This window comes from Dicentrarchus labrax, unplaced genomic scaffold (genome assembly GCF_905237075.1).
Source record: "Dicentrarchus labrax unplaced genomic scaffold, dlabrax2021, whole genome shotgun sequence".
Classification (NCBI taxonomy): domain Eukaryota; kingdom Metazoa; phylum Chordata; class Actinopteri; family Moronidae; genus Dicentrarchus; species Dicentrarchus labrax.
Window position 1 is genome coordinate 344228 of NW_026136707.1, and position 60948 is coordinate 405175.

A 60948-nucleotide genomic window follows, 5' to 3' on the forward strand; every position below is an offset into this window, starting at 1 on the left:
TGTTTGGATCCGTCCAGCTGCAGGATCGTCAGACTGTCCTCGTGTGGACAGACGGTGATTTCAGACCTGAGGAACCCGGGAGGAGCCGTGAGTCGGGCTCAGCTTGACGTCCAAACACGCCGCTGCAACGCGGACGATGTCAGAGTGTCGTGGGCTCCGGCGCTGGACGACTGTATCGCAGTGTCGGGTTAGTTCAGAGCACCGAGTGATCCGGCAGAGTCGGAGGAGAAGATTGATACCACTCCATATACATCCAGTTAGCTTAGCATAAAGACTGGAGAGAGAAAGAAACAGCTAGTCTGACTGTGTAAAGGTAACAAAGCCACCTGGCTGCACCTCTAAAGATAACTCAATGACGTATTCTGTGGCTCAACAAACGTCACGGCTTGCTGTTTGCAGATCTGCTCATTGATCAGTAACGAGATGTTATTTAATGTATGTCTATGTGATGTTTAGTGTTGATGCAGCAGTTGGAAGAACCAACTTCCAAGATAAAGATAAAGAAGTCATTGTTTTCTGGCAGGTTTCAGTGGCGCGGTTCAGATCTACAGCAGCTCAGTGTGGACGACGGAGCTGCAGGAGGCTCAGCCGCTGTTCGAGCACCGCGGTCACGCAGTTTCATCGCAGTCTGACGACGGCGTTCCCGTCTTCGTCACCTCCCACGTCTGGCATCCTGAGCGGCCGCGGACGCTACTGTCCGCAGCCTCGGACGGCTCGGTCCACGTGTGGGACTGGGTGGACCAATCAGCTGCCGGCTGCTGACGGACTGTCGAATAGGAGGATGAGAGGAGCCGATGTTAACCTCTGAGTCCAGAACATCCACTGAAAACATAAAAACAAAGAAGAACTCATCGGTTTCTGATTTAGTCTGGTCTGACGTTCCTCTGCACCGCCTCCCTTTCTCATAAAGGGATGAAGAGATAAAAGGGGGATAGAATTTACTTACAAACTTGTTTCTGTCTCCAAAAATTGTACAACAAAATTTGATTCCACAGGATCAGGTCAGAGAACATTTTGTCTTCAGTGCTAGGAAACAAACAGAGCTTCATAAGCTTGCTGTTGGATTATAGTCGCAGCTGTTCCTGCTAACTGTTCTCATTTAAAGCAGGTGGCTACTGTTTTAATTACAGCACATATTTGTATTGAACATGTTCATCACTAATGAAGTGTTTTCACTCTAGAGGACCGAGGGAAACCGTAACAGGAAAGTTTTAAAGACTCAGTTCACCCGAAATCACAAAAAATACCTGTACTTGTATCAATGCTGACAGCTGTGGTCCGTCACCCTCTACCTTTCATCAGGAGTCAGTAATAACAAGCACATCATGTTTAACTAGGAAAGTAGTCACAACCTCATCCTACACTCTAAAAACAAACAGTTTGCATCAATCTGTTTGAGTTAAGCCAACTTCTAATGAAAATTATGTTCAACAAATGGACCACACTGAGCTTTCCCTCTGCAATAAAAGTGTTTTTAATTACCCCCGTTGTAGCTGTGCTTTGTGTGTGTGTGTGTGTGTGTGTGTGTGTGTGTGTGTGTGTGTTTTTGGCTGTTACCAGAGTAACCACACGGTCGGCTGCTTCCTCTGGCAGACTGCGTTCATTAGCCGTGGTGCGTGGCACGGTGCCCCCGACACAACCAGATAGAGAGAGAAGGTTCTGTTTTTGGAAACCTGGTACTCCTTTTTAAAATCCAAAATCCAGGAAACATCTGTCGCAGCGGGACACATCTGTGATGCAGTGATGCGTTTTGAAATAAATGAACTTCTGCATCGGAGAACAAAGTGAAGAGTGACTCCAGTTCATCGAACATGAGGACTCTGTTCAGACTTTTACTAGTTTGTGTCGCAGTCAGACTGCAGTCCAGGTTCAGGTCTGTACAGAAGACCTAAAGACATTGTCCGTATATTTTGTATCTTATTTTAGTTTTATAAGCACACAGTATCGTTTCAGTTAGTTTTTGTTTTCATTAGTTTATAATCAGCTGAAAACCCCGGTCCAACATGTTTGTTTGTCTCCCGGAATGACTGAATTAATGCTTAAGTTAAATCCGATACATTTTCATTCAAGCTGTTTTTATGACCTAATATACATCTAACTTATGGTTTGTTTTGCCCAAGAGTCATCGAATGTGTGTGTGTGTGTGTGTGTGTGCGCGTGTGTGTGTGTGTGTGTGTGTGTCGAGGGGACGGATGAAACTAAACTGATAATGAAGCAATTAAGTAATTTTAGGGGCACATATGACTAATTTGAGGGAACAATTTAGAAAGATGGAAGGTGCAATTACTACACAGAGAGGAGATGAGCATGTGGAGTGTTGCAAATGAAATATATTCTCTTTATAAACAATGTAGTCCTCAAAAACATCCACAATGTTTTTATTGTTTTAAACTCCAGTTGCTAAAACTTCCTTGTTAGTCAAACGTAAAGTCAGTCCTCGTTCTTTTTTATCAAGCTTTGTTTAACATAATTAAAAACGATTCCGATCATCTCCGTGACATAACGATCGATTGATCACATGGCGCATTGGACACCCTTCGGACCAGCTGTTTAACTAGACCAGACTAAAACGTTTTAAAGGACCAGTGTGCAGGATTTAGTGGGATCTAGTGTTGTAGTTGCAGGTTGCAACTCCCTCGCTTCACCCTCCACTTCCAAGGAGAAGCTACGGTGTCCGCGGAACGCGTGAACAACACAAACGGCCCAAACTACAGCCAGCGTTTGGTTTAATCTTACTGGGCTACTGTAGAAACATGGCGGTTCTAATGGCGGCCTCCATCGAAGGCGACCCGCAGCGTCTTTAGATAAAAAAAACGTCTCATAACAACAACAGTTCTTATTCTCAGGTGATTATACACTAATGAAAACATATCTGTTATACATGTTATGGATTAAACAATGAACCAAGAAGATAGTGACAGTAACCTGTAACCACAGCGCTGCTGCAGTATAAGCAAACTGCACAGAGACTGAACACAATAAAATGACAGACAAAGTTTTCTGGGGGCGAATCTCTGCTCAGCTGCTCATTCATCTACAGTTTTCTATTCTATTCTACCTCCAGACCTTCGTTCCCTTTCAGCCTCCAGAGGAGCACAAATATTAATCATCACAGCTCAATAAACAGGTTCACAAACATCACTCACTGCAGCGCTTCCTGGAGCTTTCACTGGGAAAAAATAATTACTTTCTTTCTCCTTGACATTTTACCTATCCACTTTCCTGCCCATGTTGAGAATATGTCATGTTCTCTAACAGCCTTGTGACACTGACCTCTGACCTTCGTGTTGTTGAAGATGACATTTTTCTTGCATTCAGCTGCGTCACGTGTCAGTTGCAGCAACGTGAAGCGTAAACACTCTCCTCGAGTGTTTCCTGTCCAAGCTGAAGAAGTGTGAACCTGCAGGTCGGAGGAAACTCAACAACACAAAACTGGCCTCTTCAAATCTGGAAGTTACCAATAAATTGATATTTAGAAAGCATGACCTACTGAATTAACTGTCAAAGATCTGATATCTCAGACAACAGAGTAAGTGATTTAAAGGCAAAACACACAATTAAATAGCATCATTCTGTTATCATCTTGTTAGACTTGAACGGATGTAGGAATTACATAATAGATGCACAGCCTTGAGAAGTAGTAGATGTAATGGACTCAATGGAAACTAAGATGGAGAAAATGAATGGAGACTCTTTGTCAAATCAAATCTTGCAGAAAGCATTGACGTCAACTTTGTGTCATAGGCAGAGCACACGATCACATTGAGCCAGATAGCAGCCTGCTACACAAAAGCCACAGACTAATATTTCCCCAAAGACTCTTCACCATTGTGCAACACTGAGATCATATCCTCACTATTTTTTGTTGGAAAATCACAAAAGAAACGTTTTCTTCTCGTTTCAAGGTGCTCTGTCCAAATGAGCCCAGTAAATTCTGTCAATCCTGAATGTTGTTGAAGCAATTATTTAATTATCTTTGTTTTATACCTGCTATGCGTCTGTCATATAATTCATTAAATGCACTCAAAAAAAAAGAAACTATGGAAATTGCAAACCGCAGCCAGACTGCTGTTAACATTCAATTAATGTCCATGCATGTAATTACGATACAGACACTTCTCCTGGTGATACAAAGACACACAAGCAAAGAAAAATCCTTCATGCAACCACTGTTTTTGAGTTTCCTTTAAAAGACAGAAGGCTGGGAAGAAGAAGTTGTTTCTGTTTTGTAATTTAACCATCCTATATTTAATGGACAGAGCTTCTAGGTCTGTGAACTTAAGTTGACATGAAAGTTGCTTAAACCTGCATTCTATGTAAAGACCAGCAGGAGGCAGCACCATTGGCTGCAATAACACACTAATACCATTCAGTCTTATGGAGAAATGATCTGACTTCTCACTTGATTTATGAGCTCAGTAAACAGTTTCCTGATGAGTTTCTGTACGAGTTGAAACTGAGAGCAGCTCAACTCGCAGTACGTCACCTCCGCTTGCTCCGACAAACCGTTGAATTTAAAATGCAAAAATCAGTCTGTGCAACTACAGGATGTCCAGGAGGAATAATTAATGATTTATGCACTCCAGGCAAAGTGTAGAGAGCTGACGTGGGATGTTGGCAATACAAAATCTCTAATTCTGAACTTGTTCTTTTAGATTATTTGGACAGGACGTTTTTATGTCGTTCATTGACCCACTATCTGCTGGGTTGCCATAAAGTTTTGTTGAGACATGGTTCCTAGATCCTACGATCAGGTTGATATTTGTAGTTTTGAGTGAAATGTCTCAGCAATTATTCAGGCCCTCCAGGATGTTGAGATGTTGCAATCGCAAAAATTAACGCAAATTCGACCAATCCCTGAAAATTCAGTTAAATCGTAGTTTCCTGCGAGGTTTTACCAATCGTATCAGTCCCCTGCGCAAAAATGTTGAGCCATATGTCAGTTAACTACTAACAGTTTTATGACAATTACTTTTGCAATTTTCACTTTCTGCCTAAAAACATTAAAACATGCATTTCATTTTTTATAAAAAAGCTGCTGTGAAAAGGCGCATTTCGAAACTATTCCCAAAAAGCCAGAGAAATCCTGGAGGGACTTATTATTGGATAGATTCTCATGAAATTTGATTCGGACATTCATGTTTCCTTTGAGATGAATTGTAATAACTTTAACAATCCTCTGAATTTTCATCTAGCGCCATCATCAGGTCAGAATTTTAATTTGTCCAATAAGACCTGCAAAACTAAATAACTTCCTATCAAAGTCGGTTGTACTTTGTGTTTAGTGCTGATTAGTACTTTAGTCACACACACTGCTGCAACCAGAATGCCCTCAACTTCACTCTTCAGTGTTAAACATCTTCCGTCTCTGATTACTTTTCTTGGACCTGAAGCCTTTTGCACAAACTTCCAGACTCGATCGAGTTGTTCTCTTTTGCTGCTGCCATCTCTTCCAAACAGGAAACACTCCCTAGAGACACAAGAGTAGGTAAACCAGAGACCAGCTAGATGAATATTTTTTCCTACTGAGCACTTCCTGCCGTAAGGGAACACCTGTTCCGGATGTTTCATTTCACAAGTTTGGATTTTCTACCTGTGAGGAAACTGTAGTTTCTCTGTGTCTGCCAGCCAGTGTTGTTTTTTTACCACCTCTCACTGCTCCTAGACGCCCAAATTCCCTTTAATACCTTTCCCAGCAGCTCCTGTTCTCATCACAGTTTCATAAGCCACTGGAACAAATGCACGCTGGGAGTTACTGTTCCTGTCTGATAATGATATCTATACCTGTCTCAGCCTCTCGTGTGTGAACTGTGAAGAATGGCAATTAACACTGGAGCTGTGGGGTGTCAGAAGGCAACAGGCTGGAGACACAGAGACACATCACCAATGGATGATATTTAATTTGATGGTTTAATGTTTATTTTCCTTTCATAGCTTTTAGTGAAGAGTCGACACTCTTGATAATTAATAAATTGTCATTTCTAGAGCAAAAACACTACATTTTCTGGTTTGATATCATTGTAAATAGAACATCTTTATCAGGTTTTATTTGATAGATTTTACAAACCAAACAAGTTTAAAATTAGTTATGAAATAAAGGAACAGATGAATTGGCAATTAAAATAATTAGTTGCAGCTACTGTTGTCCCGATCAGGTTGTTTTGGCCCCGATCGGGTATCTGCTGATACCAATCCCACACTTACATTTACTTAAAAGTTGATTAAATATGTATCTGACACATTGAAATAACTTCAGTAGCTACTAAATCTGATACGCCTCATTTTCCTCTAGCAACTTGATCCAGATGTTGAAGGTATTGATTCAAACTGCTGTCGTCCCAAGAGGAGAGGAAGAGAGCCGGATAGGAGCCATGCTGGCCCATTATAGACACCGGCTACCACAAACAAGACAGGTTTTTGGCCAGTTATCAAGTTACTCACTGAATTAACATTAATTGGTGATGACCTTCTTACTATAAATGCTCCTCCTAACATAATTATAGAGTGACTGTACGCACCAGACATTGTGAACCTGAACCAGTTTCCAGCTCTTTCTGTAAATAGTATTCCTCAAGTCTTTCAGACACATCCGAATTAGCTGACATATAAAAGCAGGTGTCCCCAGTTGGGTTGTTACATAACTCTTTAGGTTTACTTGAGAACAAAAAGCTGCTGAATTATTCCAGTAAAGGTAGAGTAGCCGCGAGCTGAGTGCCACAGGCTGAAAGAACAGAGCAACAAATAGGTACGTGAGTGTAGAACAGATCAGCTGTGGGACAACAACCTTTTAATTAAACCTGAATGGTTTTGGTGTGTGTGGCAACTTCTCTTCATTACGTTATCAGACTCTTACACACTTATTCAAAAGACCTGAAGAATATATTTTCAGACTGAGGCTTGTGTAAAAAAACTAATTTCACAAGCCCAAAATGTATCAAAAACACATAAAAAAACCACTTAAAAAACCCATCACATCAAAAATAAGATGTTTTCTGTTTGTTTCTCAGAGGAAGAAACTTCTCTGGAAAAGTGATGGTTTTTGGAAAGAGAAAAGATTTTCTTAAAACTCAACTCAGCTGACAAACCCACAAAGCTGTTTTGCCCGACTCAGTAGTTCTCAGTTTCAGTGTCTTTCAGCTCTTTGTTTTGACCACTGAGTGTTTTTTACTGGTGTGTTCTGCTGCTGGATTTTATTAGTTTAATTAGTTTCACTGAAATTCAAATTCTCACCTCAGAATAATTTACGGAAAAACAGCGTCAAACCGAGACTGGGTGGATGTTTAACGGTTGACTGGCACCTGAACGTCGCTGCCTTCATTTTGTCCATACAGCAATCATCCCCCGGTGGTTTGAAGGACCAGTGTCTGGGATGAAGTGGCCTCTTGTGGTGAAGTTGCAGATATTTATTTTATGATATTATGTTACGTCCCCAGTTGTTGGGTCCAGGGGAAAAGAGAAGTAACAATTAATAATATACCTGCAGGAAACAGAAATATTTGTACTTTTAAACTATTTATTCCAACGTAAAAGAGACGTAAACACAAAAGAACTTCCTAAAAAGGAAGGAAGTGGAAACACATTTAACTAAGCAAATCACAGGTACAATAAATAAATGACGCTATCCCTCCACTGAGGGAATAACGGAAACACACGAGCACCACACAGCTCTGCTTCACACCCGACAGCGATACGACTCTATCTGGTGGTTTTTTGCCCACTGGCCCCGTCTGCTTCTGTCGCTGCAGCTTTATAGAAATCCTCCTGATTGCTGAGGGGCTGCAGGTGTGCCTGACCAGTCGGAGGGGAGGGTGCTACCTGGAACAGGACACAAGACAGCAGAGGCACATACACGCGTAACATATTATTTATTATTATTATTATTATTATTATTATTATATTTGGGAGAAAAAATCCAATAACGATGTGTTGGACGATATATTTTTTAAATGAATAACTAATTTACTTGAATTAAAGGATGAAAACCAAACAAAATAATGTAAGATGAAAACTTTTTACATTCTGTGCAGTGTGTGTGTGTTTTTTGCGAGGTTACGAGAGCTAAACTGCAAAGGGATAAAGTAAGAAGGCTTTTGAAAGGACACAAGAGACAGTCATTATATTGACTGACAGAACAGCGAGCCGTGAGCCTGAACCCTCTCTTGGCCTTATGATGCGGAGCCATTATACCCGATCTTCACTGAGCGATCCGAGTGAGTCAGAACTGCTAAAAACAGCCTCTGAAACGCCACAGCTTCTGTTTGAGTACGAGTTGAAATAGAAATCTAACGCCTACGTTCAAGAGGCGACTCGTGGCTCCCTGAGGAGGCAGACAATGATTGACAACTAACAATTACCGCTGTTTCTTGTGCAATAGAACATTTGAGAAATATCTCTTACTATATTGAAGTTTGTAATGATTTATATTCTGCAACCGTTTGATCATATTTTATTATTTTGTGGGGACAAGACATTTTTTTTTATATTCTATGTAGTCCTGACAGAGGAATCGGCCACTATAAACCTATATAAAAGGCCCAGTCAAGCAAAAAAACTAAAAACAAACAAATTAATAATATATACTAATAATATACTGTGAAAACTACCAGTCTTAAAAAGATTACTTTGAAGCAAAAAATACTTTGACTGAAGTTTTTCATGAAACTTAACGACACAGTAGCTCATTCGTTTAATTCTCGAACTTTGTATAAAACTACTTGATCAGAGAAAAAGTTTATGAATCTGACCAGTCAGTGTCAGCTTTGGATATTTCTACAGTCAGTCCCAGAAACGTACTGATGTCTGATACCAAGCCCCAACAATAAACACAATTGTCAGTCAGTTATCATTTTTTAAATCATTTAAATCCTCCCACAGTTTCTCCCTCTGCATCGCTGCAGCTTCCACACAAATCAGATGTCCAGCACATTACAAAAACGTCCAGCTGAAAAATATCGCCCCTCCCACTCAGCAGCTGAACCCTTCATCCACTTCTTCATCACCTCACGACTGGACTACGGCAACCCGTACACACACATCCACCAAAATCCTCAAGAACCTGCAGTACTTCCAAAACTCGGCCGCCCGTTTGCTCACCAACTCCTGCACCAGAGATCCCATCAGTGACACCTCCACTGGCTCCTCATCCCACAAAGAGTCCAGTTCCAAATTCTCCTCATCGATTACGAAGCCCTTTTTGTTTTGTTTTATTTCTGTTGTTCATCTTTTGGTTAAAGTTGTTATCAGGTTCGCCATGTAAAGTGTCTCTGAGTACATTAAAGCACTATATAAAATAGATGTGGTGTTGTTGTAGCAGAGCTCCTTTAGCACTAATTCAGTATAAAGCACTTTTCTATACTGGTTTTTATTCTATTTATATATTTTATGTTTTATTTACTTTTTATTCTCATAGCTTCTATTCTGCTCTTATTATCGTATTTTGGTCTTCATTGTTTTCATATTTGACTACATTTTGTGTTTCACAGCTATCACTTTGAAAGCTCTTGCGTTTAAAAGCTGCTATATAAGTAAAGTTATTATTAGTTGTTTGGTCCATAAAATGTGAGAAAATGGTGAAACAAGCTTAAGGTTGACGCCCTCAAACGTCCACAAACCAAAGATACTCAGTCTACTGTCAAAGAGGACTAAAGAAAGCAGGAAATATTCACATCTGAAAAGAACAATTTGGACTTTTTTTCTTAAAAATCACAACGCTTGGTGATAAAAATGAATCTATTAATCGACTAATCCCTGCAGCTCTAGATCCAAACAAACAAACATATTTAAGAACAGAATATCTGGAGTTCCTGAGTCAGAAAGTTAAAAAGTGCAGACAACAACTGGTGCACAGGCTGTTAATTTAAATTGATTTGGGGTCAATCTGAGGAAAAGTGGACTTGTGAAAATGGAGTACTGTCAGCATTTTAAATAAAGTGTCCCGACCACTCGGCCTGCCGTGGAAAATAACACAACAAAAGAAGAGCTTTTGTGTCAGTGTGTGTGTGTGTGTGTGTGTGTGTGTGTCCGGCCCGTCTCTGAATGAGCTCCTGATTAGATTCCACTCTGTGTGAAGAGGAGAGCGGAGCTATGTGAGTAATAACCGGTTATCACACAGCTTTTATACAAAGAGTAATTTCACCCTCTTTAATATGAAAATGTTGGCTCCAGTGCTGCTCCCAGAGTTCACCGTTCGCTCCCACCACAGTAACGACTCATTGTTCCGCCGTCAGCCTCGCCGTCCCTCCACCAGGATAATCACAATTCACAGAGTTACATTTAAAATAGCATCCATGAGGGTTTAAACATTTTTTTTTTTTTTTACTTTAGTGTGTGCAGTTATTGGCAGGAGTGGGTGTCAGCGTTCTTCCTCAGAGTGAATAAAATGTGTCTTATTCTTTCTCCTTTGTGCATGTGAGTCAGTTTAATGTTTTTTGCTTTATGAATGTTCAATGGGAAATAAAAGGATGCAGTTTTAAAGCTCAGTCTTTTAGTTGTGTACAGAGTCTACTGGTTACTACATCCTGTACACAGTCTGTGGACAATCTGACTGCTTGTTAAATACCAAACTGAAATGTGATGACTTCTGTTTTTTGCATTTTTCTGAGATATTAATTTGGACAAACTGAAAAACATCCACTGTGAGCAAAGCAGAGAGCAGTAATGTAGAAATGTAACTGTAACTTTAGCAAACACTGCATTAGCTTTCTTAAAAAATATACGTTTTTCCATGCCGCTGTCGCCAAGGTCTTGCTCATGGTGGGAACTGTTGGGTCTCTGTAAATAATGTTATAAGGAGTACCGTCTAGACTCTGTTTGAAAAGTGTCCTCAGATAACTTTTTTATGACTTGGTGCTATACAAATTAAATTGAATTAAAACATAACTGACTCACATTTAGTGTAACAGTAGCATAAGAAGGCTCATATAGTCACTAACTGTTCAACATGGTGGCCTCTGTGGAGGCAAAACTATCTGTAGATAAAAACCTTTCAGATAATTATTCACTAATGAAAACATAACTATGAATATTATATTCCATTTCTGCCAATAGAGCCTCCTGAATGTTACACACTGGACCTTGAACTCTAAGTTTAGAAATGTGCTCTGACTGAAATCTTACAGATTGCTGTGTAGAGTGTAAAAATAAAACCTAAACAATGTTTTGGTCTCTCACCTTATATTTAATCTCCTACAGCTTCTTTATTAAACTGTGTGTATGTGTGACGTGACACTTTGATGGGAAATAAAAAGTTTTTGTGCACGTGTATCGTTTATAAATCCATCTTTTGGAGTTTATATAAAACCATCACAATATTAGTGAAAAGATTTGGTCAGAATTCTTTCAGACTTAATCAGAAAAAAAGAAAATGTGAAAAATACCTTTTTTTTTGCAGAAGCTGACTTCAGCAGCTGTCGTACACGTGTCCCGATGTCACGCTGATATTTGGGCAGATAGTTTTATCTGTCAGGTTTGTGAATTAACATTCAGCAGCTGCGGCTTCGTGAAGCGGAGCTGTGAGTCAGAACGTGGAGATACAATCCGAATAAATAAATAACTCTGCTGTAAGTAAGGTAATCTGGTCCAGCCAGAAATCCCTCACAGAATGAAACAGGAGATATGTGACGATGTGTGCGTGTCTGATAAAGCTGACAGACAGACAGACGCTCCAGTCTGGGTAAACTGTCCCAGAAGAGAGGTGGTTGTAGCACGCTGGTGCCCGTGGTTCTGGAATAATATGTGATATATGATTAATCAATAATCGATAAGTGGATCGACAGAAAATTCAGCAAATATTTTGCATTGAATTGTTCCCATTGTTCTGATATTTTAGAAAGAAGTTGATAACCTGTAGTTTTTACACACCTGAGGGTCAGGCAGCTTGAGATTAGTGAGGCCAGAGCTCCAACTGACCTCACTATTGTAACAAAACAACAACAACAACAACAACAACAACAACAAACGAACAACATTTCTGACTCTTCCAGTGTTCATAAAGTTCATTAAAAACCTTCACCAGCAAACATGGGCTGTCAGATGATCCGAGTCATTATTAGTTAGCAATATTAGTAATTATTGCTGTTTACACTGATAAAAACTGTATTTGGACTGTTTACCAATGCTTATACACTGATAAACAACACTTTTATTCAACTTATTTGTTTTAAAAAATTATACAAGATATCTGTAAATTAACAAACAAATCTATTTAATAAATAGTAAATATCTGTGAAACAATTATAGATTGTTGTTGTTGATGTATTTTCTTTACGAGGAAAAAGGACATTTTCTTTAAATGTCCTAACCAAGCTCCTCTCCTGTGGAACCAGCTTCCAGTTGTGGTTCTGGAGGCAGACACCCTCTCCACATTCAAGAGTAGGCTTAAGACATTCCTCTTTGATAAAGCTTATAGTTAGGGCTGGATCAGGTGAGTCCTGAACCATCCCTTAGTTATGCTGCTATAGGCCTAGACTATCGGGGGATTTCCCATGGTGCACTGAGCTCCTCCCTTCCTCTCTCTTTCTGCACTCATTCATGTCCCATTAATGCATGTTACTAACTTCACTTCTTCCCCGGAGTTCTTGTGCTTTCTCGTCTCGCAGGTTCTCATGGATCCTGGTGGAGCCTCCTGCCATGGTCCTGCTAGATTGCCATTACCAATACTGTTGTTGCTATGCACCTGTCTGTCTGTCTGTCTGTCTCTCTCTCGCTCTCTCTCTCTCTCTCTCTCTCTCTCTCTCACCCCAACTGGTCGAGACAGACGACCACCCACCTAGAGCCGGAGGATCTGTCCTAGGTTTCTGCCTTTTAACAGGCAGTTTTTCCTTGCCCTTGTCGCCAAGTGCTTGCTCATGGTGGTACTGTTGGGTCTCTGTAATTAATGTTAAAGAGTTCGGTCTAGACCTGCTCTATTTGAAAAGTGTCCTGAGATAACTTCTGTTCTGAATTGGCGCTATACAAATAAAATTGAATTGAAAAATTGAATTAAATGAGCAGTCATTTTACCATTCACAGGCTGTTTTTGTAATTTTATTGATATTTCCGTGTATTTTTGCAGAATAAACAGGAAAAACACCGTAAATTTACTGACTATTTGATTTCCCGACAGGCCAGTTCTAAGAACCGGCACGCCTCAGGTTTCTGTCTCAGTCCCCGATTGTACACGTTTACACATGACCGTGTCTCCAAGTATGACAACGGCAGCATCATAAAGGGATTGGATTGATAGGTGACAGTGATGAGAGGAGTGGAAGATCTAACCATATGGTGTAGGGATGGAGGGAGAAAGCATCATTTTCCCAGGTTTCACTGCTCTCTGATCTCCTCACAGGTTGATGATTACCTTCAGTTGTGTTTCCCCCAAAAGGCAGCAGCAACATCTGTATCAGCTCAGACTCAACTCCGACCTTACAGAGCCCCAATACATACCACTCTTCACACATATTCTATATACAATGCTTCATACAGCACAGATACAGCTATTTAATTCTGTCTGTTGATGACTCAGTGCAGCAGCAGCCCGTCACTCATCCATTCATCAGAGGTGAGGAAAACATCTCTATTTATTCTCCCATTTAGAGCTAAATTGTAGTTCTGAGTTCAGCAGGCGACAATAACTCATTTTTTCTGTCTCTTTGCAGGAAACAAACGGGCTGCTTTGCTTTTAAGCGTCAGCTCCAGTTTTCAATTTCACCAACTGTGACAACATTCAGCGAAATCATTTATTGCCCCCGGAGCTTATGAAAGTTAAGACCTTGCATTAGACACACGCTCAGCCAACAGCACGTCTGCAGGAACAAGTCATTTCAGATTGAATAATTTCTTTAAGGTATTTAAAGACCGTAATCATGCTGCCATTTCCCTTGAAACATTAAATCTGCTCTTCTCTCACCCTGCTGTAAGTGTTGATGGAACAGAAAGTACAGCAATATCTTACAGTTATGTTAGGAATGCTCGAGCAGTTTATGAACGCTATACAGTTGCTGCGGTGTCTCACTGTCAAAATAAATTGATTTTTATTGTATTTCTACCCTTTCTCTACTTATTGCACTACATTTCCCCATGCTGCTGGGTCAAATGTGACTTTCTCCTACAGGGGATCAATAAAGGAACATCTCTTATATTAAAGGCAGATTCAAATCAGCTTTATTGTCAAATATGCTATATGCACAACATACAGTCCTCTCTGACCCACGGTGCAAACAGGCAATAACATACATTTTCTATAAATAGAAAAGACATAAAGTAAACAATCAACAATTTAACAGACATAAAATAAATAAACAATCAACAAGACATAAAATAAACAATAAAACATTTAACAGACATAAAATAATTAATAATCCTAACCCCATTCTTGACTACTTTTGATCATCTTTTTTTCTTTCTGACTCTTCAAATGTTAATTTATTTTCTCTAGTAAGGTTAAAGCCAATTAAACATTTTGCATAAGAATTTAAAATCCATTTATATTATTATCGATTGATAATTTATCTGCTGTAATTCAATTATGCGGAGAATGTATAAAAATGGAAATTTCCCATCATCGACCGATAATTGATCTGTCCTGATAATTATCGTGCATTCCTATTTACTGTAATGTAAGAGCAAGAACATTAGCAAAACCTTATATCTGAGCGTTTCCTGGAAAAATGATTCAATAATGAATCAGTTATTAAAACAGCAGCTGATTAATTGTCTTTAAATCTATGAATCTGCTAATTGTTGCAGCTCTGGCTGAATCAGCGCTGTGTACCTTCACGTTGAAGATGAATGAATCCACCGACAGGGAACTGGATCCAAACTAGAACTGGGAATATATAAGAAAGAAATGATCAAATTCACTGCGCAGAAGAACCCGGCGGATGAATTAAAGCAAACTGCAGCAAATTTCATGACAACCAACAGAAATATCTCAGCGTGGATGAAATTACTGGTTACTTTTGGTCTGATTGACGAGAGGTTAACAAAATCAATACTTATCCTCCACTTGCTATAAATGATCTGCTCATACTCATAACGACGAGCTGCCCTGCAGTTGCTGAGAGATCCGTCCACTCGGGGGTCAAAACCTAAATGTGCCACACACTGGTAAAACACAATAAAGAAAACTATATGATTTTATATTTCTAAAACTTGACAGCCGCAGACGGTAATCAGAGCCTGTAGTCTGGGTCTGACCCGGAACATTATCATCAAGCACTGGAGTAATGCAGGATCCCTTTAAAATAACCACCATGATTACTGCTATTATCCTCCATTATCAGCTTACTAATGGCCGCTGCTCGCTTTGATTACTTGTCGCTCACAGTGACGCCGCAGACAGTTTGAACTTTAACGCAGCGCTCAGGACCGACGAGAGAAAAATAATCATCGATCTCATGTAGAAGTTATTTCACACATCCTCACTCATCATCCGGAGTGATGGCGGGACGCGGAGATTGCACGTATAGGCAAAGTGTCACTCCTGAACACTTACAGATCAATACAAGAGCTTCTGATTTGTGTTAGCAGTGATAACAATGAAGGCTCCGTTCCATTTAGTGCCTGACTGTGTTCGACCTGAAGGGAACAGAACCTTCATTTAATGGTTCCAAAACTGAGGGTCGGCGAGGGCTGCCTGCTTTAAGCTGTGCTGGACTTTAAGAACACACACAGATTTCTTTCTGACGCCTCCATGAGGAAGTTCGAGACCCGGCCCTCAGTGGCCGTATGTAATGTAAATGAAGTGCATTTACTCAAACACTATACTGCCCTTTAAAGGCTAACCGCACTAGCTACGCTAACAGTGAAGCTGAGAAGAGTCGCTTCAAAGTTTTTTGACAGTTTGTGGTAGAACGGCAGTGTGTGCGTATTAAATATGGATTCTCTCAGTGATTTTCATGGCTTGAATTTAACCTGTGACCCCGAAAGTGCAGATCCTGCACTCTGTCTATTAGAAATACAATAAGCAGTAATATCTGAGCTGTTCTCCATCTGCTCCAGCTCACAACACTCAGATGGAGTCAGTCAGAGTTCCCAGAGGAGAACATGAAGATTCCCTTTGTTTTAATTCCCACATTGTCTTGATAATGTCTAGAATTCTTTAATCCCGCCGCTCTTACTACATTTCAGAAGGAAATGTTGCACTTCACTACAATTATCTCACAGCTTTAATTACAAGTTAGAAGGCGGGAAATGAACAGCAGCCAGATGAAGGTAGAAATAAAAGGGTAAAAAAAAAAAAAAAAAAAAGTTTAAGAAAAAAAATATTTTTTTTTTTTTTGTTGATTTTAAAAATTAATTTTAAATTATTGGGGAGTGGCTCATTACTAGTCTTAATATTACTTTCCCCAGTAACTAGTAGTGTAAGTAACTCTAATACATTTCAGTAATAATATTAGTTACCTCCTATAAATAATAAGTTACAACCTTACTTTTGTTGTCTCTAATTTGAAATCCAACAATCCAATCACATCCTTGGAGTGGAAACATTCAGTGGCTGGAAATATTCACATTACTTTGATTTGATTTGAACAAACAAAACTGGATTTGAATAGATTTTAGTAGTTAAACTATTACTTTTGAAAAGAGTAATGACAAATACATATATTGAGTAACTAATCCGACTCTTTTGTTTTTCTTTTGATTATTTGAAATTATTTTTGATTCAACTTTTGCGTTTAAAATGTTGGATATGAAGAAAAAACTGATTATTATCATCAAAATGTTTTTTTTCTTAACTATTAAAGTGCTCTTTCTGGTTGTGTGAGTGAGAAATCTTTTTATATTTTATACGTTTATACGTTCTCTCTCAATGTGGAGCTACTTTATATATTGTTGGCTTGTCCATGCGCTGTATGAAAGTGTCCCAACCACTTCTCTGTGCTCCTGGGAGAGCTGTCCGAGACCCTCACCTTCAGCATCCCCCCTTATCTCCCTCCATCGGTCTCCTCACTCACAGTCCCAACTTCAAACTCCAACACTGTCAGTAAACCACCGGCTCAGTTTGTTCCCGGGACACGAGAACGTAGACGAGCTCTCTTCAACCCTGAAGGACAATCTGACCCCGTTTCATAACACCTTGCTTTCAGTTCACCCAGAGCGGATTCCTTCACTGCCCCACCTCTCCCACTCAGATCTTCTCCACCCCAGTACTGTAACTCACACTGACACAACAACACACACACAAACACACACACACACACACACACCACGTGCACGCCCACACCCTACCCACCGAGACCGCCACCCACTCACCCTTTGGTTTTTAGCTTTTATTGACTTCTTTTTCTTTTAGAAAGAAGAAAAAGAAGATAAAGAATAAAAAAAAGAAAAAAGGTGCATTTTATTTTATATAATAGGTTTTTAAAATCTTAACCTGCAAAGTAATAACAAACTATAGATTTCAGATAAATGTGCTGCTGTGAAAAGTACAGAATGTCCCTCTAAAACGTAGAAAGTAATACAAATAGAAATTAATGTACTTCAGAATTCAGTTCCAGCAATCAAGTAAACGTAGCATCTAGTTACTTTCAATTCAATTCAATTCAATTCAATTCAATTTTATTTGTATAGCACCAATTCATAACAGAAGTTATCTCAGGACACTTTTCAAATAGAGCAGGTCTAGACCGAACTCTTTATAACATTATTTACAGAGACCCAACAGTACCACCATGAGCAAGCACTGGGCGACAAGGGCAAGGAAAAACTGCCTGTTAAAAGGCAGAAACCTAGGACAGATCCTCCGGCTCTAGGTGGGTGGTCGTCTGTCTCGACTCTTTCCACTACTGAATGTCTCCACTTGTGCTTTCAGAAGGTTTCCACTTGAAACCACAACAGCCGCACTTGAAAGCACCACTATATAATAATTAATAATTGAGTATTCAAGCATAATTGTCTACCATTTATGTAATTACGGATAATTACAAACATCATTCTGCAAAAATACTCCTTAAAAGAAAAGAACAGCCTCCTTTTGTTGTTTCTGTTTTATGGAAATGTTAATTATTATTTTTTAATTCATTCAATTAAACATTTCCATTCAAGTCACTTTGGCTCCATTTTCCCTGCAGAGTGCCGCCTTCATTAACATGGAGGAAGTGTACAGGAAGTATCCGATACCCTCGACTGCATATAATTAATATGCGGTTAATATTTAACACCTCTCTGACGTGTTCCTGGGATTTGCTTTAATGAGGCATTGCAGTCTATTTGACACGGCTTTAAACGTATGATAATTCATCCGTCACACTGCGACACAATGCAGATAGCATCAGCAGCATTCTGATGAAGAATTGAACCTGCGGGCCTGGTTTCTTGCTGTGATGTTGGTTTTTATTCACACATTATATAACGAGCTCTGTCAGCTGACTGTCATTCATAAAAAACCCTCCATATCTCCTCCTTCAAGTGTCAGGCTTCTTCTCTCAGGCACTCTGGTCTTTGTTGTGTACATACTGTTTAAAAACCCGAAATGATATACGTTTAAAACAAAAGACTAGTAGCCACCGCTGTTCAGGTTCGGCTAAATACAGAAGAAAAGGCGCCATGTCAGGATGGAAACGGCTGCGCAGCTTTACACTAACACAGAATAACGGACTCGTAAAAATACAGTAATTTTCTGTGATTAAAATACCTTTAATTTTACATAAAATCTTTTTGGCTTTTTAATGTTTAATTAAATATATTGACACATGTAAAACCATTTACAGCAGAGTGCTGTTCTTATTTGATTTCCTCTTATTTTAATCTGAATGTTAAAAGTTATAGAACTGTAATTAAAGTCATTATCTGTGAAATGACAGTAATTATTGCTGTTTACACTGATAGAAACTATATTTGGACAGTTTACCAATGCTTATACACTGATAAACAACATTTATTCAACGTTTTTATTGTGATAATTATATAATAATTATACAAGATATCTGTCAAATAACAAACAAATCCATGTAAAATTACACCACAAATACTTTTTACTGTTAATTGTCATTAATTTGACATAATTCTGTATTAACAGTATTAAACTTGAATTTAAGAGTTGAATCTATTTAATAAACAGTAGAAAATTCTAGATTTACAAATGTATTTTAAACTTTTTATGTGAAAAATAATGAATAAATGTAAATTCACAGACTATTTGTGTAAGTTTATTCATATTTCCATGTATTTAAAAAAAATACAGAAAAAATCTGTAAAATAAAGGTGAAAAAAACTCGTAAATGAAAAGAGAGGAGCTAAAGAGCTGCAGGTTGCCTACTTCGGGTCCAATCCGACTTTTTATCAAACACATTGATTAATGGAGAGAATAACAAACCCCACCGTCGTCCATCCGTTTTAGCTTCAGTGTCACATTTGATTCTGATCGTTATCCAGCAGTTTATTTCACACAGCTGCAGCTGGGGCCACATTTCTGTCATTTTGTTGAAAGATCTGATCCAATTAAAAAATGTTTTGGTTCATTTAAATGACTGTGCACACAAAGTGCCCTTGACCGCTTTGAGCAGAATTCATGTTGATCACAATTAACCGCATTATATTCAGCTCCGGTTGCTGAGGGAGGTTCAACGTCTCTTTGGTCCTCCTGTTTGAGTCTGTGGTGCCGCCGGGGTGCTTTTATTTCTCATTTCTCTTCTGTCACATTATTTTGTGGCTCTACATGGGTAAATGTGTGTTTGTAGTAATTTATTTGAACTTAAACCTCTGAATAAAGTTTGTTCAGCCGATCCCAGTTTGGAGACGTTTGATGCCAATTTAGAGACACGTACTGATGTTGAAACACTATTAAACTGTATGAATACTTTTAAACTGGGTTTAATGGTTAGAGACAAATAAATAATCCCTTATCCATTTTATTGAGCAGTGATCAATATCTAAAAGTCTACATTGAAAAAGTCACTGAAGTAAAAGTGTCTATAAAGTATATCTATCTATAGAATAAAAATTATACAAACAGTAATCATTAATAATCTTAGATAAGATTTATCTGCTGATTATTTTCTCCATCAATTCATTTATTCTATATTATTAATCAAAAAGAGCTCTTTACTGTAATTTAATACCCAGAGAAGCAGCGCATTGTCCCATTTTAAGAAAATTATCATCACTTAAATGATTAATCAGAACATTTGCAAATTAATTTGATCATAACTGACTAATTGATTGATTAAAAGGTCCATATATATAGGTCCAGTGTAAAAATTGGAAAAAAATCTCGAACTGATTTCTGGCCCTTCACTCCCCTCCCACCGGCCGTACTATGCTACTATACTATAAAACTATATTATTATTATTTCTTCTGGTTGTTTCATATCAATTTAAAATAATGGCTATGAATGAATGACTATCAAAGATGATGTTAGTAACTGAAATGTTTTCAGAATATTCTTGTAGCACATATACATTGAAGAGGCCCTCCTATGAGATGATTATACCAGCAGTGGCCCCAAGACAATCTGAGTTTGAGACCCCTGAAGGTCCAGTGTGGAGGATTTATTTCACCTTCTCCCTCCAGGAGGAGAGAGGAGAAACTGTCCCTTAGAAACATGGATGGGCTCGTTCTAAGCTAACAGAAACACAACAGTAGAAAACATACCTATTAATATTATATATAATATATTATAATCCATTTCTGCCAACAGTCCCTCCTCAATGTTTCACACTGGACCTTAATTCTTGTTCTAAAAGCTCTCCATGTGTCTCCCTCTGAGCCGCAGTGGATGGATGAATCCAGAGGAGCTGAATGAATCAACACAAGACAACAGTGCGGCTTTAAGCAATACATTATTTATATATAATATATATACCTAAAGGTTTCTGGAGGAATTAGTAAGGAGAACAATGATATGCTGGGTTACATTCTGATTGAAGCCCTTTTTAGAAGCTTTTTAAAAAAAAGAAGTAAAATGAAAACTAAACACAAAAAAAAATGAAACCATCAAACAGCGACGGAGGGAGGACATTAAAGGTCGCACAATAACACACAATGATCTCGCTTTCAGCTGTCCCAAGATGTCTCCTCATTATTTTGTTTCCACACTGAATCTCAGGATCTGCAGCTTTTCTTTTTCCTAATTAAGTCGCACAAACGCAGTCGAGTCCCGTCGCTCTCACTAACCGGTGTGTGCGTTCACACTGTGAGCAACAAAAATAAAACCCTCATGTCACCGGTTCCACTTAGGAGCTTGTTTCTCAGCCCGTGGACGCATTGGAACTGCCAGACGACTTTAACTCAAGAGTCAACTTCTAGCTTTCTGTTTCCAACATGAGCTCAGCGTCTGCAATCACATTTGTTGTCCCTGCTGTGTTTTTGTTGTCCCCATTAATTCTGAAAGTTTGCCGCATGAGAACTGAAGCAGAGCCACGACAGCACAGCTCCGTGTGTTCCTGCTTCCTGCAGCGGAAAGGTGTGGCACGGCGAGGCTGAAGCGGGCGGTACGGCACCGGGAGAAAATAAAGCTGCTCAATGGGCTGAAACAGTGACACACTTTATATCCGCCGCGCAGGGTGTGAACAACAACACAAGCGAGATAACCAAGATTGGATGCAGTGAAAGAACCGCCTAGAACAATAACGCTGCGAGCATCCACGCTGTAAACAGCGGGGTTTGGTTTTGGATCTGGCCGCCCGCCCTGTAACTTAAGTAAACTACATTGTGTTAATGAAAACTTGATTCCTATTTGATAGCTTTAAGTTTAGTTGTGCTGGACGGACATTTGCATGAAGTTTAAATTTGTGTCTACTTAAAACTCTTAAAACTGATTTCAGTTTAGTATTTAAATCCTGTCACTATTTAGTATTGACGTTTATTCTAACAGTTAAATAATTCTGTGTTTTTAATGACATCTGCCTTTAATGATTGGATTACATGTGACATTTTCCGAATCAGCGTCGTCGGTGTCGGAGGCTCACAGTGTGTACACACAACCAGCTGGACGCACTGCCGCTCTGACTGAGGGACAATAAAGAGAAGAACAGCAGGAATGTGTGAACGTCTGGAGGGTGGCGCTCAAACGATGCGTTTACATGCACTCGAGAAACCAGGATACTACATGCTCTGTAGTTACAGTAAAAACACGGCTTTTTGTCTCATTCTGTTTGCTGTATTTTTGGTTTGTGGTACAGTATGAGGCTCCACAGTGTCTGAATTGATCTGTGGGAACGACGTCCAGAGGCGGTCCGCGTCTGCAGTCTTTGTCCTGCACACGCGTACGTGTATAAAGCCGATCAGAAACCCGGTTACCCGTATTCATGGCCATGAAATCGCCTTTCTCCAAAGTCGAGTGGTTGCTAGAGTGCACGTAGACGCGCTGACAGGAAGAGTTCAAACCTCCAACCCCGAGTCCTCGACCAGGACACCCTCCCTCAGGAGTAAGGATCAATAAAATCCAGATGTGGTTAACTGGTGGACATCAGAGTGTCTGCTGAATTCAGGAGGAAGACCACCCTTTTATAGGAAAAGCTGCAGATGCTGCTGAGATGTGACTGACAGGAGGAGGAGGAGGAAGAGGAGGAAGAGTGCTGAGCACAGGGAGACCTGAAACAGCGTCATTTCAGAACTGATCATAACTGTACAGCAAAAAAAAAAAAAAAAAACTAAATAACCCAAAAACACATCTGTACAAATGTACAAAAATCAACAGGATTAAAACAACATGAAGGTTCATGTTGGAACGCCCAGCGAGTCACTGTGGACGTGGACAGTATGCAGTAACAACTCAACCTGGATCAAAGTCAATGTGCCAACTTTGTTAAGTGCAATCCACAGCAAACCTGAGGCCGGACCTCCGGGGGTTCGACGGCGAGGACGTCTCCTCCCCCGGGCGCCTCGGCCACAGCGAGTATAAAGGACAGCTGGTTAGTGATCATTAACATTTCTCTAATCGCTTTAACTGCAGCAACACAAACATTAACTTAAATCTGTAAAATTAAAAAGACATAAAAAGAAAAAATGATCCCTTTCTTCTCCCCGTTCTGCTGCTTATCGTCAAACAGGCAGATAACGGACTGTGTACAAAGAAAATGCTCCGACTGTTTACGGTCCGACTGGAGATCTGGAGACGAGAGTCACTCGTGAAGGTCGGGCTGCTCTTCGTCTCTTAGATGCAGCTTTTTTTTATTTTCCCTGTTTGATCTCAGGTGAAGGTGAAACAAGACGGTTCCTGTTTCAGAGACATGTCAATCACTTTTACAGCGCAGCCCTGAAGAGTTTCATTCCAACATCCGTTCTGTAAATGTAGAGCACTACATACTCAAAGTGGAGGGATTTTAGAAGTGGACCTGACTTCTGATATCGACCATATACTGTAGAATTAAAACTGTCCGTAGTCTCCGTGACGTCGGGCTGAATGAAGCCTGGTTACTGTCACTCAAATGCCCTCAATTCTACACATTGTTAAGCTTTAATCTAATTTAAACAGGTGAGTTCAATAAGAAGTCACCCCCCAGTACAGCTGTCATTAAAAAAACATTAGCTATAGAGACCCAAACTGTTCTTTGTACCATAGTGTGAGTTGGGCGTTTTAATACAGGGCCTTATGGAGACTGACTCACTGCTGGAGCCAGCCTCTAGTGGCCGTTAGAGGGAACTGCAGCGATTTGCCTCGGTATCGACTCCCAACGATGTTCGTTAAGAGGCTGCCGGTGCGTATCGCTCTTTAACTACGGACCGAAGCTGTGCAGCAAAACAACAGCACCCCCTCCCGACCCGATCAGAGTGAAAGGACTGTCGGAGTTTATCTGAGTCCTAAGAAACAAATATCACACAAATACTTAAAAGTGATTAAATATCTGATTAAAAATGAACAATTCGCTAATGTATTAGAAGGTTTTGGCTCCCAGAATGATTAAAACCAGCTGATAGGAAACATAAGGACAGCAGGTCATGTGTTTTCCTTTCTTTGAGAGTGAGCTGAGTCACTCCTGCCAGCGGCTCCGGAATGAAACTCTTCACAGGAGTCACCGGGAAGAGAAACTGATGACATGAACATCTGTGAGAGTTACTGAACCTGAACCCTCTGTCGGCAGCGCCAGGTAGTTCGCCCTAATTCCCCAAAAGCAGCCTTTTCACTTCCTGGTTCAGTGTCTGATCACATGATTTTAGGCCACACACACGTGTCACATGGTCAATCAGACTGCTTCTCATAGGAAAGTGCCTGGGGAAAAGGGAAGGAGGGGAGAAAGGACACATACAAAGGAAGGAGGGGAGGACGGCCGTGTTAGCTTGTGTTGACAGAGAGAAAGTTTACACAGCAGAGTTCAGGAGGGGCGCGCTTGTTTTGTGACATGGCGTGGTCCTCTGACCTCAGAGCAGCACGGGGGGGAAGAGTCGCTGACAGGAAGACGACACGCTGGTTTCCTGACGATTTCTTTCCAGTAAATGAAAACCACCTCAAATACTGAGAAACTTACTACACAGAGTATGACGCAAGATCATGTGATTAGAGAGGGAAACACACCCTAACACTTCCTGATTATTGCATTTCATTTCATCCACTGGAGGCATCAGCCAAGTGTTCTCTACCCAGACAGACAGCTCCTCTCTGCTCTCTCTCGGGCATTACATTGTTTCTAGATCATGTTCCTGATCTTACAGTCTGGTAAGTCTAAAAGGAAATAAGACATTAGATCGCAGCGCCGGCAAATATTTCACGCATCTGCAGTTTTGTGGAAACGTTCAGTTCAAGAGGGAGGAAACTTCTTCCATCAGAGGAACTTCAACAACCCGTAGCCACAATATTCTCAATACCTGACCTGTGTTTTGCAGCCTTGTTATGTTATTTGTTGTGCAGTTTCCCATTAATGTTTGGGTCGTATAGACTCTCTGCGGGCTGCACGTAGGCGAATGTACACGGTGGTCCATCAGAGCCGAGGCTGTTTGTTTTTATACTCGTATTTACAACGTTAACTTAACGTTGACTCAGCGGTCCTCCCGACCGGAGCTGAATCAACCTCGCTCGCAGTGCGGGTCCGCGTGACGCGTGGCTGACATTTGGAAGGTGTGTGTGTGCGTTGGCTCCTCGGTGGTCTACCTTTACACACATCTTATCGGAGAAGAATAATTCCAGCGTAGGCAGCGGGAGGTTGGACAGGCTGGTCTTCTGTTTTTGTCTCTCTATGCTCCATTCGGTCGACCTCTACAGCTGCAGCGATTAGTCGATTAGTAACTATTAAAGTAATTTGCAAACATTTTGATAACCCATTCATCTTTTTGAGTCAGAAATATGTCCAAATCGTCGGATTTAACTTTCTCAAATGTGACGATTTTCTGTTTTTGTTAGAAAATAATTGTTAGTTGCAGCCCCGGACCTTTTATCAACTAATGGTACTGACATTTTAAAAAGAAAATCTTATCATACAGATGTTTTTAAAGACATTTATCCATTTATCCAAAATGTTCAGGGATGTAAAACAATGGAAACCCAAGGCAGGGACTAGAACCAGGTTCAGGTCGGGGGGAAGATCCAGATTACGGGTTGTTAAGTTCTCAGAGCGGAACAAAAAGCAGCTCAATCTGCACGCTAACGCAACAACTCAAACATATTCCAGTTTGAGCGTCACTGACTGATGGCTGTTTCAACGGTGTGGTAGGAAACACACTTTCCAGGAATAGTCTGCTTTGGACTCTTCCTGTGTGTTCGGGTCGGTAATCTCTCTGCTCTTCTGTTAACTGCAAACACGCACCAAACCGCACAACAACTCCATCCTGTGTAATGTGTTTCAGAGGCAACCTATAGCGAAGTGCCTGCTTTTTTGCAGCCTGGATTCATTAACAAATAACCTTTCTCCTACCGAAGGCCGAGCTCCATTTCCTACAAGGCACTATGTGACCGTATAGGCAAAAGGTAGAGTTATTTCTTTTTAAGCCGCTAAGAAACTAAACTCACAAAAGTGTGTTAGCAGAGACAGACACACACACTGCGAGACAAGCTTCAGCTGATTTGTCAGAAGCAACTATATTATTAGGTCAACTAGAAAAAGCTCTGGGTTAAGCGTAATATCTACATTTTGTTATTTATAAAAAGGGATCTTTGCTTCAGCTTCAACAAGTTTACAAAATAGGGCAGAAAAATACCAAACTTCTGTTATAAAAAAGCCCCGTTTGGTGTGATACCTGAAGGACAGAGGAGATAAAGGTTAGAGCCCAAACATTTGCTTTTCCCTGCAGAAATGACAAGCAATCACCTTGTGTAGTTCATGGACATAAAATGCAAAGAAAAAAAACAGAAGAAGAAGAAGCCTCTTAGATGAGATTAACTTAGGAGGAGGACAGAGGGTGTTTCTCATTAGCACCATTGTGTTCTGTAGTGACTAATTGCAGCCTAATTAAAAGTCAAGAGAGACGGGGCGGACTGAGCAGAGTGGAAGCGGCGAATGAGTCTGACTTTTTTCCCCCAGAGTTCTGCTGGTCGCCCCCGTTAATTCCACATTTCATTGTTTAATCACTTGTGTTCATAAAAACATTTATCCCTGCTGGAATCAGAGGAAAAAATACAATATTTTGGTTTGAGACTGGAACTCCAAAGTGAATGAATGAATTAATCCTCAGAGGTGGAATTCATCTCACGGAGGAGCGTGATTGGATCATCTGGGAGGAGAAAGAAACAACACAATAAAAGAACTATTTCCTCCTCGACGTGGGGACGAGAGGCCGTCGGGAGGACGGTTCGTTCCTCAGTCACTGCTGTCGTCTTCGTCGTCATCGTCCGACAGGTTGTTGCTGTTGAACTTTGACACTGGCCGGCCGATGGAGTCCGAGCGCGGCCCGAGGCCTCCTGATGTCAGCTGCACGAAGCAATACTCGCAGACGCGAACGGGTTTGGACGACTGGCTGGGCAGGAGGTACTTCTTCTCTGAGCACGGCCCACAAACCACGTAGCCACACTTCCTGCAGTGGTGGCGGCGGCTGACCGGCGTGAACTTCACCTTCTGGCAGCGCATACAAACCGTCGCCTCCGAGTCGGGGACCCAGACGGCGGCGTGTTCGCCCGTCGGGGCCTTGCCGCTCTTCTGCAGCAAGTCTCCCACGCACTTCCCTATGTGGCTCATCCACTCGGACTTCTCGGTGGCAGTGGCGGCATAGACGGCGAAGGACTTGGTGGGCGTCTTGATGAGCCAGCCGTTGCGCAGGTCACCCTCGTCCGGCACCGTGTCGATGGTGACGCTCTCCAGCGGGATGATGTGCTGCTTGTTGTACTTCTTCTTCTGGATGACGATGTTTCCGTAGACCAGGATGTCGTTGAAGAGGAAGAACTGGCGCGCCTTGGGCTTCTTGCGGCAGAGTTTGGTGAGGACGCCCTCGCCGATCAGCACGCGGCCTGGGATGGCCAGCGGCTGGCCTGCAGCGCCGAAGCAGCCCTCCACCACTGCGATCCGTTTGGAGTTGGCCTCGCTGTTCGCAAGCCGGTCCACCATCTTCACCTCACCTGCAGGGAAATGGAGAAAGAGGGAAAGTTTTAATGACTTTAGGTTATCAACATCTCTTTATAAATATATACAGTTGTGGTTCGATCCCAGGCTCCTCCCACTGCGTGTGTCCTTGAGCAGGATACTTAATCCCAAATTTGAGTAAATCTATTTGTAGAAAGGTGTTATACAAGTACAGTCCATTTACAAGTTTGAGAGCAAGGTGGGTAAAACAGGGTCATTTTTTAAAAGGCAGTCAATAAAACGTCACGGTGCCATTTCAAGAGCCGGCAGCGTGCCTGCTTGTGTAGCAGCTCAGAGGGTCTTTGCTGTTATTTGATCCACTAATAGATTAAAACATTGTCACTATTCTGCTTTCCCTCACTTGTTCAACAGTGGTTTAAATTTTTGAAAGAGGGAGGATTAGTAGATAGCTGTAGAAGAATATTAGACTCTACTATAAGCCTTTAATAAGAAAATATTTCTGCACTTAATGTATTTTATATGACTTCCATTTTCCATAAATCATAAAGAAAGCCATTAAAAATGAATCAGGATACTGAAGAAAGTAGTCAGGAATAGGAAATGAATCTTCTTTAACAGTCCAAACACAAAGTTTCTATTTGTACTTTTACACCAAAAATGAATCACTTTCCTGTTTGCTGCTCGAAGCATTACGCAGTGCAAACAGAGAATAAAAATAAATGTTTGAACAATCCCTCCCACTCCGATTCTTCCGACCAATTACAGTCGTATGACAGTCTTTGTTACAACACTTTTACCACCTTCTTCCTACAACGTCTTGGTTACACAGTCTGTATTTGTTCCTCTGCTGAAATCACACAAAGTCACTATTCCTCTTCATTTTATTTCCCTTTTTGTATTTCACTGTCCTCCATCTTGACGCTGCTCAGCCAAACCGCCAAAATTACCACAAACGTCTGACGTCGATGGCGTTAAGCGTTCAAAGATGTTTGCATGTTGGCTGCGAGCCACGTGATCTGATTCTACAGAACACATCGGTGTGGCTTTCATTAGAAATCTGCTGCTCGCACGGATCAGAAAACCTCAGATCTTTGTCTTGAAGCATCAGTTTCTTTTTCATCATTTTTCAGTCCAATCGATGATTATGTAAATATATGGATTAAAAAGCTGAGGATTAAAGTATTCACACACTGTACGATTTCAGCCGCAGGACTCATTTTAGAGTTGTCTGCTTAGTCGGGCAGCGTACACGGCGGAGCGAAGACCAATCAGCTGCTTCTGAATGGCCGTCGGATGCGGCCAAAGTGGCAAACTGAGCGTCTGAATGTGCCATGCCGCGTCATGTGGACAGAAAATATGAAGGCCGTATCATCTAACAATATGTGTCATCATGACGTCAACCCTCAACAAGAAATGGGTCCTTTAAGAAATCAATTTCCAGGACAATACTGGACAGCACTTGCTCACAGTCATAATTTACTGTTTGTTCAGGTTTACGAAGGCAATCTGATTGAGGATATTTGCCAGATAGAGGCAGGTTTCTAAGATTAAGATAGATTTTCCAGGATGTGTGGAAACCCTGCAGATTCCTATGTGTGGTCTGCACATCTCTGCACTAAATCCACAAACATTTATCAAGCTTTTATATTCTCTTTTTTTTGCAGTTTGTGAACAGGAACAGTCTGAAAACACAACCTTGCCCTCAGTGTGTGTGCGTCACTTGTAAATAAAGGTTTCAGCTTGAAAGCCAGTTCTAGAGAGAATACACCAGCAGGTTTCTCCTTCTCTGCTGTGACCCTGATGGCAGCAGAGCTGAGTTGATGGCTGTGTCCCCCTTCAGCTTTTCTTACAGCACAACAGAGGAGGTCATAGGTCACTGATGATAGAGATGGAAGGGTGCTGCCATTCTACGGCGAGCCCCGAGGGTCGAGTGCAATAGCTGCGACCTCAGAGAGCTGCTCACATGGAGGGTGATGTATACAGGATCGTATAGAGTAAACGCAAGCAACCTACGAGTGACCTTAATTCTTTCAGTCTTGTGTGCTGCTGTTCATTCACTATCTGCTGCGAGTCTCCGGTCGGCTCTAATGAGGGCTTGTTGGTGTGAGGCGGCTTGGCTAACCGCTGATCCAAAGGAGCTGTGCTGTGTAAATGGAGTGGACAAAATATTCTCTTTTATTAAGGTGCTCTAATACTACGGCAGAGTATTAGGGCCATACTAAGAGGAAAAATAAATAAATAAATTTTTGGAAATTACGAGAATAAAGTCGTAATGTTACGAGAATAAAGTCCTCAGGGAGTTATGAAACAGTCTAAATGTAACACTGATGCCTTTATATCAGTGTCTGGGTAGGTAACATATTTTATTATATTCAAAACTGTACAATGAACCAAAACAGTGAACTCAGTAACTGGTACAAGTTTGTGTAAAACCAGTGATTTGGATGAATTCTGAGCAGTATATATAATTCACTGTCTGTATTAGGTATTTTTTTATTATTTCTAACAATCATACAGACTTAATAGGCTTATTTTGTTTGACAAATTCAGTGATTTCTACAGCCAAAAGGACACTTCATCCTTCAGTTTATCACAAACATTCAAGTAAATCTACTTGTACACAATGTGTCAAATCAAATCAACTTCAAATGGATTGAGGTACAATTTAATATGGTTTTATGCTTGCATTGATATGAAGAACTAAGTACATAATAAGAGAGAATATTTAGTTTTGGGGCTTTATGCAATCTTTGCACATATTGTATTGTATGGTATTGTATTTTGTGAAGCACCTTGTAACTCTGGTTTTGAGAGGCGCTATAGAAATTATTATTTATTATTATATTAAAAACATCAGCTTGCAGGAACTGCCGTAGCTGTACAGCCTCACAGAAGTGTGGCTGTAGTCTTGTTTTTCATATAATCAATGAATCGTTTATTCCATAAAATGTCTGAAAATTGTCAAAAAGCCCATTAAAATTCCCCAGAGAACAAAGTGATGTATTCAGATTGCTCTCAAATTGTTCTCAAATGCCTTGTTTTTAAGTCTGAAGTCTGAAGATATTCAGTTTACAACTATAGAAAACCTAAACTTCAGCATTTTTTCAGTGCAGCTGTCAAACGTCAGTAAAGTTTCACCCAGACTGAAATCAGATTTTCTCTACCTCCTAAACTTTTGAACCTCTCGAGATGAATGCTAACAAAAATGTGTCTGATAAACAAACTACTTACTGAGAGTCTGATGTGACTTCTGTTTACACGCACTTGTTTGCTTGTAAGTGGGAGGACTGCACTCGAACAAACTCCCAAACTAAACTAACTGTACAACACAGAAAACAAAGTGTAGGTGTGATTGCACCCTTGGTTTCTTTCCCTTTTCAAAAAAAAAAAAAAAAAAAAAAACCCACAGAGCCAGAAACGATGCTAATTAGCCAGCACAAGCCAGTGCAGCCTGGGCCGGGCTCCCTAGTGATCTGCACACTAATAACCCAGGGAGTGAGCTCGCCGCTGAAAGCCCTGGAGAGGACAGAGGGGCTGCTGACATGTCAACCCTGTTAGAGAGGGCTCGCTGCCCACCGCAGAAGCGACCGGCCAACCAGCTCCCCGTTGGCAGACCGATGAGGACACAAAGAGCAAAGGCTCTGGAGAGAGAGAACGGCATAAATATAGGCTGGAGGCTCCAAACCCAGTAATCAAAACGAGACAGGCTGGGATGAAACGGAGTGAAAATGCACTGAAAATGTAACAGGAAACAGAATGAGCTCTCTCTGCTGAGACAAATGGTTAAGTAAAGAGGGGAAGACGGACAGGAGGGAATCATAGGTTATGGGTTTGGCCAGCGTGTGCCAACCAGAAGTCCAAAATCAAAAGATATTAAATTGAAATAATAGAAAACAGCTTGAAAAATGAAGTAATGTCAGGCTAATCTATATCCAAATGGTCTGTTTACTAATTGATTAATCAATGACTCATCAGCACTATATACAGAGCGCCACTGATGATATTGTGAATTTTCCTTTATTTGTATTCTAACTCTCTGCCGTGACGACGGGATGAATGAACATGGGTGGTACACCTCAGACTGGTTCGTGGTCCTCTGGGCCATCACGTGTTGCCTGTGGACTACGAGCAAAGTGCTCGACGTTACACATACAGCAACCATTTCCCTTTGCTGCAGACGGTTACGCTTTACAGAGACGAAGGAATGAAGGAATTCCAGAGGGACGAAGATGGAAAATCCGCTGACATGAGACCAATTTCCCAGCGTCACTAACCGCATCATCCGAGGCGAAATCAGGAGTGTAGGTCCAGCAGTCACTGGAACACAGGCTGGTCAGAATAAGTCTGCTTCCAGCCTCACAGACTGGTGTCGTTCTTCTCATCTTTCTCTCAGCAAGTAGGCGAATAAGCGCATTTCCCAAAATGTTGAAATATTTTTTAATTGATTGACTGTTTGGTATAAAATTGGAGTTGTTCCGATACCAGTATGGGAAATCCTCCTGATATTGTCTAAAATGTGGGATCAGGTATCGGCGAGTATGCACTAATGCAATACCACGTTATTTATTACGCCCAAAACGGGACCCTGCCAAGTCACGATCTGCCAAACTAGATAATAAAAAAATGTCTATGGCGTTCATCCTCTGTGAATTTGTTCATTTTTCACTTGAATTCAGTTTCAGGAAGTTCAGGAAGTTCAAGGTGCTTCTACCTATAGGTTTGTTTTCTGTCTCTCATTCTTTTCTTTTACTACTGTTAATGCTTTATGCTGTGGATAGAGATTATTGTTTTGTTGTTTGCTTGTTTTGTTTGTATTGGTTTATTTTCCTTGATTAATTATGCAACAACCCAAAAAGAGATTCAGTTTACCACCAAAAAGGAGTAAAGGACCCAGCAAACATATTCTGATTTGTGAAGTTGGAAGCAGTGAATTTCTTCTGAGAAATATGAATAAATGATCAAAATTGTAGATTATTAACTTTCTGTTGAATGACGAAATGATGAATCGACACAAATGGTGCAGCAGAGGCCTGTGTGCTTGGACTGCTGTTTAACAGGGGAGCAAAGCAAAGTGTTTTAAATGCAAATGTCTGTTCGGTGCATTTTATTTTGGCGTGTTTGGCACAGTGTGCAGAGGAGCGGCTGCTTTTCTTTTACAGTATCACTTCCCTTCAACAGCTTCTATGATAACTTGAACTTTCTCTGCAAAACTCCTGGTGAGTCAGCATAATACTGTATTTAAATAACACAAGAGGGTTGGCTAACTTTCTGTCCAAGGTACCAGAGTTTTGGAGCTGAATAATCCATGCTTATCAGTATAAAAGAAGGATACCAAGAACAATGTTAACACACAAACAATCCCAATAAGTAAAAGTAACTCTGTTAACATATATATAGCTTCCAGTGTATCTTTCATTCTCTTTCATTGTCAACTCATAGATAAATGAGGGCATATAAATATTGTGTTATAATTCCTGTGTCATGCCCTGATTTCTACACCACTTGTACACTAACTGCTTCCAGAAATGAAGCAGTTATCTCAATGAAAGTGACTCAGAGCGCGGAGTGAATGAACCAGAACAGTTAAATAATCATTAATAGTGAATCACTATGAATCTCCAAGGGGAACAGCACAATCAGCTGAAAATCATCTGTAGCATCGTCACTACGAGCGGCCTCTTTGTCATTTAATACACTACACATAGCAGGGTTTCCACTCTTTTTAAGAAATTGTTTTCCAGGACCTTTCCAGGACCTTTTCCAGGAGTTTTTATTAACAATACAGGACAGCACTTGCTCGCAAACAGTGTTCATCATTAGCTAGCTTTTGTGGGATGCCTTTACTACAGGTCATAAGGTCGCTTACTTCCAGGATATTTGGCCATTTTCATCCATTTCCAGGTATAGCCTGTATAGATTATAGCCACTTTAAAAGAAGCTGAAACAAAGCTGGCCTGAGTTGTTTTCATGCCACTGTAAATTCAAAGATTTGTACACCTTCAGCTGGGTAGATTGCATTGACTGCTTACACTGAATGAAGCAATCGGGTAATATTTGTGGTGAAAACCTAAAAACGTCAGATATTTTGCTATTGAGAAAAGTTTTCCGAGGTATGCTGGAGTGTGGCGTATAAGTGTAAGCGTACAGATAAAAGTCCTCATTGAGTTGTTACCTGTCAAAGTGGCTGTTAGTGGAGATAAACCTTACAGCCAGAAGTAATTATTTATTAGTATTAGGTTGGCAGTTGGTGTCAGTTTCCCTCCTCGGGGACCGGTCGGGTTTGTCTACCAGCTGGAGAGTGCCGGGCGGGACTCCTCATGCCAGCATCACCCTCTATGGGGCTAACCTTTACCAGCTGCTGTGTCATCTGAGAAAATAAACACATCAATCAGCCAGCTGTGGCCCCGTGGACAGACAGATGTAGCCTAAACTGAGCCAGGTCGGGGCAAAATGCTTCACGCGTCACCCGCCAAATTAGTTTTGGATGAGTTGCAAACAATGCCAGGGTTAGGGGTTTGAATCCCTCTAGGGCGGCACTGCAACGAAACAGAAAGTGTTTATTTTACAGGTCTGTTGTTTCCTGGACAGAACTAAGCAGTTTAGTACTAATTATAGAGAAAATAAAGAGATGATCTCAGGCTACAATTTCAGTTTAGTTAGTTGTGTTGAGTTTGTCTCAAACACTTTCGAGGTTACTCGAAAAGGAGACTTATAGTAGATACAGTATGCCGTTGCAAACCATGAGACCAACAGAGTGTACAAAATACATGTACAATGAAATCAGAAGTACTTCATTTTAATTTCACACATATCAGGACAAACTGCTAATCTATGGCTATATTCACTCATCAAATGTTAATATATTACATACTAAACCCATTTTATTTGACAGAAAACGTATCTTCCACAAAGTTAAAGAGTTTGTTGCATGTACAGTTAACCTCACTGTGCATGTATTTATCAACCACAGCAACAAGAAATGTGCTCATTAATACGCTGTGTGCATGGAGATATGAAAACTTTGCTCACAGCTCTGGAAAAATAGACGCAACAATCTAAAACACAAACACAGATTACACAGACAGAGGAAAACTACTCTCCCGGATGTGTGGGAACCATGCACAAGGTCAAACTTACACAAGCATGTGAGGTGAAAACACATGTGAATACACCATGATTTATCTACAGCAAGTACCGAAGGTTGGGAAATACTATTACCGAACTGTTTTTAACAAAAGTATTAAAAAGTACCTATACTTGTCAATTGGCATTCTCTTTTAGATTAATCAAGTATTTGTTTAGTCAAAAGTATAAGGTGACATTTTGTTGTGCAATGTTTTAATTGTCTGACCGACAATCCAAAACCTAAAAGATAAACAAAGCAAATCCTCCCATTGAAGAAGCTGGAATCAAGGAATGTTTGGCGATTCATTTTGTGTCAATTAACTACCAAATTAAACGACTCATCATTAAAATGAAAGCATATGTTGTTGATTGAAATGATTACGTCAGGCTTTGGCTGAACTTTCTGTCTGGGAGCTTCTGATTTGAACCAACACAACCCCAGTATATCATAGATTAGCATAGTTAAACTGTTGGTATCCAGCCCACTTTACTCCGACAACAAGTGCCACAAAATGCTACCCTGCCTCCACCGTCTAATAAGAGTGCTGCACTGAAATCAGAGAGAAAGGCAGACTAGGAAAGGCTATTTTTGTACATGGGGAGGTTTTGTTAATGCTCAGCTGGAGGTTGCTGTATTGAATGCCAATGCAGTCCATGCGACTGGCTGTGTTACCTTGGGTTACAGGAACAGCGGTGGCTTTAGGTAAGTCCAGTGATTAATTAATTAGGAGTGCTGTCCTCTCTCTCGGCTTACAACGTCCGGTCATTTACTGCTGGGACTCAGATTAAACTCTCTTCAAAAAACAAGAAAAAACAGAGGGGATACGGCACTTTGTTGTCCATCTCGAACAGGTGGAACAAAGAATGGCCATTGTCTTTCAGAGAAAGGGAGACACGTAACTTTCTCACTCTGTTCTTTGAAGTTTGTGAAATTAACTAAAAGAAGAAGGCAGTCTTATCCCGAAGTTGTCAAATTAATTTAGTGTTTGAATTCATGTGAGAACCGTCACAGTTTCACAGAAAACTAACACGTAATCAATTATTTGTATCTTTAATTAGCACAGCAAATACCAAAAGCACACATTTGGGCCCTTCATTCGACCCATTTAATGTGGAGAAAAACCATCTCAAGCTAATAACAAGAGATTTGCTAGCCAATCAGGATAGTCTGTGGGTTTATGGAAAAGATGCCCGAGAGATGTGCGAAAGGAGACCTGTGAACCAGCTACGTCGCTTATAAACAAAAAAAAAAAGAGGATGCGGGGCAACTCTTCGACATGACCTGCAGCAAAACCTCTGGCAGTACCACACTGGAGGCTGGGGAGGGAAAGGAAGCGATGAGTCAGACGCTAAAAGGGAGAGAGTGACGATGACAAAGACGGGGAGTGAAGAGAGAGAAAGACTGTTTCTGTGGGCTGTACACAGCATCCGCAAAAAACAAGGACACCCATTTACGGTGGGAATGTGAGGGCAGACGCTGGATGAGGCAGTGTCATTGTCTCGCCTTTTCTGCTGGTACGGATTGCGTTTAAGCTGCTTCTCTTCTGTTTAATGGTGAAAAGTAACATCAGATAGAAAGCAGGCTGCAGAGCTAACATAAGTGTAGTTTGCATCAGTGTTACACACCACGGAAACTTCAATATTCAAGTTGCTCTAAGACTTCACAAGTTCAAATTGTTGCACCCTGATACAACCCCGTAAGGCCCCGTGAAAACCTACTCGATCCAGACATGCATAAATTAATTCTCTAAAAAGAGATACAGACTTAAGAGATTCGAGTAGACCTGATATTTTCACCCAAAGCAAAATATGGTCGACCCGAACAGACCCTGTGAGAACACCTAAACCTGAAGCAGCAGGTCAATTAAAAAGAAGCAGCTGTCAAAATGAGCGGCAATATTAATAATGTCCTGAGAACAAAGGTAAAGACAGAGGGAGAATTTATTTACAGGCTTCAAAGACTTAAAATAAGTTTAAGATTAATAAGTTAAGACTTTCTTTTCCTCTCCTGCACCAATAATAAAACGAAGATTTAAAATATCTGTGAAAAGAAATTGCCTCAGAGATAAAAGGACGAGGGTGTGACAGTAACTGTACCGTCTCTGTCGCAGCAAAGCCAAGGAAAAACAAAACCCATGTTTTAAGTAGCGCTGCACGATCAGATCGTGATTATTTCACTATTACAGAGCACTGACATTGATACCTGGGTAATACTACAGATCCCAGAATACTGGAAGCAGCAAAACAAACTACTGTGGTTCAAATAAAGTAGTCAGGAAATAATTCTGTGAGCAACAGAGATCTGATTTTATGCTGCACACGGCATGAGTTAGGAACATTGATTTGATATGCAGCAGAGTTTTCAATATCGTAGACGGTTATGTTCATTTATTTGTGGGAAGCAATTAATATTTGATTAATGGTGCAGCCCCAGGTGCAGACAGACCAGGTTAGCAAGGCCCCACTTACACCTGGTAACGAGTTCTAATTATTCTGGATTATGCTCAAATCTTTATATGGAAATTAGTTAGGCAGGGACGGCTGATCCAATGCTTAGGCGATCTTTGAACTTGTTGGTGGGATTTTTATCTTAGGAATATAGGAAGCATGAATGTCTGTATCACACGGCATTGGGTCCATCCAGTAGGGTTTTTCCACAGGCCTCAGTGAGTCCGCTCTAACCGCGATTCTATCTGAATGAAGTTTAGTTTCACTCCCCGTTTCCTGTTTGTACTTTGAGCCTCCTTCTTCTGTTTACTGATCACTTTCAACTACAAATCTTGTTCTCCAGATTGAAGAAAACATGTTTGTTTGGTACAGTCCCCCAAAGATTTCACATCATAAAAATAAAAAGACCAATTAGTGATGCAAAAAAGAATTCCCACATAATTATGAATCGCAATATCTGTAATAAATAACTGCAATATGATGTTTTTGCCATATTTAAAGCAAAAGGATGCTTTTATTGTGAAAAGGAAAACACTATGTGTGTATCACCAAGCAGAGCTTCATTAGCGGTGCTATTCCCCAACATGAGCAGGACTAATTAACCAAGTGGCTGGCTGATGGACGTACCAACAAGGTGGCTTAAAACAGGTTTTTCCTCAGTGGAAAGGATATAAAAAGGAGCATTATCCCACTGTCAGGGGAATAACTTTCTTTTCTGTGATTCACGATGAAGCACCCAGCACCTGGTCAGGTATTTTTGGATATTCACACACAGTTCTTGATAAAGCCTCCTTTGAGAAGCTCTTATCAGCTTGTGGCTGACCTGAATATGGCGCCTTGCTGTGATGTATCAACAACATCCTGTCAGTCTATACGTAGGATTACACAGCCACGGTGTGAGTATGGCCACAGATAAAAGGATTGCAGGTTAATCTGTTGTGAGGGGTGATGGTAGGAAAACTGAACCAATGTTCCCACCTGTTAACTAACCTTGAATAGTATTTTTAAAAAGCAGATTATAGCCTTTGCACAACAAGTGACACTTGTCGCCAGACACAGAAGATCTGCTGATTTTGTGTCAAACTGGAAACAGAAGGTTTATAACTGATTACTACCACTGTTACTGGATTACCAGCGCTATATTTAGTGTTGATTACAGTATGTGGCGTGCAGCCTAACAGTTACTGTGCCATTGCACTTTGGTCACTTTGTAGAGATAACAGTTCTTATCATCTACCCAGTTTTGGATTGGCTCACATTGATTTTAAAAACAGTCATTAACCCTTCCTCCTGCAGGCCGGCATACGGTATTTCATTTTCCAGTATCTGGCTGGAGGTTAGTGGTAATTTCCCACTCTTAATGGGAAAATGACACATAGCTTTAATGCTCAAATCTTTAATTACACAACATGTAATATGACGACTTTGTGTGTCACAACTATAACCTCGGGGGAGAGGTTCAATTATCGGATCTAAAGCTTCGAGCAGGTATGGCAACTCGTCATGCAAACATGAGCAGAAATCTAGTAACCCTAACAACTTCACATGTAATTACACGTAATAGTACCTGGAAGAATGAGATGAAGCTACACAGAATTTCCAACAACGCTTCAAGGGACAACTGAACCCGATGTAGGCAAAACATCCATTTTCTATATGTGCTAATCCTTTTTCAAGGTCATAGGGAGCTGAAGCTCCTCCCAGCATGCACTGGACAGAAGAAGGAGGAGACCCTGGACAGATTTCCACTCTTTCAACAATAAAAACCATTTAAATATTATAGACACGCTTTCAAATCCCTTGTGGTACACTTAATTGAACCATGTGTGCGCTACCGTCTTGTTCCTAAGGGTTTTCTTTTAAAGAAGTTTCTGTAAGCAGCACTTTTTGCTCCCTCCCTATGATGTCTGGTATCAAGGTTTAAATATCTTCTGCTTGTTTACAGCGTTTTCCTATATATAACCTGTCAAAGCTGACTCAAAGCGCTCTCTGCTCCTCCTCACTGAAACCACATCTCTTCCTGTGCTGCACAGAGGAGCTACAAAAGATACAAGATAGTGAGTCTTCGTCAACTGGATACGGACTCAATTGTATTTGATCAAGACCTGTTATCAAGATGACAAACTCTTCTCATGATCAAGACTGATTATGCTCAGAATGAACAGCTTCCTGTAGTATACGAGAGATCTTAAAATACAGACCATCTCTGCTCCGTCAAAATAAAAACTTAAATAAAGCCGTCACCGTCGAGGAGTAAGCAGAGGGAATATTTAACGCAACATGTATTTAATATTAATCAATTGTTTGGTTGTTATCACTGTGTGCTGGTATACTTTATTAACCTTTGCTCTGTTCTCACTTGAGTTATGGCTGCTCTTTGGGAGGCACTGTAATCTTGAGAAGTTATGAAAATAAACTTTATTATCATTATTAACTTTATTATCCTCTTCTGGGAAACTTCTCTGCAGGGAAGGACTTCCTGATGAAACAGACTTAGATAAACCTACTCTGGTATTCTCTTATGTTAGAAGAACAGGCTACTGCTGCTCCAAGATAATGAGACATTGATAAGTGAAATTAATTCATAGTAAGAACCGAGAATGACACAGGTTTTTCCCCGGTTCTCAAACCTTTAAGGAACTGTTTTGGTGCCTCGTCAGACTGGGCCGTTGGTATGCAAGAAGAGTGAAAACAGTTTTCTCAGCTCATCACAACCGCCTCCAATCACATAAACACTCTGCTCTTAAGAGCTCGCCGGGGGAAAAGAAAATCAAAGGCTAAAATAGATTAAAAACCACACTGATCTGTGGCCAGGGTTATAATCAGAGTAATAACAGACCAAACCTCATGATAAATGACAGTTCAGCTACACTGAGACATCAATTTCTGCCAGTAGTCCATGCTCTCTCTCTTATTCTGAAATGTCAGTGCTTGTGTGTGTGTCTAATAGGGCTGTAAAAAGGGAATAATTACTGCCTAGGTTTTTATTACCTTAATAGTCCCACTAAGACTACAATGTCTCTTCCAAAGGAAAACTGCTCAAAACAAACATTCCAAAACTAATATTATACAAAGATGTGCAAAGATAAAAGTATCATAAAAAATCTCAGACTAAGAGCCAAAAGTCATCAATTATATGACCTCATAAAGCTTTTAAGTCTTCAATTTTATCTCCTAGAAGCTCAGAAAAGAGCAAATGACCAAAACAGTCATTTCCAGAAGTTGCTCCTTCCTGACCTCAGCTGATGAGCACCATGATTAAACGCCTCCCCAACCGAAACTCTTTCCCTTTTAAGGTCACTCGCTGACGTCAGCAGAAATGTGACTTCCAGTAGGAACGGGAAACTTTCAGAGTAAAAGTTAACTTTGAAAAAATATAACTCTAAACAAGAGACTACAGTATCTTGCACCTTGTTTACCTTTGCACTCATTCATAACCTGTTCAAGTTGACCTCATTTACACCATGTTCAGGTAACAGAAACTCAAGGCAGCCCTTTGCTAGTGCATTCAGTTTAGAGGAAGTATGTAATCCATATCTTAATGATGTTATCCATTATCCATAGACATTTGAGAAGCTGGAGAAAAAAACAATCCGTAACTAAATTATCCGGCATTTTTATTTTTGAATTCTTATGCAAAACATTTGATAGGCTTTATTTTCTATGAAAGCCAAAGTATGTTTGTAAAACAAATATATGCTGTCAGAGTTAAATCATTAAACTTTGCTCACTATATCTTAGACTTAACTACAGGTTTAAAATATAAAACTGTAAAATAATCAGTTATGTTATCGTATGGGCCTTTAAAAGCAGGTAATCATCAGTTATTGTCAGTCAACTAAACATTTCTGCTCTAGTAATGTAACATAATATATAATACGTTCTTACATCTACTTCTGAGGCACACTTATTTGTTGCCAAATGTCATGCACGAAGATTTATAAAAAAAAATAATAATAATAATATATATATATATATATTCATTCTAATGTGAGCGGTCAATGTGACTGAAGGCTTTCAAACTTCAGACTTTGGACACTGTTGTTTTAGTCCAGGCTATGGTGCCAAAATAAATGCTCTGTGGCCATTTTATCATTGTAAAAACTTTAGTCCCGAAGCACTGCGAAAAAGAAGCCAAATAATACAGTTATCTAGCAGTAGCATATGTGCTTTGGTTTGCTGAGATTTCTGTTTAGCCTGGGAAAGCTAGAGCCTGTGCAGGAACTCATTCAGTCCCGAACTCACTCCTGTCCTCACTGTGGGCGGCCAGGAGGGTTTAATCAATTACACAGGTTCAAACAGATGAAGTGTATGAGCCAGGCAATCTCGCTAACAGATTAGTCAAGTACAAGTTCAAACGTGCAGAGAATTTCCAAGAAGAATGACTGGGTGCAATCCATTACGTGCTAAAACAGCAGTGCTAACTGACGAGCTTCACAGAGATCTTTCATGTCTTCTCGAGTCTTTGTAAATAGGAAGCCAGACCAAGTGCATTGACTGCCGGTGTAATGATTGACTGATACTTCCAAAAGTACACTGACCCCTAGCTTATCAGTAGAAGGCAATTACTGAGGCCATGTGGCTTTATTTACTAGAACATGAGCCCGTACAGCACTGCTGAAACTACTAAATTCAGATGGATGCTTTCACCTGGGAAGTACCACCCTGTTGGGTTTACTCAGGGTTCCCACTCCTTTCATCATCATTTTCCAGGACCTTTCCAGGACTTTTTCTTGACAATACAGGACAGAACTCGCAGGTGTCATGCAGTTTACTGTACCGACAGTCGAGTTTTGACGTAAGCGGTTTTTTCAAAAGGTTTTCCAAGTCCCCTACCTCTTATTCAGATTCCTAGACATCTTATACACCACCTCATTCCTATTGTAGATTGCATACATTATAGGTCATATATATTTGTCGTATATGTGAACAGCATTGTCTTGAACCCTTATGCATACTTAAGGTTTTTAGCAACCAACTATATCATATCTTGCTAATTCATAAATGTCATTCAACTAAGCACTCAACTCCAAAATGTCAGAAATGATAAAACTCATTGTTTTTCTCTAAAAAGGTTTTTATGGTCACTATTGACTCGAGGTTTGTAAGCGTTTCATTTGTAATTCAAGGATTAAAGTATCACTTATCATTTGTAAAACTAGTTACAGAGGCCTCACAATAGCCTTCAATGCCTGCACAGGATGAGCTTTCAGCATCACTGCACAAAGTGCTGCTATTCTCTAATACAACCCTCCAGATGGAAAAAGGCTTTAAGCTAAACTAAACTCAAGTACTCGAGACCAAGAGCATTTAAAGGGAAGATTGTTTTAAACTGCTTTTATTTTGCCAGTTTGCTCATTCATTTCCATACAGGTTAGTGGTTGGAGAGGTCACCTTAAGTCACATAAAAAAGGTAGATAGGGAAATCTTTAGCCAAATAGTCATAGACTCACTAAAAGGACATTGTATATTCGAGGTAATAAAAGTTTTTTTAAAAAGGGATGGAGATGAAGTCATTTCCCTGATGGTCTGAATAAAAGTCAAGAAGTTGAAACAGAATCAACTTTTGGAGAAACGCAACCTGACATCGCACTGCGGTGGTCAATCTGGTGATCGGACCTCTCAAACTGCTCCACATTGAGCCTGAAATGTCACTGAAATAATAGATAAACAATAGATGTTTCTCTGATGATGATTCTATACTAGCTTAATGCCCCAGTAACATGATGGTGCAGCACCGGGGCCGCTTGCAGAGCAGCATGACAGTGGAAACGAAGCTAGCTAAGACGACGTGAGCTCTGAAGGGAACAATGGTTAAAACACCATCCAAGTCGAGGCCCCCAAGGGAAGTTCGCACTGATTTGTTTTTGAGCGTGAGAAAGATGAAGCTAGCTTAGACCACGAGTTCTGAATTGAACAATGGTCAAGATACGGTCCAAGTAATGGACCCAAGGGAAGTTAGGACTGATGAGGGAACCTCATGCAGTCACCTCAACTGCCTCGACCTCGCTGCTATAAAACGTGCAGGTACTTTTCCTGGCCGAGTTTCCAACTTGGGAAGCCAGAAGAGCTCACAAGCGATGCACTTTCCTGGAAAACCTCAGCCCTCAGCTGTTGTGGCCGCGGCTCACGACTTCCAAACCTGATGAATGCTCTAAAAGTCTTTGGTTTGAACCGTTTCAGCTGAGAATCTCCCCCCAAAAAAAACCCCAGCTGGCGATGCCACATCTGTCCATTCACTCTGAACATCACAACAGTGGAGTGCATTAGTCCTTCCTCCTGTCCTCCCAGATTTGTGGCAAACAAAAATAAACACTTAAACTACAAACAGACAGCTGTATTTAATATTACATTAACAAGCGTGGCTGTTAGTGGTCGCCCGTTAGGGGTTTTTCATTGGCCGATGCCGGTAGTTGGAGCGCGGGGCAACAGATGGCAAATATATAATGCTGATATCGACAGAAAGAAATGTTGTTTAATTCCATTATTCCATGCATATTACAATCTAATATACAGCAGCTTTGTGAGTGTGGCTGCTGCTGATGTGTCTGCAGACATTTGTTTATCGGCCTCGTGAGCGCGGGCACCGGCCGATCCCGATTATCTCAAAATGCCAGATCATCGGCTCAATCTCAATCAGTCAGCCGATGATCTGGCATTTATCTATCTATAGTGGCTGTTGCTGCAACAACAGGACGTTGTATATCAGGATGTATCACGTAGACTTCTGCTTTCAGGGGTTACGCTGTACGACAGGGTTACAGCGGTTACCTCACAGACACAGCGAGAATTGTGACAGCTAGAGATTGTGGAGAGTGAAGACAACTTGAAGCATTAGTTGTCTTTCACTACCAAACAATCTCCACTGAAAACACCTGCGCACAGTAACGCCATCTTTTGCCTCTGATAACAGACATTATGTAATCCTGAATGTCCTTTCTGTTTCTATAAGTATGTGCATCACCCACCATATAGTCCTCAACCACTAAACCTAAAGCTTCAATGCGTTGTTTTACTGTCACATGATCCAAACTACATGCTCACTGACATATCCAATCTGACAATTCTTGACATTCTTGAGGACTGCTCATTATCCATGGCACAAATATGATGAAATATGTAGCACTCACTGTAAAAATACACCCACATTAGTCACAATGTCACACTTTAACAGAGCCAAACATCATATCTGAGTCTGAAAACAAGCTAGTTGGCTCATTGGACACTATCATCAACCAGTGTAACCTCTCAGACTGCAGAGCTCTCCTGGTCTGTGGTTTGAGCACACACTAACAACCTGAAGTGGCACAGATTGCAGTTCAGTGTGCGGTGTTGGTGGGTAGTGAAAACGGGACTGACAGGATGGAGTTTCTGAGGAATGTGCTCTGAACAGGCCTCCATCTGTTTCCCTCATTCTGCTGAACTTGTATGTGCAGCAGATCAACCTTTGAGCCTTTCCAATGCAAATAAACCCAACAGGTAGCAGAGCTATCTACGACCTGAACTCTGGCTTCAGTTCTACATTCTCCATCGCTTTATGGTCACTTCAGGGTGTTTCTGCATGCACCGTGAAAACAAATATTTTTAAATCACTTCAACTAAATCCCTCAGCACTCCTATTCAACCCAGACAGCAGCACAGAAAACATCTGCAGGCTGCAATTCAGCCCTCAATGTAACCCATAACTGTGAAGAAGCTACGACCAGAATATTAATTTCAGGATATAAACGTAGAAATATAAAAGATGCTCCGTCTTTTGAATGACAACTGCAACTGATAAATATTTCCACCATCCACTAAAACATAATGACAAGTGCCCATCTTAAGGAATCAGGGCCAGGAGGTAAGTCTTCAAATAGCTTTATTTAATCTGACTCAAAGTCCACCGAGCATCGTCCAGGCCTTATTGATATACAGCAGTTTAAGTTACAAAGTGAAACTTAAATTAATTACCGCAGTTAAGAATTAACATGCAGATCTAGGATATTCAAACCTGCAACAGGCTCAGCTGTTGACTTCAAAACGAGATCTAACGACACAGGAAGTCTCGAACATACAGGCTAAACACATACAGGCTGACAGCTTGTGACTTTGTGATGTTATTATTAACGCATTATGTTTCCGATACTGTCACATGTCCAATCTGTACTGTATCTGCTACCCAGGAGGGTGCTCAGTTTCCACTAAATAATCAAACCCAGGATTTCGACCAGAAAAGGTGCCAGGCAGCGTACACACCGGTGTAACTTCTGAATAACTGCAGCTGGGGATGTACAGATTACAGGTTGGTTCACTCTCACTCGCCAAGTAATGTCAAAAAATGGCAGATTTCAAAACTTTAAATAGTCCAAAAATAAGCGCACACTGCTTACACTTGCACAAATGATCACTGCTCGCTAAAAAATGCAAAGTATTTGATGGTTTCAGGTGCTTTTCTTGGTCTTACATTAGTTTATAATAAATAATACGTTGGATTTTTGGACAAAACAGAGACATTTCCATTTGGGAAAATGTTTTATAGATGACACCATTGATCATGAAAAATAACCTTTCATTCAGTTTTCCTGTAAATCATCACAGTACAAAATCCTACAAATCTTCATGTTAATGATTCTGTGAATCACTAAAACCTGTTTGATGCTTTTACTAAATCTGTATTTGTATTTTCTCTCTGCAGAAGGAAGCACCAACAAAAACTGCTCACTGGAGAAACAGATTTTAGGCCCATTTGTTCTTCAGAGGAGCAGCAGGCAAGCTAACGAGCTCCTGCTGTCCAATCGGACCATTAAAAATACTGCAATATTAAACAACCGCTATAGCCAGATCTTCCAACGATACTTCAGCTTTTTAAAATGTCTGTTTCCACTTCCAGGAAAGGAAATGATGGCTGCTTGACACAAACACCTCCTACTAGCTGCTCTCAATCTGGATCGTCTGCAAAGTACATAGTCATGTCTCATCATTTGAATAATCCTTTCACTGACCACAAAGATTTTCTTTTAGGTTTTCATACAATAAACAATCTAAAGTGAAGAGTGACTTTAAAAGTGAGTTATTTGTTAATGTTGATATTTAGAGAGGGAGGAGGAGTTTGACTTTAAAATGACATATCCAATATTTTCACCAACATTACAGGTAAGATCTTCAGTTTTTATGGTATTAAAGGAATAAATGTAGATTTAATTTCATTCATTTCTTTTTCAAAGGAACGTTTTTGTTGGGATCTTTCAATCCTAATAGCTGACAGCTGATTGGTTAACCACTCAGCTCTGAGCTCAGAGAGTCCTCAGACCGAAGCGTTGAGCTATTCAAGCTAACATTACAGTCACAGTCATTCAAACTAATTTTAGACGGGTGCACTGGTGCGAGATGGACTTCCTGTCCCTACAGGTTTCCAGTTCAGAGGACAAGAGCATCTGTTGGCTGAAAATTACGCGTTATCTAATTTCCTTCGTCTGCTTCTTTGATTTCTGACTGTCATCTTTAGTCATAACTTCCTGTGGGACGCAGCTCCATTGATCAAAAGTTATCTTACCAACAGGAATATACAGTACGATTTAATGGTAGTTAGTAGTAAGAGCAGTAAAGTGTGGCGTGCCTCAGGGGAGCTCTTTTGTTTTTCAGTTTTTACGAATGACTTTAATTAATTTTGTGCAATGTGTGCAGATGACATCAGCCCACATCTGGACAACTAGAAAAGGCCTAGTAAGATTATTTTCTAACTGTACAGTATGTAATTCTCTGCCACGGGGGGGGTCTCTCACATCAAAACAATAACAAAAGATGTAGTTTGATGACGCTGTGAAGTAATAAGTACGAGATCATGGCAGTACGGTTTTTGGGGTTTTGCGAGCATGCTCATAGACTGGTCGGTTTGTGATTGTAAGGTTACTGGTTTGGATTCCACAACAGCAGTAAGCCCTGTGGCCTGTGGATTACCCTGTGGTCGTACTGGGCATCTTCCAGGTGTGAGTGTGTGCAGAGTGTGTTTGAAGTGTTTGAAACCTGCTCGTGGGCAGAGAGGAGACAAACTCCATTGACAGAAGCTTAAAAATGCTCCACGAGAGCCACATGACAAAATAGAGAAGTGAGTTGAGAGTGAGTTGAGTAATGGTTGACTGTGGCCAGATATGAAAATGAGAAGTTTACATGTTGAAAGTAGATGTACTGTACACACTACTGTCCTTATTAGGTTACTTTACTGACCTATCTATCTGGTAGATATCCTGTTGGTGAATTAAAAATCAATTCATAATCAAAATAATATTCAAAGCAACTACAATCAAATTCAATCAAAACTTAAATCTTCTATAAACTTTTTCCAGCTGTAATGAACAACAAGTTTATCTGTGAAAGGCTGGCATGTAAGGATGGGTAGCAAGGACCTTAAATTGCTACAGAGCAGTAACACTGATTGTTTATTTAATACAGAGCTAGTGAAAAAAACAGCTTGTTCAGCGTTACTCCGATATGTATCTATGTTAATAAGCAGTGCCAGTTTCAATAAAATCCTAATAAATACTCATCCCCCGGCTCATAGTGCATCAAATCAAGCACTCCCTATTCCCAGGTAATCTGTTTGTTTACCTGTGAACTACTTGACGTGTCACAGAGGAAATGCCTCGGCTCATGCTTCTAATCTGCATCCATTTATAAACAGAGGCATACTGGATTATGCGCTGGGTGTCGGATTACATAGAGACCAGACATCCTGGTCCTGCAGTGAAGTGAACGGGGCGGGAGGTGGAGGTGGAGGTGGAGGCAGAGGGTGATTACCTGTCAGGAAATTAACGTCCCTCGGCCTCGCCCTCCTTAGCTCTGGCAGAACTAGTTTTACCCTGTCAAAGAGACACAAAGAGGAAGAAGACACTGCTGCTGACTGACGTGCCCGTAGGAAACTCGCAGCCTTCGTCCAACAGCTGATTAGTCTCTCAATAAATATACCAGTCACTCTGGTCGGGGGCTGGAAATGGAAAGTGACAGTTTCCTTTCCTGGGAGTCAATAACCAGAGGTTCCCTGTCGGTTTTTCATTTAAATCTGACTAAGCTGATGGTAATTCCCCCCCCGCCCGCCCAGACACGAACAACTAAGTGCCAACCTCCTGCTTTCAGTCCTCTGAGGAACTAAAGTGGAGGAATACCCGGAAAGACCTGCTGCTGTCCGCATGACACTTAAGAAACCACACTTTTCTCCTTTTGAGACACCAGGAGAAACACAACTCTTACTCCAGATCAGCTTTTTACATTGATGGCACTGTCTTAAATTTCAGAACCATTTCGGTGCACACAGTATCGGTGCAACGTTTCACATTGAAATCACTTTTTCATAATGATGATCTGGGACTTTATTTAGTAAAAAGGTAGCTCATCTTTGGCTATGTTCTGAACAGTGTTGAATTTTATCATCAGGTCTGATTTTAAGTTCAAACATCTACCTGACACTTCACCTTATTTTGAAATTACAGGTTTGTTTCAGCTTCCTTCTCTATCAGCTCATCCTCTGCCCTGCTGCACTCACTGCATATAAATAAATACAGTCACCAGTCACTGGTAACTTGTAATATTACTCCTATAAACTTCATATAGCACAGTAACACAATGTCACACTTAGGGTCGCACAATTAATATTTTCAACTGGCAGGAAGCTGTGTTTCCCCCATAAAGACCCCATAAAATGTGAACAGGGTTGTGTTACAGTCTCATTATCATACAGATCTGATCTGGCATCCTGTTATAGACTCTCTGAGCCACGCATGTAAAAGCTTCAACACTGAACGCCTGACATACCAACTTAACAGAAACTCCCAGCATCCCCAGCTGGTCACTGGAAATCTGTCTGAGTGCAGTCGTTAGAAGACCCATCATGTTTGACCCAACCTGAAAACTATCCCAGACACTTCTGCTACCAAATGACAACGTCTGATCAAAATGCATTTTCTACCCACATCTTATCTCAACCTCTTCCTGTCTAACAATCGAAACACAACCGAGACTTTATCGAACACAAAGCAACAAACATCATAAGTGGTTGTTGTTTCCATACGTCTATCAGTGAACTCTGAGTTTATATATTTATAACACGAGCGAGATGTTTTAAAGGTGTTTTTAGTGTGTCTACTTTACTTCCACCTTGCTGCCGTAATAAGTAATTAATCAAACCGGGCTCCTGTCGCCATAAAGTAGATCATGAAGCTCCAGTTTCAGCCTGTGAAACTCTCCCGCTCTTCACACTTTCTCCTCTGCTCAGAAGTCCTCACCGCACACAGGCTGTAATGTTTCCTTACACATTCGGTTCACTGATGAGTAATTTCATCTACAGCAGAAAGTAACAGTTCTTTTCAATAGGGATGGAACTTACACTCAACTCATGATTCAGTACTGGGTTTATGATATTTTTTAAAAACTATAAATAAATGATGATAATTATAAAAGATTGCTTTATTTCTTAGAGAAAAATCTGCAAAATTATAGAATCATTTTTTTATTTTAGGTAGGGTATAAAGTAAAACAATGTATAAAGTATTTTCTTTATAAAAGTGAAACTGATATTCACATCGTCTGTATCGCCTTACATTCTTATTTCCAATCAATGTGTGATCGTTTCTTTATTGATGGTAAGAACCACAGTTAACATTTGCAATGGTATCTGTAAAAAAGCAGGAATTGTCTCATGTAAAATAAAATAAATGGTAAAGAGTGAAGATTTGGTTTCTCAAAATATGAAGCTAAGCAGCTTTTTTTGCTCTTTAAAGTTCCTGTAAAGCGTAATATACTATAATATATGAAGATTGTAATTGCTATAGGCATTTCCTGATGTTTAATAGACTAAACAATGAATAAGTTAATTGAAAAAACAACCACCAGACAATGAAAATGAGCATTAGTTGAAGCTGTGAATGATTTCAAAGTAAAAGCAACAGATCTACGAACTGTGCAAAGGGTTAGGAATTCCTTTCTCACACTAAGATGCATGTTATTGGGTGCAAGCGGATAATACGCTTACTACCACCAAAGGGTCAGACTACATGTGAATAAACACCAGTTCACGAGAGAAGTCCACTGAAAACCTTTAGAGCACGTGAACCGCCGCTGCAGACCCGACACCCAGCAGAGGCAAGACGAGGCGAACTTCCCCTTTCTTGTGGTAGAGAGAGTTTCACCAGCAGTCAGGATCACACATTCACTTCCACATGGCTGTTTCACCAGTCGGGGGACGTCTGACGATGAGCGATAGCCTGTGCAGTGAGGGTGCTGGTGGGTGTGGTGAAACCCAGACAGGTTGTAAACGGTGCACTTCTCTGGAAAAAGCACTTATTAATCATACATCAGGCTAACTTATGCAATGCCGAGCTCCCACTACCTGATTTTTAGCTCCGATTTTCTACTATTTTTGGGACACACACATAATGGACCGTGAATAAAACGGTGCTGTGAGTCGGGGTTTTAATTCGGACTGTGTCTGATCCACCGAGCAGCACTTATTATAGTGAGAAACCATAATTACTGTAACTGTCCGCCTCTCATTCCCACAGTCTGCTCCCACTGGAAGAGGATGAAATGTAAAGTTTGTACACAATACACTGTATCTTTATTGATTATTGATCAGAATACACTGTATCTTTATTGATTATTGATCAGAATACACTGTATCTTTATTGATTATTGATCAGAATACACTGTATCTTTATTGATTATTGATCAGAATACACTGTATCTGTATGGAGGATATTGATCAGAATAAACTGTATCTGTATGGAGGATATTGATCAGAATAAACTGTATCTTTATGGATGATATACATGATCTTTATGGATAAGATCAAATACACTGTATCTTTATGGATGATATTGATCAGTATACACTGTATCTTTACGGATGATATTGATCCTGTATTGACAGTCAGACTGTGGACATTCGACGGCCTTTGGCTCGTGTTTCTAGAGTTACGGGTTTTAACGGACTTCTTAAAAATTGTTAAAATGTGATATTTCTTAAAGGGAGTTTGGTTCAGAGAATTTAAACTGATATTATGTTATAATTTTTAACGCTTTGTCACTGTAAAAAGTAAAATGTTGTCTGACACTGAGGGTCTGTAGTTATTAGACTGATTAATGGTTTAATAATGTGTTCATTTAAGCTCATTTCACTCAGTTTCTAACAGTGTAAATGTTGTTTTTAAACTCCTTTCCTAATGAAGTATATATATAATAAGGTTTGGAGAGCAGTCAGACTCTCGGGGACAGATCTTGTAGTGTGAACAGCACAGACTTTGTTCGGATTAAACTGTGACACACTTTATAAATGGAGTTTCCAGTGTGTGCTGACCTGCCTTCAAATAATAAATAAAAGCACAATGACTTCATCCCACAGGCTTAAAACGAGCCAACACAGGAGCGGGCACGTCCAGCCTCCATCGGCTCAGGTCTCTCTTTATATTCACACTTGTTGAGCCACTTTAAAGTTTCCTCAGGGACTTTTTCAAGTCATCGCCCAACTTTTGGCCAACTGGTGTCAGCGTTAGCCAGCTAGCTACCCGAGTTAGCTTCCAAAAGCTCATCTGTTGCTACTTGTGCCGAAAGCTAAGCTAACTCGACTCCACCTGCTCGTCTTTGACACGACACACAACCGCACAGTTTGTCCGTTTACCTCCCCCCCTCCACCCTCCACCCTCACCCCCCACGACTTCAGGAGAGAGGACAGACAGCTTCCCAACTCAGTTAACCAGCTAGCGTCTGTTAGCATGAATGGGAAAAAGTAGCAGCGAGCTTTAAGCTAGACAGACCATCAACCTGGAAGCAACTTTAAAAGCATTAAAAGTCACTGACCCGACGGCTCCTGTCGCTGTCCGATAACTGCAGCAGTGGCTGGAAGCTCCGTTGTATTCCAGGTAATGTGAGTAACGCAGTGGCTCCCCCCCTCAGAGACCCGCAGACCCGCAGACCCGCAGACAGCAGCTGGAAACTCTGCCCCGCAAATACAACAACAATATGGCAGCGGAGCGCCGCGCTGCCTTCAGGGCGCACTGGGCGGTCGGGAAATGTGACAACTCCAGGAGCCGTGCTTTTTAACGGGACCCCTTTTCTGTCGTTGGACGGAAGCCGAGAACTGCGACTGCGAGTATTAGGGCCAGACTAAGAGAAAAATATAGTTACTTTTTGGGGAAATTACGAGAATAAAGTCACAATATTACCAGAATAAAGTCATAACATTACCAGAATAAAGTCATAATATTACCAGAATAAAGTCACAATATTACCAGAATAAAGTCACAATATTACCAGAATAAAGTCATAATATTATGAGAATAAAGTTATAATATTACCAGAATAAAGTCATAACATTACAAGAAAAAAGTCTTAATATTGTGAAATTAAAGTCGTAATATTGCGAGAATAAAGTCGTAATATTACGAGAATAAAGTCATAACATTACCAGAATAAAGTCATAACATTACCAGAATAAAGTCATAACATTACCAGAATAAAGTCATAATATTAGGTCTACGAGAATAAAGTTGTAACATTACGAAATTAAAGTCATAATATTACCAGAATAAAGTCATAATATTGCGAGAATAAAGTCGTAATATTACGAAATTAAAGTCGTAATATTACCAGAATAAAGTTATAATATTGCGAGAATAAAGTCGTAATATTACGAAATTAAAGTCATAATATTGCGAGAATAAAGTCGTAATATTACCAAATTAAAGTCGTAATATTGTGAGAATAAAGTCGTAATATTACGAGAATAAAGTTATAATATTAGGTCTACGAGAATAAAGTTGTAACATTACGAAAATAAAGTCGTAATATTATGAGAAAAAAGTCTTAAAATTGCGTGAATAAAGTCTTAATATTGCGAGAATAAAGTCGTAATATTGCAAGAATAAAGTCGTAATATTACGAGAATAAAGTTATAATATTAGGTCTACGAGAATAAAGTTGTAACATTACGAGAATAAAGTCGTAATATTACGAAATTAAAGTCGTAATATTGCGAGAATAAAGTCGTAATATTACGAGAATAAAGTTATAATATTAGGTCTACGAGAATAAAGTTGTAACATTACGAGAATGAAGTCATAATATTACGAAATTAAAGTCGTAATATTGCGAGAATAAAGTCGTAATATTACGAGAATAAAGTTATAATATTAGGTCTACGAGAATAAAGTTGTAACATTACGAAATTAAAGTCATAATATTACCAGAATAAAGTCATAATATTGCGAGAATAAAGTTATAATATTAGGTCTACGAGAATAAAGTTGTAACATTACGAAATTAAAGTCATAATATTACCAGAATAAAGTCATAATATTGCGAGAATAAAGTCTTAATATTGTGAGAATAAAGTCGTAATATTGCGAGAATAAAGTCGTAATATTACGAGAAAAAAGTCTTAATATTGCGTGAATAAAGTCGTAATATTGCGTGAATAAAGTCGTAATATTGCGAGAATAAAGTCGTAATATTGCGTGAATAAAGTCGTAATATTATGAGAATAAAGTCGTATTATTGCCTGAATAAAGTCGTAATATTACGTGAATAAATTTGTAATATTGCGTGAATAAATTCGTAATATTGCGTGAATAAAGTCGTAATATTACGAGAATAAAGTCGTAATATTATGAGAACTGTCAGCCTGTTGGCTCAGCCAGCAAAACTGTTTAACGATGAAATTATCAATACGTTAGCTTACCTTACCTATACCTACCTTATATTAAATTTATTTTTTAAATTTTATTTTTTATTAATATTTATTAAATAAACTTTACAATAATAAATTGTGTTTTATACATGTATAACTGTGAAACTTTTTATGTAATTCTCTGTCTGTATTATGTATTTCCTTTATTTCTTAGACGAAGTGGTTCCCAACATAGATACAATCGACTCTTTCTAAGGTAATGAAAACATACACATGAATATTTTATTACATTTCTGCCATTTCTTAAATGTTTCACCCTGGAACTTTAATGTTAATTATTTACCTAACTATTAATGTTTTGAGAAGAAACAAGTTCATTAATTAAGTTGCTATGATGGTTGTTTCAGTAGTCCTTGTATGTCCTGTTGGTAGGATGAGGGTTAAGTTGATGTATTGATTTTAAATGTTTGTGATAAACTGAAGGATGAAGTGTTTCTTTATAGGTTGGATTGGCTTTAAAATGCCTCACAGAGCTGAAAACAGGCTGTTTTTGACTTTTTAGAGATACGTTGGTTCTTACAAGACACCCACCCTACAGACATATGATGATCTTATAGAATATGATGCATTACTGTAGATTAAACTTTCCAACAGTCTATAAAGTGGTTCAAAGCTCAACCTTAAACATCTACAGCAGTAAAATGCAACATACACAGTAGTTATGCAGCAATATTAATCCAAAACCATCAGATATAAAAGTAAAACACTGACAAGACCTTTACTTAAGTCAGGTTTTGAATGCAGGACTTTTTCACAGTGTGGTATCAGTACTTTTCCTCACTTTTGTCTTACTTATTTCTTGTTTCTATTAGTCCTTTTTTTTAACTTGACACTGATAAACTTGCTTTGTGATTTCATCTTTACTGGTTTGTCTTGTTTTTATATGGATTTTTATGATAACTGTCAGGCACATCAGGAGCCCTGCTGTAAAACTATTTAATGGGTTAGAACATGTCCTGTTCTCTGACACCATTTTTTATTTTTGTCTTTAAATTTCGACAATTTAAACAAAAAAAAATAATTCTGTGATTATTTTTTGGAGATACTTTTTGGGGGGTAAATACCAAAAAAGAGTTTAATACCCTGTTAAGAAGGAAACCTTGGTGGCCTGGTTTTTCCTAAATTCAGAAATTACTAATAAGAAACATCTACATTCTGAAATAAACTGAACAAAAAGTAACTTTTATTATATAATTCACCGTGTTAGTACAAAGCTCCTTATGTATTACTCACAGGAGGGCATGTGTTCAAAAAGCTTAACATCTTCAATCTTTCCATCGTCATACATTCAAACATTTCAACAAGAGACACGATCAATTTTCTGCCTGTTGTTTCTTCTCACAGTGAAGTCCTTCCTCCGGTTATTCCCACGTGCAGTGAAGGCAGCATGAGCAGGGCCACAAGCTGTGCTGTTGGGAGGAGACCTGCTTCTGGTTCAGAGGAGTAAACAGGACAGGACACGCTGCAGCTTACCAGGAAAAAAGTGCACGGTCACCCAGTATGGGAAAAAAACAGTATTGTGAAAGAGAATTGAAGTTTTGTGGATGAGATCATAACAGCTACGGAGCTCGTACATTAAAAAACTCCACCGCAGTTCAGTAAACTGCATTCACAGATGAAGACTGTGATACAGCTGGTTGAAAGTTCCAGAAAGCTAACGAGAGGACCTTGAGTTGAAATTAAATAGTCAAATTTCTGTTTTCTGAACTTCCAAGCTTAAATGTTCTGAAGCATTTTACATATTATTTTTATGTATTAATTCCTTTTTTCCAACGTGTGAACGAGTTGTAACGTGATTTACAAAATGAGACCCGACCTTCTCAGTTGCCTGTGTTTTCTTTGCTGCCTAAGGTTAGCTTACTTGCTAACGTGGACAAATTATTAGTCAGCTAATGTGACAAAGTACAGCCAGCTAGAATCATCCAGACTCCCAGGGCTGATCGGGCTGGCCTGCCGTTTGCAGGTTACTTTGTTGGGGGGGATCAGGAGGTTTCTACCAGGAGCTGAATAATCTGCAGAGGTCTAAACAGTGGATGGTAACAATGTGGCTTCAGGCTGGATCAACAGTCAATGTATGACAGCTTCTGGCAGACAACCACAACGCTGACGCAGGCACAAAGGGGATATGACGCCATCGACAGGCGACCGGTGAAACGCAGCGTTACCTGAATAAAATGACAGATTTCTCTGAGTTTGAACATTGTTGGAAACATTTGGGATAATGTAAGAACTCAACTACATAGAGAACATAGCTCTAGAGGTTATACGCTGTTTAATGAGTAATTTATAATTACCATCACTACATTTGGTTTTTAAATTAACTTTACAAACATGCATAAGAACAATCAACATTTAAAATGACTGAAAGAAACACAAGTCTGCAACTTATTTGTATAGCACTGTTTCGTACACACCAAACACTACAGGTCCTCTCTTTACTTTCTGAAAATCACTGCATCTGTATAACCCTGTGTTTGTTTGTGTCCCACGAGACAGCTGTGTGTCTACCTCCCTCTCTCTCTCTCTCTCTCTCTCTCTCTGTCTCTCTCTCTCCTTTATGTCTCTGTTCTGTACCAGCATCCGTCCTGGGACCTGTCTCTCTCCTGGCTGCTGATGCCTCATTCCAGATGTTTTGGATCTAGATCTTTGTCCTCCTCTCTCTCCCTCTGTGTGTGTGTGTGTGTGTGTGTGTGTGGTTCTTTCTCCTCTCTGTTTGAATGGTGAGCTCGAGTTTTGTGGGTTTGTGTCCTCTGTCATGTGATTCAGGTCTTTTTGGAGACACCTGAAGATGCTCGACATCCTCCCTCATCCATATTCTTCATATATGTTTACAATCTTCATCTTCACTGTCCATACAGTGATTTTACTGTTAGTCTATTTTGTACACACGGCATCTATTGCAGTCTGTCCGTCCTGTGAGAGGGATCCTTCCTCTTCCTGAGGTTTCTTCCATGTTTTCCATGTTAAGAGTTTTGTTGGGGAGATTTTTTCTCATCCAAACTGAGGGTCTAGGGACAGAGGGTGTTATATGCTGTGCAGATTTTAAAGCCATTCAGGGCAAATGTATATGTGATGGGTAAAACTTGCATAACTTTTCTTTTTGAGTTTCGGGGTAAAACGCTGGTGAATTTATGAATATTTAAGTGGCTACAATCCAATATCAAAGTGGGAACAGTTTGTGTTGCCCAGTGGCATATTTGCAAATTCTTCCCTGAAAGAATATTTTTCTCTCTTACAGAGGATATAGATGTCAGTTGAGAAGTTTTCAGCCTTAGAACTAAAATAACTATATTTTAAAGGTCCAGTGTGAAACATTGAGGAGGATTTATTGGCAGAAATGGAATATAATATACATAGGTATGTTTTAATTAGTGCATAATCACCTGAAAATAGGAATCGTTACCATGGAATGAGCCACCATGAGTCCGCCATGTTGAACCACCATGTTCCTACAGTAGCCCACAATGGACAAACCAAACACTAGCTAGGGCATTTCTAATTTTCTCACAGGTTTCACAGCCACCGTAGTTTCTCCCGCACACTTTACAGTCCGTTCTTATTCGCAAGTCATCAAATAAAGATAAGAGTGTGTTCAGTTATGCAATCCAACTGCTAGATGCCACTAAATCCTACACACTGGTCCTTTATCAGATCCACTTGAGGGACTTTTGAAGACATTTTCAGCAAAAAAAACCCAATAGACTACTTATTATAGAACAAAACAGAATCTTTGAACAGGCAAATATATTTTATTCAGTGTAACTGATGGACACAAGCGTATGTGCACAGCAGGCTGGAAGTTTCCACATCACTCGTGTAGGTTGGACAACGAATGGTGCAGTGGAGCATTACTGGCAGGAAAAGGTCAGTAGGTTCAGTGGAGGGGACAAAGGGACGTGCCAACAAGTTAAACCTGTTTTTCAACAGGTTTGACTCACAAACCCCCTCCACCTGCTCGGGTACCCCCATTCACACCTTGGCTACCCCACCCTCCTCCTCCACATCCCATCTACCTGCTTCACAGAGCTTACACCCACCTGGAGAAGCCACTTCTTTGCTGTGGTGTGCTGGGGGCATCGGGACTAGGGCTGCCAACAAACTGAGCAAGCTGTTGAAGAAGACCAGCTCGGTGGGGATGGAACTGGACAGTGTTGAGGCTGTGACTGAGAAGAGGATGAAAGGGGAAGCTGAAAGTCATTAGGACAACACCTCTCATCCTCTCACAGCGGTTTGGAGGCTCGTTTGTACCATCAGCCATCAGACGCCACAGCACCCAGTACCTCCAACCATCGCTGACCCGCTGACTAAGACCGGTTTAACTCCGACCTACAAAATCTGCTCAAATATTTGCACACAAAACTTACAGAATACACACAGTAGGCCTATATTTCAGCATTTGGTTCATTTCTATGAAGAAAACTAAAAGTTTAGACTATTATTTAACAATATTATTATTATTTGAAAGAGCTTTGATTGTGCTAGTGTCAGGGGGAAGAAAACACTGAATTTGTCAAAAAAAGAAGCCTTTTGTTTGATTGTTGAAAATGATAAAAAAAAAGCTCCTAAAAATATCAGGAAAACTCAAACTTCCTGTAATTGTGTTCATTATTTGGGTTCATTGTACAGTTTATCAGTTGTTCTCTACTCTTATTGTTTTAATTAAATATAAATTAATATGTCACTAAGTCAGGGGTCGTCAGTTTACTCAACAGGGAAAAGGGTTCCCTTCAGGAGGAAGGTTGGGAACCACTGCTTTAAAGGAACAGAGTCGAAGCAGACTTCTTGGAGTTTGTTGTAGGAACAAAAACTGAATGCTGCTTCTCCAGGTTATATTTTGACCCTGGAGACATTAATAATGTACGTTTGGCCCAAAAGCAAACCCGTCCCTGATGACCTGATCATCGCTTCGGTCAATAGGATCAGGAAACACAAGGATCACACTTCCTGAATCCATCTTGATCTCTAACTGAAGAGAGGGATCCAAGCCAAGGTTTACTGACCTGAGGCCTCATTACAGAACTAGATCCTGTGTTTAGACACAGGGGAAGACCAGATCAGGACACAACAATTATAGCAACACTAATCACCTCTTTAAGAGGAACACTGTGACCCAACAGGGCTGCTTTTAGTTCAAACGACTCATTTTACATTAACAATGAGACGAAAAGTATCTGTAAAAAAAGAATTCAAGGTTTTTCAGCTTTCTTTTTCAGTTGATGAAACTGACGCAAATGACACATTCTGTCAATGAACAGATAAATATAATGCATTTAATTCAACATTAGCTGTTGCAACGCTCACTCGCAGCTCATCAAATACTGAAGCATGGTCACTTCAAAACATGACGCTGCAGCGAAGATAATAACATAAAAAGTAAGCAACAGTAAATATGGAACCATGCTTGCACTTTCAAAATAAAGCTGTGTAAAATAACGCTGTGAAGCAGTCACAGTTTGGTTAGGTTAAGGAAAAAGTTGTAAGTTAGGTTAAATACCTGATGTTACTTCTTTACTTCTGGTTTCACACAGGACACAAACAGCAGTCTCCTGGGTTAAAGTAAGTTTTTGTTTGATCCATCCATCCATCCCACCACATTCAAATATGGACTCTCTTGCTCTTTAGTCTTTGTCACCTAACCTCAGTGGCAGGAGGTCTATTAATAACACTAGAGGGATACCTACAGCACCATATTTTGTGCAGGACAGAAGAATATTAAAAACTGAAGTGATAAGGCAGCTTCTACGTTTTTAATTAATCTTAAGGCCATTTCTTATTGAGGGGGCTTGTGTTCAATCTAATTTCCATGTAAAGCAAATTCAGAAATGTTTAATTTTGATTTTGTGAACAGCTACGTTGATGGAAAGGTGAGGATCACCACCAACACCTGCCTCCGCAGTGACCATTTTACACAGGTTAGTTTCATCAACGGAGACAACTGGGATTTATATATAATCCGTTGTTACTGGTGAATGAGGTGGAACCGACCGCCTCCCTACCGGGGATTCACTTTTTTACTTTTTATTATACTTATATGTTGCTACATAAGTTGTTTTTGACCACAAACTATCTGACACACACAAACCTGAGCTGTGAACACTCATTTACAGCTCATTCTTTACGCCCTCTTACAGGTCTTGTTGTGGGTTAATCCGGCCGTGCTGTCATTTTCACTTTTGTTCTGGTTTTATATTTCCCCATGGTTAATCTGCAAACCTCGTACATGCAGAAGTTTGGAACAGAGAGGCTGCACAAAAAGCCCTGGATGGATGGATTTGTTTTCTATTCAAAGAGCAAGGCTAGCTGTTTCCCCCTGCTTCCAGTCTGTATGCTAAGCTAAGCCAACCACATACTGACTCCTACTGAACAGCCTGTTCTTATCGTCAAATACCAACATCTTCTCATGCATCACAGCTAAAGGGACCCTTCACCGTCTCTATGAGATGCACGGAGCTTTCAAATAACTGGAATGTAACCCATCCACAGCAGGGTAGAGACTACTTAAAGGTAACTTGCCCTTAAAGATCCCCTCTATGTATTAAGTCATGAATAAAATTAGGAATAATGTCGGATATGTTTTTACCGTAGCGTAATGAGCGTAATAATAAGTGTAATCAAAATCAGCTGTCCTTCCTCCTTACATCCCCTCTTCCTCTCTCTTTCAATCACCAGTGTGAACTCTTCTTCTGGTTTGTAAACCAACATATTTTTTATTATTTCCCGGATGAGATTCTCATTTCATCCTGTTGTCAGGTGATTGATGGGAACGTGATAATGCAGTGTGGATCATTCTGTTTGTCTTGCAGGGCATTTTATGAGCTTTCTGATCTTTGGCAGTGTTTGTCAGATAGAAGCTGAAGGTCTGTAGTTTATTCTGACATTAAATTGTTCCTGTGTCGTGTGTGTGTGGGAATTAAATAGATCGCCTCTGTAATTAAGTTACTAATTCTTCTCTGTAAAAACGTCAAACAAATGCTTTTACTAGTAATATGAGCTGTGCCGCTGCCTGGTAAAGAGCAAGAAGAGTGTACGTGCCACAGAGGCAGATTTGATTGGGGGCAGTATGGCCTGGTGATCTGAAAAGTGCATGCTGTAACAGAAAGGTCACAGGTTCAGTCCTGAGAGCGGCTGAAGTGTCCATCAGTGACTCCAAACATGCTTGCCCTGGTACAAGTGTCATGCCATCTAAATGCAAATTTAGTTCTCAGCGAACGGGGAAATACAGCAGCTCATATGTTGGATTAAATTAATGGATTATCCTGGTGGCCCCGTGTGGGTGATAATAGTTCTCTTAATTTT

The 60948-nt window shown here is 40.1% G+C and overlaps 2 protein-coding genes and 1 long non-coding RNA gene across 3 annotated transcripts in view; 2 read left to right on the forward strand and 1 right to left on the reverse strand.

Annotated features, from left to right (window-relative positions):
• Nucleotides 1-1481, forward strand: part of wdr73 (WD repeat domain 73) — a 5999-nt gene extending 4518 nt beyond the window's left edge. Inside the window, exons 7-8 of the mRNA XM_051405409.1 lie at nucleotides 1-187; nucleotides 524-1481. The exon at nucleotides 1-187 is cut by the window's left edge and continues 188 nt beyond it. Of these exons, the coding sequence (XP_051261369.1) occupies nucleotides 1-187; nucleotides 524-762 (426 nt within the window). The 3' untranslated portion in view covers nucleotides 763-1481. The remainder of the gene's footprint in view (nucleotides 188-523) is intronic.
• Nucleotides 1482-20741: 19260 nt separating this feature from the next.
• On the reverse strand, nucleotides 20742-51961 carry plekhf2 (pleckstrin homology domain containing, family F (with FYVE domain) member 2). The gene is made up of 2 exons (XM_051405415.1): nucleotides 51765-51961; nucleotides 20742-27401 (listed from the first exon to the last, which is right to left on the reverse strand). The coding sequence occupies exon 2, from the start codon at nucleotides 27388-27390 to the stop codon at nucleotides 26650-26652; it is 741 nt and encodes a 246-aa protein (XP_051261375.1). The 5' UTR covers nucleotides 27391-27401; nucleotides 51765-51961; the 3' UTR covers nucleotides 20742-26649.
• A 1788-nt stretch (nucleotides 51962-53749) lies between these two features.
• On the forward strand, nucleotides 53750-55467 carry LOC127366490 (uncharacterized). Its single transcript, XR_007885318.1, has 2 exons — nucleotides 53750-53848; nucleotides 54997-55467. It is a non-coding gene; the product is annotated as an uncharacterized LOC127366490 (long non-coding RNA).
• The last annotated feature ends 5481 nt before the right edge of the window (nucleotides 55468-60948 follow it).

What these genes read in the sequence shown, in the direction of transcription:
- plekhf2 (XM_051405415.1), bottom strand. Translation starts at nt 27,390, where the DNA reads ATGGTGGACCGGCTTGCGAACAGCGAGGCCAACTCCAAACGGATCGCA.